At 51.5% G+C, this 71,677-nt stretch overlaps 1 protein-coding gene across 1 annotated transcript; it reads left to right on the forward strand.

The window, feature by feature from the left end:
• Window positions 1-24,790: 24,790 nt before the first annotated feature.
• LOC135967598 (SH3 domain and tetratricopeptide repeat-containing protein 1-like) lies at window positions 24,791-40,753 on the forward strand. The gene is given in 9 exon segments (XM_065531098.2): window positions 24,791-25,055; window positions 27,857-27,898; window positions 29,670-30,982; window positions 30,984-31,326; window positions 34,769-34,896; window positions 34,898-34,947; window positions 36,145-36,304; window positions 39,538-39,660; window positions 40,366-40,753. Coding segments are annotated over 9 exon segments (2,544 nt in total). The 5' UTR covers window positions 24,791-24,907; the 3' UTR covers window positions 40,603-40,753.
• Window positions 40,754-71,677: the final 30,924 nt, after the last annotated feature.

Raw genomic sequence — 71,677 nt, forward strand, 5'->3', positions numbered from 1 at the left:
ATGGGGTTTTTCCATGTTGGTTATGCTGGCCTTGAACTCCCAACTTTGGGTGATCCACCCGACTCAGCCTCCCCAAGTGCTAGGATTACAGATGTGAGCCACCACGCCTGGCCAAGGCCATGTAATTTCTTAAGTTGAAAGGTGAAGTACTGGATGAACTCAGAAGTTTGACTTCAAGGCCCTCGATCTTTCCATAACACTTGGTTCTTTCCCTGGTTGGTGGGAGTGACTGAAGAACTCCAGGAAGCTGTGTTTTTGGAAAGAGGACCTGAGGGGTGTATGGTCTTTCCAGGCTTGGAATCTGCCATGCTGGGCTTCTGAATTGTATAGCTTGACCATATAGAGAAGCCCCTCATTTAAGACTTATTCTTTGGGGAAAATGAAGGAAAGCTGCCCACATGAGACAGGCAGAGGCGACTTTCTCAGAGCTGCTGTGGCAAGAGAGTCGGCACCGTCACTTGCGTGTGGCAGAGACTGACATGCAAGTGAGTGGCGGATGAGGAGTGGGGAAGCTTCAGGATGGAAAGAACGGCCCCCAGTGGAGGCTGTTGTGGGGGCTGGAGGCGGCTGTACAGAAGTGGGGTGTCCTATGTGATTGGGTAGGGGCATATTTGGCTTTCTCTGAATGATTCTAACTGGAAACACTGGGCCAAAATTAGGGTGTCTGTCAGTTTTAAGTCAAGTCCTGGTCACCTGGGACAGAGTTGTGGTTTAGTGTCAGGGTTGTGGAGAGAGAGCAGTCTGGCTTCCTGTCTGATGTGCTAGCCTGGCTGGCCTCCTGGCTGTTGACTGTAGATAGGGGATTGGTTTCCTGGGTGGGCAGCTACAGGTTGTGATCTGAGTTCTGTCTTTCTACATATGATCAGGCATGGTCTGTATATTCAGTCCCTCATTTTTCTTGTCAGTAAAAATATCAAGTGACAAATTGGATACACTGGGAAGATTTTAGATGTCTGTGTCCCCTGGAGGAAGTTTTCACATTCACATTGAATCAGAATGAATATAAACAATGGGGCCATTTATCTTGAAGATTTAAAAGAGGAAATCTTCAACAATACTACCTCGGCGTCTATCGTTAGGGAATGTGTTTTTATGCACCGCCGGCTCATCGTCCACCAGTTTGTGGTTGATCCAGTTCTCGATACGTCTTACCTTGTGTGTATCTCATTGTTTGCTAGTGTTACCTTTCCCCTTCGTCAGTGTAGTTTATTTGTGTAGCGTCTGTTGGTAGGAAGTTATTAGTGGAATTTGTGAATGGAAGGGACCTTGGAGGTCTGCTAAGTCAACCAAGTGATTTTAGAGATAAACGGAAATACAGGGAAATGTTCCAGCTTTTTTGGTGGCAAAACCAGGAATAGAAAGCAGTGTCCTTTGTGCCACAATGTCATTGGAAGACAGCTCAATGTGGGCCTAAAATGCAGAGTAACTAGCTTTCATTTATCTCTGCTTCTGACTCTTGTTATCAGACATTTTAAATTGACCTAAATGTGTTAGCAGAAATATGAAAAGTCCCGACTTGTTTACATATAAGGTACTTTGTCGCCTACTCATTTGGTTGTTTTTTTCAACAGGATTGAAAAGACATTGTTATAAACTGAATGTTTATGTCTCCCTCAGATTCTTGTACTGGAGCTCTAACTGCCAGTGTGATGGTATTAGGGGGTAGGACCTTTGGGAGGTGATTAGGGTTAGATGAGGTCATGAGCATGGGCCCTGGTCTGACAGGATTAGTGCCCTTAGAAGAAGAGAAACTAGGCCGGGTGTGGTGGCTCACACCTGTAATCCCAGCACTTTGGGAGTCTGAGGTGGGCAGATCACGAGGTCAGAAGATTGAGACCATCCTGAAATCCTGTTTCTACTAAAAATACAAAAATTAGTTGGGTGTGGTGGCATGTGCCTGTAATCCCAGCTACTCGGGAGCCTGAGGCAGGAGAGTTGCTCGAACCAGGGAGTCGGACGTTGCAGTGAGCTGAGATTGTGCCACTGCACTCCAGCCTGGTGACAGAGTGAGACACTTTCTCAAAAATAAAAAGAGAAAGCAGAGAGCTCACACTGCCCTGGTGTGAGGAAACAAGAAGAAAGGTGGCTGTCTGCAAGCCAGGAAGAGGTCCCTGTCCTGGAACTGAGTTGGCCGACACTTTGATCTTGGACTTCCAGCCTCCAGAGCTGTGAGAAATAAACTAATGTTTAAACCACACAGCCTATGGTGTTTTTGATGGTATTTGCCTACGGTATTATGGCCATCTGATTTGACTGATACAGAGATGGTTCCAGAATACTGTAGCCTGTATCTGAGTTGGTGATGCCATGAAAATAAATGTGGTAGTTCATTCCTTTATATAAAGATAACGCTGTGAGCCCAGGGCCTTTGCTCATGTCTTAGTTGAGCCTTGTTTTCTTATAATAGCTTCCTAATTTCTCTTTTCCCCTTCTAATTTATATTATATATCTGGATTAAATCATATATGGTATGATTTTATACTTTATGTCTATACAAACTTGTAGTGATTTTATTTCATTTTATTTGATTTTTGAGACATGCCCCTGCTCTGTTGCTCAGGCTGGAATGCAGGCGTGCCATGACAGCTCACTGTAACCCTAAATTCCTGGGCTCGAGTGATCCTCCCGCCTCAGCCTCCTGAGTAGCTGGGACTACAGGTGTGCTATCCTGCCTAGCTAATTTTTAAATTTTTTGTAAGGACAGAGTCTTGCCGTGTTGTCCAGAGTGGTTTCAAACTCCTGGCCTCAAGCAGTCCTCTCGCTCAGCCTCTCAAAGCACTGGATTACAGGCATGTGCCGCCACACCCGGTCCAGTGATTTTTCATTGTTAAGATCAAGGATGGGTTCCCTGGCTTGGCATTCAAGGCTCATGATCAGGGCGTGATATGCAAGTTTGGGTTTCAGTGGTTCCATTCCCGCCATGAGCCTTGCACTCCAGCTTGTTTCCTAAGCCCTGTTCTGAAGCCCAGCCTGAGAGCTGCACTTAGAATTTATACCTTCTCATCTCTTCATCGTCTTCGCCTATGTTCTTATCTCCATCTGGGCCATGGTCTTCGCCTATGTTCTTATCTCCATCTGGGATATCGTCTTTGCCTATGTTCTTATCTCCATCTGGGACATCATCTCCACACTTCTGTCTCTTTAAATCTTCTCCATCCTTCAAGACTTGAAATACTCACTTCCTTTACATGATCCCCGCTCTGACATCCAAGCTAGAATTAATATTTCTTCCTTTGAACTCTGATACTGCCTGTTTTTCATCCTTTAATTATACAGCAGTTCTGTGTGTTAGATATTATTTTCCCAGTTTTTCATAGTTACTTTGAAAATATTTGCTGTAGTCATATATTTTGAATATGTAATATGAGCGACATTCAAAACGTACTGGAGAGTGAAAGGCAGTCCTACTCCCATCACTGCCCTGTGACCACTGTTGCCAGTTTTTGTTTGTTTGTTTGTTTTTCCAAGGCAGAGTCTTGCTCTGTCACCAGGCTGGCGTGATCTCGGCTCACTGCAACCTCCGCCTCCCGGGTTCAAGCGATTCTCCTGCCTCAACCTCCTGAGTAGCTGGGACTACAGATGTGCTCCACCACGCCCAGATAATTTTTGTATTTTCTGTATAGACTAGGTTTCACCATGTTGGCCAGGATGGTTTGGATATCTTGGCCTCGTGATCCACCTGCCTCAGCCTCTCAAAGTGCTGGGATTACACGCATGAGCCACTGTGCCCAGCCTATGTGTCTTGTTTTTAAAAACACAGATGTTGGTATAAGATAAACACGGTTCTCCACCAGTTCCCCACTGGTAAGTATGTAGGTTGTTCCCAACCGTTTGTATTAATCAATGCTGAGTTGTACATAATTCTTGCATATTTGCGTGAATATGTTCATAGGATGCATTGCTGGAAATGGAATTGTGGGATCCAGGGTTCTGCGCATTTTAAATATTAATGAGTGGTGCCGGATTCCCTTCCGTTAGGGCCATACCATTATCTCACTGTCAATGTGTAAGGGCGCCTATTTCTATTTCCTTGCCAACAGTTTCTTCTCAGCTGTTTTCTTTTCTTTTTTTTTTTTTTTTTGAGACGGAGTCTCGCTCTGTCACCCAGGCTGGAGTGCAGTGGCCGGATCTCAGCTCACTGCAAGCTCCGCCTCCCGGGTTCACGCCATTCTCCTGCCTCAGCCTCCCGAGTAGCTGGGACTACAGGCGCCTGCCACCTCGCCCGGCTAAGTTTTTGTATTTTTAGTAGAGACGGGGTTTCACTGTGTTACCCAGGATGGTCTCGATCTCCTGACCTCGTGATCCGCCCGTCTCGGCCTCCCAAAGTGCTGGGATTACAGGCTTGAGCCACCGCGCCCGGCCTCAACTGTTTTCTTTGACATCACATACACAGAAAAATAGCCCGCTTGTTCCAAAAACATGGACATTTTACATTTCTACTTAAAGTGTGCGCACACTGACTGAAGCTCTGTGTTGCAGTGATGTGTGCTGCTAGGATTGTGGCTCTGTTTTGAATTTGCTAGCCAGGCTATGGCTTTCCAGTCAGGTATTTCTTGTTTTGCTCATGCTGTTGCTGTCCTTGGGCTGTGTGAATTTCCCTCACTGCCCAGCCAGATTTCCTTTCCGGTGGACGGGCTTAGTGTCTCATCTGGCAGCCCTGTTTCCTAGTGACCTGGGCCAAGTGTCTCATCCGGCAGCCCTGTTTCCTGGTGACCTGGGCCGAGTGTCTCATCGGGTAGCCCTGTTTCCTAATGACCTGGGCCGAGTGTCTCATCCGGCAGCCCTGTTTCCTGGTGATCTGGGCCCCGTGTCTCATCTGGCAGCCCTGTTTCCTAATGACCTGGGCCGAGTGTCTCATCTGGCAGCCCTGTTTCCTAGTGACCTGGGCCGAGTGTCTCATCTGGCAGCCCTGTTTCCTGGTGACTTGGGCCGAGTGTCTCATCCAGCAGCCCTGTTTCCTGGTGACCTGGGCCGAGTGTCTCATCCAGCAGCCCTGTTTCCTGGTGATCTGGGCCGCGTGTCTCATCTGGCAGCCCTGTTTCCTGGTGATCTGGGCCGAGTGTCTCATCTGGCAGCCCTGTTTCCTGGTGATCTGGGCCGAGTGTCTCATCTGGCAGCCCTGTTTCCTGGTGATCTGGGCCGAGTGTCTCATCTGGCAGCTCTGTTTCCTGGTGATCTGGGCTGAGTGCCTCCATGAGAACTTGCACCCATCTTCTCCAGTAGGGCATCTTTTCACAGCAAGCAAAACATTTTCATCACTTTTCTAGTGGGAGAGGCACTAGCTCTTTTCTGGGCATCAGGAGACTTGAGTTTGTTCTGGCTCAAGCAACAGCTGGTGAGTTACCAAAGACAAGTCGCATCTGGTCCCTGGTCCTTTACTTTATAAGCAGAATCACAGTCCGAGTGGACATCACTGCCCTGGTCTCTATGCGGTGCTGAGTGTTGTGGGGATGATGGCTGAGTGTCAGGGTGCATTTCCACCACTAGGGGATTACAGGCCAGCCAAAGACACAGGAGGAAAGCTAACAGCCCAGCCCCGGGCAGGTACACAGAACCAGAGGAGTTTGGAAGGGTGGTTCCAAGCTCCGTGGTGTGATTGATGTGATCACAATAAACATTTTATCTCTAAGTCTTTGGCCATTGGATTAAGAGCAGAGAGAGCTGGTGTTGAGTTGTAGTGAGAGGTGCGTGGTTCGTGTGCCTGCTGAGCCTGGCTTGGACTCAATTCCAGTGAGTCCCATTCCATTTTACCTTCTGTTTCCACCTTTTTCATGCTCCTGCTTGTTTCTCCAGAAAAAAATCCAATAAATTCCTTTCAAAAACTTTACAAAAGCCATAGATGCTTATTGAAAATAGTTCAAATGATATGGAAGACAGAAAGATAGTGAGTGTTTTTCTGTTGTGTGTTTGGATGAATGTGTCTTTGGGGTAGTCACTATTAACACTGGGTGTATTTCCTTCCAGATCTTTTCCAGTGTACCTACAAATATGTATGTACACTTTGTAAAAAACAAAATAGTACCTGATAAACACTGAGTCCCCCTACTCCCACTGCGCAGTCTACATGGACATCCTTTCATGGTGATACGATGAGACCTGATCGACTCCTTTTGTTCGCTGGAGTGCTAGGTACTAAAAGCTACAGATAACTCACCTTCAGTGGACGTTTGCCATGTGACAGCGTCTGTGCTCCAGGCAGACTACATGAAGTGGATCTTAAGGCTTTTTACAACAATGCTATGGGTGAACACAGTAATTGTTAACATTTTGCAAATGATAGGATTGCAGTAGAGAGAAGCAAAGCTGCTTGCTCAAACTCATGGCACGATTCCCAACAGAGAGAGAGAACACTTTTAAAACAATTGTTGTTATAGTCAGGTGATTTATGATCATTTGAAGAAATAGTGCATTCAGTGAATACATTTCAGGGTCTGGTACAGTCTGGGAGCTGTTCCTGAAAATGCACTGGGCTAGAGGTAAGGGAGCGGTCCATTGGCCCTGGGCCCCTAGTGCAAGGAGGGAGGTCCTGGGGAGAGGGGGCATGGAGAGGAGGTCTCTGAACAAACCTTGCAACGTCCATTTCTGCTGAGTCTGGTTCGAGGTGTGGCTCTTGACATGTACACTTTTCAGAGATACTTGGTTTCGATTTTTATCATGGCTCACCTGAGCAGCAATGGTTTCGAATTGCCTGGAGATGTGGTCTGGAAGGCCAGTGCTATGGCCATCCTTCCCGCTCCTGCAGGAGGGGAGTCATCCTGGGACTAGAGGGCTTCGCCTGTAATCAGCTATCTCATAATAAGTGGATTTGATGCTGGTTTCGCTAGGTCAGGAAATTTCCCATTTGGAAGGAAAACTGATACTTGTTTTTGGGTTTTGCTGAGAAGCCACAGGGTTTAGAGCAGGGACTGGAAGTTTGTTGAGACACACGTGAGTGCACTCAAACATCTTCCATGAAACATGGAAATAAAGGCAGTGTTCCAAAGAGGTCCCTGGCTTTGGGATATAAATATTTCTGTAACAGAATGGTATTGGATGTCTGCTGTATTTTTTTCTCTGCTATTTTGGCAAGTTTTATTTGGGTGTGTGTCTCCTGTACAGAAGGTATGACATCAGTTTTTGCCACCAAGTATTTACAGCCGTTGGTTATCTCCTATGTGGGTCACTTTTGTGCCGTGGTTTCTTTGAGGAAATTGTAGGTCTCCTACCCAAAGCACATTGCCCATTTCAAGGTGGTTTGTGAACATCTGTGGTTTCTGAACATCTGTGGCAGTGCCTTCCATGTGGGTGAAGCCCGCCGAGAAAGTACCCCCCCCCAAGAGGTGGGGACTGGTGATTGCCTGAGTGAGGAGGCCGGGGATGAGCCCTGGACTAGAACTTGTGACCGGCTGCTTTTTCTTCCCCTCGTCTCCCTCCTATTTTTCTACCACCCCCACTTTTTAAAAATTTCTTATAAAAAATTAAGCAAGTATTTTGGTTTCCTTTATTCGCTATTCCTTGCTAATCGTATGCAGAATGAGCCTGGGACAGTGGAAAGGAAAGTTGTACTTAGCTTCAGATGATCCTACCAGCCCCGCATTGAGGGGCTTCCGCCAGGTGGCATTGTCAAGTGGCGTTGTGGAAGTTCTCCTTTCAGTCCTCAGCGTTAACCAGCAGAGGCAGGTGGCACTTATTCCTGGTTAATATTGAGGAAGTTGAGCTCAAAGTGGCTAAGGGAACTTCCCAAAGACAAATAGGAAGTAGCAGAGTAGAACCAAACACAGATTGTCTCTGAATCAGGCAGGTCATCGGATTCCAAAATGGGCTCTTAATTTTTGGAGGTCAAAAAGCTGAACAGACAAAGCTATTTCTTTTTTCTTCTTCTTCTTTTTTTTTTTTTTGAGCTAGGATTTCGCTATGCTGCCTAGGCTGGTCTAGGCTCAAGCTGTCCTCCTGCCTTAGCGTTCTGAGTACTGGGCTTACAGGTTAGTGTCATCACACCCAAAAGAACAGACATTTCTTTAAAGAAGACATACAAATGGCCAAAAAATATGTGAGAAAAATGCTTAGTATCACTTATACAGAGAAATGCAAATCAAAACCACAGTGAGGTATCATCTCACCTGTCAGGATGAGTATTACCAAAAAGACAAAAAATAACAAGTGCTGGCGAGGATATGGAGACAAGGAAGCTCTTACACACTGTAGGGGGGTGTAAACTAGAGCAGCTGGCTGGGCGTGGGGCGCACGCTGACATCCCAGCACTTTGGGAGGCGGAGGCGGGCAGATCACCTGAGGTCAGGAGTTTGAAACCAGCCTGGCCAACATGGTGAAACCCCGTCTCTACTAAAAACACAAAAATTAGCTGGGAGCGGTGGATCACACCTGTAATCCCAGCACTGTTGGGCGGCTGAGGTGGGTGGGTCACTTGAGGCCAGGAGTTCAAGACCAGCCTGGCCAATGTGGTGAAACCCCATCTCTACTAAAAAATACAAAAATTTGCCAGGTGCAGTGGCGGGTGCCCGTAATCCCAGCTACTCAGGAGGCTGAGGCATGAGAACCACTGGAACCCGGGAGGCAGATGCTACAGTGAGCAGGCCGAGATTACACCACTATACTCCAGCCTGGGCAACAGTGAGACTCTGTCTCGAAGAGAAAAAAGAGTAAGAGTAAGAGTAAGCTAAGGCACCCACTATGGCAAACAGTATGGAGGTTCCTCAGAAAACTGCAAATGAAATTACAGTGTGATCCAGCAGTCCCACTACAGTGTAGATACCCAAAGAAAAGGAAATCAGTGTCGGAGGGGCATCCACACCTCTGTTTCCTACAGCACTGTTCACCATAGCCAAGATATGGAATCAGCCTCGGTGTCCAACAGCAGATGATGGATAGAGAAAATGTGGTCTTCATACACAGTAGCATACTATTCAGCCATAACACAGGATGAAGTCCTTTTATTCTCAGCAATGTGGATGGAACTGGAAGATATTATGAAATAAGCCAGAGACAGATAGTTACACAGCACATGTTCTCTTATGTGGAAGGCAAAAAAGAGTGGATCTCATGGAAGTTGAAAGTAGACAGAGGGTCCTAGAGGGTGAGAAGGGTGGGGGAAGAGGGAGATAGGGAGAAATTTGTTAAAGGATACAAAATTATAGCTGGATAGGAATAAGTTCTAGTGTTCTATAACATAGAATGACTATAGTTAACAAGAATATATAGTTTCAGACTGGGAGCGGTGGCTCATGCCTGTAATCCTAGCACTTTGGGAGGCTGAGGTGGGTGGATCACCTGAGGTCAGGAGTTTGAGACTAGCCTGGCCAACGTGGTGAAACCCCGTCTCTACTAAAAATACAAAAATTAGCTGGGCATAGTGGTGAGTGCCTGTGTAATCCCAGCTACCAGGGAGGCCGAGGCAGGAGAATAGCTTGAACCTGGGAAGCAGATGTTGCAGTGAGCTGAGATCACACCACTGCCCTGTAGCCTGGGCAACAGAGGAAGACTTTGTCTCAAAAAACAAAACAAAACAAAAATATATATATATATATAGTTCCAGATAACTGGAGGAAGGGTATTGAACGTTACCAACACAAAGAAATGATAAATGTTTGAGATGGTGGATATGCTAATTATGCTGATCACCTACAATACATGTATTATAACATCACCATGTGTACTACATACATATGTACAGTACGCAATTATGTGTCAATTAAAAAAGAAAAAACTGAACTTAGATTGGAGTGGCTATGAAGTAGCTAGCTTTTTCATATTTTTTATATAGACCCTAGGCATTTATTTTAAGTAAACTACCCTTGGCTTCAGGAAATGTTTAGTATTTGAATTTTAGCCTTGCATTTTATAATAAAGAGAAGTAAAACTGTAGGCTTGCCCTAGATACAGTCACAGGGATTTGCCGTGATGACCTTTTTATGTAATAATGGGGAAATATACCTTAATTAATAGGCATACATGCTCAGTTTTCTCCCTCGTACACATTTTTAGTTGTTGTCCCGGCATTGTGATACTTATGTAAACTGTATGCGATATCTTAGGTAGGAATCAGAATTTTAAGGTAAGAATACTTAAAGTTACGTATTTTTCAAACTTCCAAACTGGATATTTTACATGTCCATTATATAACTGTAATTAAATTATCAAAAAGACAATACCTGTCTTTAATATGGGTGATGCTCTAGCTTTTCTTTTCTTTTCTTTTCTTTTTTTTTTTTGAGACAGGGTCTCACTTTCTCCCAGGCTGGAGTGTAGTGGTGCGATCATGGCTCACTGCAGCCTCAGCCTCATAGGCTCGAGAGATCCTCCCACTTCAGCCTCCCAAGTAGCTGGGACCACAGGTATACAACACCATGCCCAGCTAATGTTTAAAATTTTTTGCAGAGACAGGGCCTCCCTCTGTTGCTCAGGCTGGTCTGGGATTCCTGGATTCAAATGATTCTCCTGCTTCATCCTCCCAAAATGCTGTGATTACAGGCATGTGCCACTGCCTGGCCCCATATAAGTGGGATGATGACTTGAGCCTAGGAGTTCCACACCAGCCTGGGTAACATGACACAAGACCCTGTCTCTACAAAAACTAAAAAAATGAACTGGTCATGGTGGCACCTGCCTGTGGTCCCAGCTACTCCAGGAGGCTGAGGCGGGAGGATAATTTGAGCCCAGGAGTCAAGGCTGCAGTGAGCTCTGATCTTGTCATTGCATTCCAGCCTGGGTGACAGAGTGAGACCTTGTCTCTTAAAAAAAGTTACTGGCTACCTGATTATTCATAGGAAAAAAACCTGAACTCTGCTCTAAACCTCATACCTAGTACAAAAATTAACTCAAAATGGATCATGGACTAAAATGTAAAATGCAAAATAAAGATGAAAAGAGGAGCTAGAGACTGGGAGAAACTATTTGCAAACCACATGTCTGATAAAGGCCTCATATCTATAATATATAAAGAACTATCAAAATTCAGCAGTGAAACTGAATCATCTAGTTTGAAAATGAATAAAAGACCTGAAGAGACATTTCAGATAACATATAAGCACATGAAAAGCTGTTCAACATCATGAGCAATCAGAAAAATGCACACTAAAGCCACGTCACTATACACCTATCAGAATGCCTAAAATAAAAAGTAGTAACAAGACCAATGCTGGTGAGGACGCAGGGAAACGGGATCACTCACACTTGGCTGGTGGGAATGGAAGACGGTACAGTCATTCTGGAAAACAGCTTGACAGTTTCTTAAAAAACTCAATGTGCAATTGCCATAGGATGCAGCACTCACATTCATGGGCAGTTATCCCAGAGAAATGAAGACTTATGTTCACACAAAAGCCTATATGTATCTGTTCATAGCAGCATTATTTATAAAGGCTAGAAACTGGAAACAACCTGGAGACTGCTCAGCAGGTGAATGGTTAAACAAACTGGTGTACCCAGGCCCCAGATACCACTCTGCAGTAGTTAATGACATCCTTGTTCATCAGTCTTTCAAACTAGAAACCACCATTATGTTTACTCCCCTTGTTTCCATTCTGGGTCTGAGTGGACTTCATTTTGCATTTCTTTCCAATGCATTTTCCCTCTGTCCATTATGGTTGCACCTCATGCCTCATTTGAACCGTTGTAAGAGCCACCGAATTGTTTCTCTGCCTCATCATGGAATCCTTTCTACACTTCATGCCCCGCATTGCCATTCGAGCAATCTTTCCAAAACATGAACAAACTAACTTAAAGAAATATCCCAGGTAGCCTTCCAAATAAGTATAAGCTTTCTGTTAGAAGTTTGACTTCTTGTCTATAGGGAACCCCAGGACTGTAGAGAGACGGATTTGCTGTCTGCATTTTAAGATCAGGCAGAAATCCCTGGAGGTGCCCATGTGGAATAGTGGCACAAATACCGGTTCTAGAATCAGAAGCCCTCATATCCTGGTTCTAACACTAGCTGGATGTTCTTGGGAAAGTTTTGATTTCATAACCTCAGAAACTCCATTTCTTAAGAAATGGAGATGGGAAAACATACTCAAGGGATCACACAAGGCTACTGGGAGGAGCAGATGAGGGGCATGGTGAACATGCTGTGTAATCCGTGAAGTACGTCGTATGTGTGAGAAGTGGAGCTGTGTGGATAACGGTTCTGGAATCATTGTATGAAAATGATGGAAAGCACATTCGTAGTTCTGCCTGATGATAGCACTGGGCACCTGTGTTGTACGTGACTGCAACATGGGTGACGCCCGGGTCAGTACAGCTCACAGTTTGGTTTTCATGCAGTTAGAAAGGCCCGAGAGGACCCTTCCCCCCTCCAGCTGTAGGAAGGAGGAGGCTGTCTCCTGCCTCTATTTGGTGGGATTGTCTGTGGCTCCTTAGGGACAGGAATGCAGGGAGTGGGGGAAGAAAGCCGGCCTGACTGCTCACTAGTCAGCCTTCCCCCAGGAAGGAGTGGAGGGGTCATTTCGTGGTAACTTGCCAAGTCTTTCTTAACCCATCTGCTCTTTGAAATGATCAGCATGACAAGTAAAAGACCCATTAGAGACAGATGGGCTGTGTGTCCCGTGCCTTTATGGCTTTGTGGCCTCAGAGCTGCCAGAACTCGATAGCTTTCTGGGGAACGGTGGGTCAGCCAAGGGGCTGAAAATAGTAAGAGGAAGAAAATTCACCCTCACTGCTCTGGTCTGGGAGTGATTACTGAGGAGAGCGGCATGGAGGGCCCAGCCGTGGGGTCCCTCTCAAGCACGCCCTCACCGCAGTGGGAATGCGGGTCTCAACCTCTCTAGGCCTCCGTGATTTTCGTCTGTCACATACTCACCTCCAGCAGGGACGTCTATGGTGATGAGATGAGGGAGCATCCTAGCACATGTGGCACTTAGTAGGCTTGTGGTCAGTGGACGCTGGTGTCAGTGGGACAGGAGACTGGGAGCTGCATGTGGACGCACTCACGTGCTGGTTGCATGAGTGGACAGAGGAGAGAGGGGCGCTCTGCAGTTCTCCTTTTGGTCTGTCACCCCCGCTGTTGTGAACAGAATCCGTGAGTGTATTCTGTTGCCCCAGTCAACTTGGTAGGCTGATTGCTCAATTTTCTGCTTCCACTTTTGATTTCTTAAGAATGGGAAAAGGAATACTTCAGTTACTTTTCTGGTTGATGACATAGATTCCTTGATATCACCTTAATGCTTTTTAATTTCCATGTATTTTGGATGCTGGAGCTTGCCTGACATCTGTGTTTTTATGCCTCACCCTCTCAAATAACTGTTGGCCACACCAGGAACAGAGAGAAGTGACCAGACCATTGATAGCAGGGCTAGGACTGGAATTCCCCAGCCTTTTGATGCCCAGCAGGCTCTGTTTTCTGTATTGCACTGCTCTTCCCTATTTCGACCCCTGTTAGGACAGTGGATGTGAAATGTAGCTGGGCGCTTTTGGGGGTGTGCTAGGAGTGTGGCAGATGCCTCAAACTGGCATTTTCCCCTGATTCTGAATTCTCATGGCTCAGAGTCAGTCTCTAGGCTACTGACCGGGAAGATACAGGAAGTTATTTTGTATGGCAAACGATGCCAGGGCTTTTTTTTCACCCGGCAATTTATTTGGTTTGGACTGGAATAAATCTCTGATGTTGGTTTCTTTGCCAATATTATTAGGGAGTGGAGCCTGACTTGTTAACTTAGTCCGATTCATAGTGCTTAGAATCTCAGTGAGTGTGTGTTGAACGGATCGGAAGTGTGAGAGCATCTTGGACAGTAGTTTGCAAACCTAGCTGCATCTGGGGCGCTGTGAAAAACACATGCGTGCTTACTCCCGACCAGTTGAAATAGAATCTGCAGGAATGGAGCCTGGGCAGCTCTAGTGCTGTTAAAAACCCCCAGGTGATTCTGATATACCCTAAAGGTTGAGTAAAGGTTGAGATCCACTGATCCACAGTGAATTGGAGTCCTGGATCATAGACATGCCTTACGCTTTCACCAGCTTAGAGTGGCTCTTGTGCTTTAGAACTGTGAAAAAGTGTTATGCAAACAAGTGTGGAAATAGCCTAAATGCCACATCCTGTTACTACCTGTCATGAAGTACATTTACCAGTTATTCACTCAATTCTGATCTCTACCCATTCCACCTTTTCTTCATGGAACAATGATTTGACAGTTGGTTATGCAGAACCATTGTAAGTCCAGTTTGATTGGCAGGAAACGATTTTGGGTATGAAGTACTCTTTAGGCATTTATTGAACTCCTGTTTGTACCACCGTTGTGCTGGACAGTTTATAAATATTACTTCTTTAAACAAGGCCTATGGAGTCAGGCTGCCTGGGTTTTGCTCACTAGCTGTGTCATTTAGGACAAGTTTTTAAGCATATATAAACCTGACTTTCATCTATGAAATGGGATGACAAGGGGTCATTATCATCTCACAGGATCGTGCAAATGTGTGTGTAAAGTGCCTAGTTTGGTGCCTAACACATAGTAACTACTCAGTAAAGTTATTATTACACCATCATCATCATATTTAAATGTAAAAATATTGGCCTCTTGAATACCTTGAATTTCAATTGAACGTAGCCAGAGGATTTCATAATTGGACCGTTGCCTCTGGAACTTGGAGCTTTGTTTGTTTGTTTGGTTTCACCTCCTACACTAAGCATGTGGCTGTAGGCACCTTTATGGTGACTTCTGGTACTGGGGAATCAAAGCTGCATTCGCTTCTTTGGAGGAGATGATCTTATGCGATATGAAGCACTCAGACTTTGTTAACTGTGTACCATCCAGACAAGACCAGGTGCTTCCCATGGCAGCCTCTCCTTTTCTTAGCTCTCTCATCAATCTAGCCTGTTCCTTCTATTCCTCTTTATACTAGAACTTGTCTTTGAACAAGGAATGTTGTTTTGTCACTGCTAGGTCCCCAGCAATTAGTAATGGCTAGCATATACTAGGTGCCTCCTGAATGTTAATAGGTGATAATCTAGCAGAATACAAGATAAATCCGCAGGTTGAGATTTAAGCTGTGTGGTATGAGCGCTGCATTAGCAAACTTATTCAATCAATTTTGTTAATGCAAGTTTAACATATCTTAGTAACTGACTTAGTTCAGGAATCATTTACTGAGTGTCTTCTAGGCCAGACATTGGGGACAGAAAGGTAATAATATATGATCCCTGCCTCATGTGCAGGAAGTCTAGTGCGATGGACAGACACGTGCCAATGGCTGCCATGGAATATGGTGAGCATTAAGATAAAGGGGCACCCTTTGTGCCCTTGGAGCATAGAGCAGGGCTTGTGTTCTGGGAACATGGGCTCCATGTGAAAACACAATTTAAATTTTCTTTCTTTTTTTTTTTTTTTTTTTGAGATAGAGTCTTGCTCTGTGGTCCAGGCTGGAGTACAGTGGTGTGATCTCGGCTCACTGCAACGTGCTCCCCCGAGGTTCAAGTGATTCTCGTGCCTCAGCCTCCCGAGTAGCTGGGATAACAGGTGTGTGCCACCACGCCCGGCTAATTTTTGCATTTATAGTAGAGATGGAGTTTCACCATGCTGGCCGGGTTGGTCTTGGACTCCTGACATCAGGTGATCCTCCTGCCTCGGCCTTCCAAAGTTCTGGGATTATAGGCATGTAAGTATTCATCCTTTTAAATATCTGCGGGTAGCACTTAACTTTAAATGGGTACTAATTAAACTATTGAATGACTTTAGTATGGATTGAATGACTTTGCTCGGGCCTCGTTTTTAATTTCCTTCATTAGAGAAAAAAAAATGCAGGTTGAATATCCCTCATTCAAACTGCTTGGAACCAGAAGTGTCTCAGATTTTTTTACATTTTTGGATTTTTGAATATTTGTATTATACTTGCTGGTTGAGCCTCCTGAATTCAAAAATCCAGAGTCTGAGCTGTTCCAATGAACATTTCGTTGAGCGTCACGTCGGCACTCAAAAGTTGTGGATTTTGGAGTTTCTGGTTAGGAAGACTCATCCTGTATGGGTGCTGGATTGTCGCAGGAGTTCTGGACCAGAGTTTGGGTGACTAGGGTTTGGTTTTCACTTTGTTACTAAACAGGTTATTTTCTTCCATACGCTCAGCTTTAGATCCCCCGGTTGTCAAAGAAGAGAATGGGCCATCTCATGTTTAAGGCCTCTGTTAGTTCTGACTTGGAGACACCTGGCTTCAGTTCATCTTCCTTAGGAGTGGACAAAGAATATGGGAATTTTGAAATTGTTAGTCAACATCTACAGGGTCGTTGCAGCCTGGTTTTGGGTAAAGGTCATCTTCAGTGAGCCCAGGGAGAAACAGTGGTTTAGCTGTCAGCTGAGAGGGGTAAGTGGTCCTATTAATTTTCCTCTGTGGTAGTGGAAGCATTGTTAAGGGTCACAGCGTCAGTGGAGCTGGCTGGAAAGAGGAGGGGAACTCACTGTTACAGGTTATATTGAATGTGTTTTCAGTCACTAAATGCTTTTTATGATATGTTTTTCAGGATTTCAGTGTGGTATGATTTCTCTGTGTTAAGCACAGGAAATTTAACATCAGCAAAAGAGAATGCTCTTTTTTTCTTTTTTTTTTTTTTTTGAGATGGGGTTTCCCTCTTGTCATCCAGTCTGGAGTGCAGTGGCGTGACCTCAGCTCACTGCTACCTCGGCCTCCTGAGTTCAAGCGATTTTCCTGCCTCAGCCTCCCGAGTAGCTGGGATTACAGGTGCCTGCCAGCATGCCCGGCTAATTTTTGTAGTTTTAGTACAGATGAGGCTTTGCCATATTGGCCAGGGTGTTCTTGAACTTCTGACCTCAGGTGATCCTCCTACCTCGGCTTCCCAAATTGCTGGGATTACAGGCATGCGCCGCCAAGCCTGGCCTTGAATGTTCTTTCTATGGGAAACTACAAAAGCCAGCTTTTGAGTCTAGTGGCAGAAAACCTCTTCTTCATTGTTGAGCTGTGCTGTGAGCTTGGAGGGCTTCCAGCCCAGCTGAAAAAGCTGTAGTATTTTATGTCAGTTGGCTGTCTTGGAGAACTTAATGAGCACTGGGCTGGAGTGATACTGTCAGAGTTCATGAGCAGTTGTGGCTCTCAAAGCCTAGATACTGGGGTTGCCCAAATACATCGGCTGGACTCACTATTTCTCTTGGGAGTCGGAGGGGTGGAAAATGCAGTGGTCTTAACTCTGCTCTTAATTTGATGGTGCTGTTATTAATGGTAAGAATGATTTCATATGTTTGCATTTTGCTTTGTAATTCACAGAGAATTTAAAAATCCATTATCTGATTTTATTCCCTCAGCAGTTCTGTGAAAAAGGCAGAGCAGTTTTCATATCTTCTGTTTTCCCGTGATTCTCTTGTGGCTCACAGAAGCTAAGAGCCTTCACCAAGGTCATAGGGTGAATGAGTCACAGAACTGGGAGTAGAGGCTCAGGCTTCTAATGACCCTGTTTCTTCCTTGATAGCTCGCTCTGGTGGCGCTATGTTCAGGTAACTGCGCATGCTCAGTTTGGTCTTTTGTAAATCCCTGCCCCATTTCGGGGGAGGTTCTTGGGAGGCTTCTCTTCATTTTGGAGCATTTAAGTATCTTGTCCTCTCTCCCTCTTCCCAGATGCATGGCCATTTCTGCAGGCCCCCAGGCTGGCCCTTGTGCGTGGGGGCGTCTCCTGCCTCCACATTGCTTGCATGTCCCCTTCTGAAGGTGCTTTTCCCCGCATGGAACCTCCTCGTGCTGCCTCCACACTGCAGGCTGTTCGGTAAATGTTACTGACTGTGCATCGTTGTTTTCTAGAAATGGGACGGGGTACGGATGCCAAGTTCTTTTCTGTGTGAAGTCTGCGATTGTATCATCTTGCCTTCCCCGTGTGTGCTCCTTGAGGGTGTCGCTGTGTGGCGGTCATCTGTGTTCCCTAGGGTGCTTCCCTTGGAGTCCCGGCCATAGCAGACATGCAGTCAGTGTTCATGGCCTAAATGAGAGGAAGGCCAACAGAGCCATTAAATCTGGAAAATGACAAGTGAGGGAAAGGAATTTTTATTTAAGGCGTGTGAAAAAGAAATCTTTTTAGAAAAGTTGACCTGTTTCTCAACTGGAGTTGAATTTCAGCTCAGAAAAGCAGCTGTGTGCCCAGAGGGCTTTGGGATTTCAGTTTGTGACAGATGAATTGAATTTGTTGTTGTATGTATGTATTATCCTTTTGTGGTTTTATTAGGCCTTTCTCCCAAATGGAATCGATTTTTCTATAAAACTCACACTTCCTTTTTGAGAAGTGTAACACTAATTGTATGGGATGGTCTCCCAAAAGATAACCAGCCAGGAACCAAACACACTGCCTGAGACTCACGGCCCCTGGTTTCTGCCTGTGCAGCTGCAGGGCAGAGAGGCACGCTCGAGCCGAAATCAAGACGCATGTCTGCATCTTCCCTTTCTTGACTGCTGTTTCGTCTCTGAGCTGGCCTGCCTTCAACGTCTAGGAGCTTGGTGTGTGTAGACACATTATGGTATGGAGGAGGGATATGGTGTTACAACAGCCAGGAGACTCACTGAAGTCTCTGTTCTCTTCCTGCTCACTGCTCTGACTTTGTACAAGTCACATTTGTAGCACTGTGCACAGTAGCTTACACCTGTAATCCCAGCACTTTGGGAGGCCGACCTGGGAGGATCTCTTGAGCCCAGAGTTTGGAACCAGTCTGGGCCACATGGTGAAAGCCCATCCCTACAAAAAATAAAAATTAAAAAATTAGCCAGGTGTGGTCGCTCATGCCTGTAATCCCAGCTACTGGAGAGGCTGAGGTGCGAGAATCACTTGAGCCCGGGAAGTCGAGGCTGCAGTGAACCATCATCATGCCACTGCACTCCAGCCTGGTCAGAGCAAGACCTTGTCTCAAAACAAACAAAAGCAAACAAAAACCCATGTGTAAGAGTGGCAGTAGTTAACTTTTGAAAGTTTGAAGAAAACTTCCTAAATCACCTGTGACCATGGACAACTTACTTAGCCTTTCTATGCCTCAGTTTCCTCATCTATGAAAAATGAGAGAATATGTTACTGATCTTGCAGGATTTCAATGAGAACTAAACGAGATCAAACTCAGAGCCTGGCACCTCGTGAGCCCACACTCAGTGTTATTATTTCAACATTTTAGAGGAAAATGAATGCTAATGGGTCATTATGGTTAAACATAGTCTATCACTGGTGTTACTCATGGTATTGGAAGGAACGTGAATTCCATATAGATAGTGTGATGGAGAAAGTATTTTGGGCATTGGCAGTATTGATTCAAAGAACCAAGGACGTGTCTGTCCTGTGTGGAGAGCCGTTTCCGCTTGTTTCTTTAAATGCTATGGGAAAAGCAGTCGACCCTGTGCTCTCTGCCGGACAGCTTCAGTCTCCGCGTATTGATTTGGCCAATTGTCGCTTGCTGTCATCATGGCAGCAGCAGTTGAAGGGACAGTTTGTCTTGATTTGCATTTCTGTGTGTTTGTGTTATTTATAGACAATTAAGACATGGAAGCCTGTTTATGGCAAGCTGGCAAATTCAGCAAAACTTGGAGAAACCTGTTAGCACAGTTTGCACGTGTGCGGGCACAGAGCAGCCAAATAAACACACACGTTTTCCTGTATTTTAAAACTCTCTGGAAAAAAAAAAAAAAAAAAAAAGACATTAAACCATTGCCCAGATGGCTTCTAGAGCTAGAGCTTTTTCCTTGAAGTACATGAGTATGGCTGTCAGACATCTGAAACCCGAAGCCATCTTAAAACATCATTTTGATGCTACCCCCATCCGCCTTTTTTTTCTGTTTCTAAGGGACAAGGATCCAGGAAGGAAAGTATCAGCTTACAAAGGCTTTTGTTACAATTAATCGTTCATGTTCTTTCTTTTGGTATCTTATTCTCTGTTTACATTTTTTTTTATTTTTACATTTTTTGAGACAGATCCTTGCTCTGTCACCCAGGCTGGAGGGCAGTGGCATGATCTCGGCTCACTCCAACCTCTGCCTCCCAGGTTCAAGTGATTCTTGCGCCTCAGCTTCCTGAGTAACTGAGATTACAGGCATGTGCCACCACGTCCAGCTAATTTTTATGTTTTTAGTAGAGACAGGGTTTCGCCGTTTTGGTCAAGCTGATCTTGAACTCCTGAACTCAGGTGATCTGCCTGCCTCAGTCTCCCAAAGAGCTGAGAGTACAGGTGTGAGCCACCGCGCCCGGCCGCTGTTTACATTTTGTAACACTAGCGTCACCCCAGTGTAGGGTGGCTAGGGGTATTCTTCTTTCCTGTTTCCTGGTGTATTTTCCTCTACAGTATTGATCACTCTTTAACATACTTTTTGGTTGTCTGTCTCTACCTACAAAAATGTATGTTCCCTGTTATATCACCAGTGCTTGGCACGTAGATAGTTAGTCAATATTTGTTGAATGAATGAATGAATGGGCTGAAAGAACCTTATTCTTCTTTCTTCCGTCACTTCCCACCAAATGCTTTTGGAAAATGCTATGTGAACAGGGATCGTAAGCAGCAGAGGTTACACACATGGCTGTGGGATAGCCCATCATCCTCAGATACTTGTCTGGAAGGAGGTGGAGTACTTGAGTAGAAATGATACAAGATAACTTCTTCAGAAAATCAGCCAAGTGTCACAGCTTTTCACACAGGCGTGTGATATTTGTGTATGTGTGTATGAAGAGCTGTCGTGGCCTAGAATCACTAGCCTTTAGATCCCTTGTACAGATGGAAAAGTAAAGTCGGAGGCCCAGGAATGCTGTAGGCCACCGAGGTAGAGTCCCTGTCTGCCCTTCTCAGTGCCCAATCACTTCTCACTGCACTCCCCTCTTTACTGCTAAAGTCACCTTCCCTGACTCTGAATGTGTAACCACGAGGGAGAAAATGTCCTCCAGGCTCACAATTTGTGGAGAAAAAGCCCAGCAGCTGAAAATAATGTTCACAAAGTTTGTACTTAGAAAACGTGGCCATTTCTATCATGTCTTTGAATTTCCTTGTTTCTCATACATTTTATAAACAAGACAGTAGAAGGAGATTCGGGAACAGCAACTTTAGAACAAGGGGGAAAAAATCGAACCTAGAGCGGTCCAGTTTCTGTTTTCTTCTCAGTTTAGGGCTGAGGCACTTTAGCTTCCTGTCTAAGGGACTACTCAAATCTGATTAGAAGCCATTGTGGGCTGGTAATTATCCGTAATTTTAGGAAGACAGATGTAGCACCAACTCTGTTCTCTAATAGCAGGCTTATTAATTTTAAATTTGCATGGCAGGAGAAGCAGATGGCGAGGTGGGATAAGCGTTCTGATGCTTGGTCATTGATAGCTTTTTACTTCCATGTATCACATGGGGATTTGGGACCCGGGAAGCCCGCGGAGAACTGATGATTGTCTGTCCCCTAACCAGCTGGGTTCTTTTTCATCCTGAGCTCAGAAAGATTGCTCCTACTGCAGCCAGGGAAGGCAGGTTGTTGACTGGTTAGAAATCATGACAGGTTATTTTCTCCACCCGCAGTTCGCAGTTGGAAAGCAGAGCTATCAAAAAGTTGTCTTCTCTGTTGTATTTCAAATCTGGGTGTTTAAAAAATTTTGTAAGCAAATTAAGCATTTCTTTAACGGTAGTTGTGTGTGTTCTTTGAAGGGGTGGCCTGCCCCTCCACACCTGTGGGTGTTTCTCGTTAGGTGGAACGAGAGACTTGAGAAAAGAAATAAGACACAGAGACAAAGTATAGAGAAAGAAAAGCGGGGGCCCAGGGGACCGGCGCTCAGCTTACTGAGGACCCACGCCGGCACCGGTCTCTGAGTTCCCTTAGTATTTATTGATAATTATCTTTACCATCTTAAAGATAAGGGAGTGGCAGGACAATAGGATCATTGTAGGGAGGAAATCGGCAGTAAGACATACGAACAAAAATCTCTGTGACATGAATAAGTTTAAAGGAAAATGCGGTGCCTTGAGATGCATACGCAAACATCTCCATAAACCTTTTAGCATCATTGTTTCAGTCTATCACATGGGGAGAAACCTTGGACAATACCTAGCTTTCCTAGGCAGAGGTCCCTGCGACGTTTGGCCGTGTAGGTGTCCCTGGGTAGTTTAAATTAAGAGAATGGTGATGACTTTTAACCAGCAAGCTGCCTTCAGGCACTTGTTTAACAAAGACACATCCTGCACAGCCCAAAATCCATTAAACCTTGAGTCACCGCAGCACATGTCTCTTGCAAGGACAAGGTTGGGGATAGGGTCACAGATTAACAGTGTCTCAAATACAGAACAAAATGAAGTCTCTTATGTCTACTTCTTTCTATATAGACACAGTAACAGGCTGATCTCTCTTTCTTTTCCCCACAGTTCTTGATGCGAATGAGAGGTGCATTCCCTTGTAAAATCCCTGAGAATTAATAGGAGGATTTGAGCCTTAGAAGAGAAGTTGCTTTTCTAGATGATCACGTAGATATGATGCTGAGCACTAGACAAAGATGTTGATTGAAGCGATTTAAAAAAATTTTGTCTGAGTTCAGATTTTACACCAATATTTAGAAAATCAGCAAAAGAACTTGGAGGAATGTTCTCAGGCATCCAGTTCAGCCCCCTGCGCACATTGTCATAAAATCCGAGTGTGTGTACAGGGAGACGCATTCCTTTCTGTTCTCATCACAGGTCCTTCCCTGGCTCTGCACCTGCCTGTCATGCGCGTCCGTGTGAAGAGACCACCAAACAGGCTTTGTGTGAGCAATAAAGCTTTTTAATCACCTGGGTGCAGGCGGGCTGAGTCCGAAAAAGAGAGTCAGCGAAGGGAGATAAGGGTGGGGCCGTTTTATAGGCTTTGGGTAGGTAAAGGAAAATTACAGTCAAAGGGGGGTTGTTCTCTGGTGGGCAGGAGTGGGGGTCACAAGGTGCTCAGTGTGGGAACTTTTTGAGCCAGGATAAGCCAGGAAAAGGAATTTCACAAGATAATATAATCGCTTAAGGAAAGGACCGGTCATTTTCACTTGTTTTGTGGTGGAATGTCATCAGTTAAGGTGGGACAGGGCATTTGCACTTCTTTTGTGATTCTTCAGTTACTTCAGGCCATCTAGGCGTATAAGTGCAAGTCACAGGGGATGCGATGGCTTGGCTTGGTCTCAGAAGCATGACATTGTCCTCTTCCCGACCTTCCCTACCTTTTCCCTCCTGTGCGGTTCTCTCACAAAGTGAATGGCCTCAGCCACAGCTTCTCTGCAGCTGCATCAGACTGTGTCGACAGGAGTGGTGGCTCCTGCAGGGCCTGCTGTCCCCACTGAGCCCAGTCTTGCTTGCCGCTGCAACCTGGTCACCATTTTGCACCGAAAGTATGTAATTCTACGGAATGAGAGCCAACATGCTGGGAATGGAGGTGTCTTTATCATGGTGCTCCGCATATTTTAATCTTGGGTGGAAAGTATGGAAAAGTATGTGATACCTGTGGTTTGATGTCAGAAGGACGTTGTCAACTTGATATGGACTGAGGATGTTCAGGTGCAACAGGCACCCCGGCTTCATTAAATGAGACTTCCCCATCTCCCTGCCAGGCATGCACAAGTGTATGGCCACATCTTATGTGTTATCCTTATCTAGAGTGCGCCTTGTCGTCATGCTTAAAGTTACATGATGATATTCTTCCTCATAGAGTAGGTCCCAAGCCGCATTCAATACAGAAATGTACTCTTGCTGTTCTACATAGAAAGTGCTTTCATATACCAAGTGGGAGAGCAGTCCTAAAATCTGGGCTGGAATCGCAGAAGGAAGGCATTGGAAAGCAACAGATTCCCTTGTCCAAAGCTGATTTTTGATGAACCTAGAAACAGGACCAAGAGAAGTGAATTTGCCTAAGGCCCTAACAGTGTCTCACGGTAGCATTTGAACCTAACAGTTTCTTGACCTATTTCTTTAAATGATTAGTCATGCTTCCTCTGATTCCTGTATAAACTTATTCCTCATTCATTCTTCTGTTTCAGTGAATTATTGCAGTGCTACCACGTAACACTATTTGAGTCAAAATGTGGCAGTGTTTATCCTTTTCCAAGGTTTTTAGTTGCACAGTTTGTCAAAGTTGTGCTTACAGTTTCTTGTTGGTTGCAAGGTGTCCTTTCAGAAGCCAATTGTGTGGTGTATTTACGTTGATTGTTGGAGGTAGTTTGGTTAGAACCTACTTCGAGTGTCTGGTGTGGGCCTGGGGGACAGTGACAACTGCCCGCTTCATGGGCAGAGATGAAGTAATTGCTTCCTGGGAACTACCATCCTCCTGGCCACACTCTCCAGCCCATTTCATTTGTGTTGGTTTCCTTGGCATCTGCATGGTTCTGGCTTCATGTGAGTCTCATTTATTTTAGCATATGACTTCAGGCTGTGGGGAAGAATGGCCATTTTAGCACAGAGATGCACACAAAGGAACAACTGGCTAAATGTGTGTGAAGACATTCTTGGGGAGGGGGTTTATTTCTTTTATTCTGTAACAGGCAGTTTGGGAAGCATTCTGGACATGTGGCCTGCGCTGTCACAGTTCCTCCCTGCAGGATCGCAGATGTTTGGAGATTGTAGTGATAACTGTTATCATTGAGAATGTCATTCTCACAGGCTCTAATAAGTCAGGATTTATTCAGTGTTAATTTGTTAAAGACAACTGTGTTTCTAGCCAAATCCACGTGAGACGTTTCTCCTGGCAGTGTTGCTGGGGGTATTCCCGTGGCTTAGTCTTAGGGGAGCACACGCCTTTGAATACTGCTGAAGCTGTGAGTACCCAAAGCGCACCGGAGTACTTTTGCCATACGGGGTGTTAGTCACTGATACACGTCTCAGTCAGACCTGATGGATTCTTGACCCCTTCCTTTTTTAATTTTTTAATTTTTATTTATTTATTATTTTTTTTAAGAGCACAACCCCTCAGGTGGCCACCATGAATCTCTGGTGTTTTCAGTTGGCTGCAGCCTATTTGTCATCTGTGGTTCAAACATACTCGAAGCCTGATGATGCTTGCCTCGGTTGTTCTTCTGCTGTGTGACCTCCGTGCCCGCAGGGTTCAAGACTGTAAGAGCTGGGAGCCACCTTCACAACTACCAGGATTTCCGGAACCTCCTTTATTTACTCCTGGGGATGGAAGAGATGTCATCAGAGGTGAAGGCCTATTAGGTTTACATGCCATTGATAACGAATGAGGTTTTCTTTTATATAAGGGGAGCTTCTTATAACGTGCTTTAGTGGGGTAAAGAAGCTTTTGAGGTTTGCTTTCTCTGGAAAGATAATTTGTGATCCTGCAGTTGTTTTCAACAAAAATATAATTTGCATACCAGTGCATGTTGTATTACTGAGCACTGGCTGACAAATGGTTCTTAACTCGTCATTCACTCCGCCACTGTTTCTTGAATGGCATATGTGTGCCAGCTGTAGTAGGAACTTGCTAGACTCTAGGACTAACCCTTATGAAATAGGGGTCCTGGGGGAAGCAAATGCATATAACTATAAACATTTGAGGGGATATCAGAGGGGGTGCCTATAGGTGCAAAACTTCGTTCATTCATTGCCCCATCTAGGAGGTTTTGTGTCTTAGCAGCGTGTTCCATAGCAACACATCCCTCTATCAAAATATTCATCATATTATTTTGAAATTCTCTGCTTAGGTATGTGTTTTTCCGACTAAGTTTAGAACTGGTTAAGGACAGGCTATGGCGTATGTATTATATGTATCTACACACACATATTTATATATATACACATTACCATTTTAAATATACAATATATATTTATATATGTCCACACATATATATTTCTTCCTCTCTATACATACACACCATACACATATATATACACACACACACACACACACACACACACACTTCTACTGCCAAGCACAGAAAGTCAAAACTCGGCAAGGGTTCTTTTAGTGTTCATGAAAAAATAGGTGTGTTAGTTGAGAGCGTCCTTAAGTTGCCAGGGGAAAGACAGGATGGATTCGCAAAGGGAGATAGTGTGTTTTTTTTTTTCTTTGTTTAACTCTTGAATTCCAAATAATTCTGACTTATGGAAAAGTTGCAAAAATAGTATAGAGAATTCCCATATACTCTTCCCTCAGATTTCCCTAACATTTCACCCCATTTGTACTTTCTCTCTCTGTGGATATAATTTTTTTTTTTTTTTCTGAAATGTTTGAGAGTGGAAGGTAGAATGCAGGGCAGGGTGAAAGGCGGAAGGAGAGAGGTGGGTTGGGAGGCTTTTTATTTTTTTTAACCTTCTAAGATGGAGTTTCGCTCTTGTCATCCAAGCTGGAGTGCAATGGCACAATCTCGGCTCACTCTAACCTCTGCCTTCTGAGTTCAAGTGATTCTCCTGCTTCAGTCTCCCGGATAGCTGGGATTACAGGAGCCCACCACCATGCTCGGCTAATTTTTTATATTTTTAGTAGAGGGGTTTCACCATGTTGGTCAGGCTGGTCTTGAGCTCCTGACCTCTGATGATCCACCTGCCTTGGCCTACCAAAGTGCTGGGATTATAGGCGTGAGCCAGTGTGCCTGGCGATTGGGAGGCTTTTGCAGTAACCCAGAGCGCTATGATGAGGGCTGGACCTGGTTGGAAATGATGAGGAAGGTGGGAAGTGGTTAGGTCTGGCATATATTTTGAAAGGAGAGTTTAAATGGGTTGGATGACAAGAGAGAGAAAAAGAAGTTTTAAGGATGATGTCAAGGATTTTGGCCTGAGTAACTGGAAGACTAGAGATGCTGTTATTCGGATTGGGAAGACTATGGGAGGAGTGGGTTATAGCAGGGGGAATCAAAAGTGTGTTTTCGGCATGCTAAATTTGAGGTCCAAAAAGGGATGTGAAGAAGTGTTGGCTGGGCACCGTGGCTCACGCCTGTAATTCCAGCACTTTGGGAGGCTGAGGCGGGCAGATCACCTGAGGTCAAGAGTTCGAGACTAGCCTGATAATTATTAAAATCGATGATTGATGTTTACTAATTAATCATATTATTGCTTCTAATACTGCAGGGGTGAACACCTACCTGTGATGTTGTTCCTAATATCTAGGGACAGAGAGCATTTTAGTTTTAATACCACAGTAGGTGTACACTCACCCTGTGACACTGATCCTAGTATTGAGAGGGGTAGAATATGACGTGGCTCCCAACATAACAATGAATGGACAGCCACCCGGTGATATTGCTCCTAATATTCACAGAAGAAGCATATGATATTACTCCCAATATCCCAGGGAGGGTACAGCTCTTCTGTGATATGGTTCCTAGTATCTGGAGGGGGAGAGGATGATAATAATTCCAGTTTCGCAGGCTGTCTTCACCCACCCTGTGATATTGTTATTAATATCCTGGAAGGGAGAGGATGATATGACTCCCCATAGAGCAGGAGGCTTACACCCAGCCTGGGATATTGTTCTTAATATCCATGGAGAGGAGAGGCTGATATTACTCCCAATATGGCAGGGGGTGTACATCCACCCTGTGATATTCTTCTTAATATTCCAAGGCTGAGAGGTTGATATTACTCCTAGTATTGCAGACACCGTACACCGCCGTGTGATACTCTTCCTGATATCTGGAAGCGGAGATGGTATTAATCCCCGTATCGCAGGAGGTGAACATGTACTCTGTGATATCTTTCCTAGTATGCAGGGAGAGAGAGGATAATATTATTCCCAATATTGCAGAAGATGTACACGCCCCCCCCCCATGATATTGTCCTTAATATTCCAAGACACAGAAGACGATGTTACTCCCAATATCACAGAAAGTGTACACCCCCCAGTGATGTTGTTCCCATGATCCAGGAGGAAAGAGGATGATATGACTTTCAACCCTTGCACCCTGCAATGCTCTCACCCTGCAACACCGACACCAGCTCAACCTGACATAGGACCAGAGGTGCTGGCTGGGGGTGTTCATTGCTTCTCTTTTCTCCCTTGGCAGACTCAGTAGAGGAAACTGAGACCGAGCAGCCGCAGGAACAAGGTAGGTTTTGCCAGTGGCTCAGGCTTCCTCTGGTTATGAGCTGGGCCTTGGAGTAACGCCGGGGGAGGGGACAGAGGTGAGTACAGTGGGCATTGGATGCGGCTGTCACACCTCTGTGGTGTGGGCTGGGGACTTGAGGGACATTGCTTGAGGTGGGCCTGAACCTCCCGTCCACTCTGGCACTGGAGGCTGTGGGGTCCCACACTTCTTCCAATGAACGTGCTGACCCCCGCCTGGTCCCCGACCGAGGTAGGGCATCTTTTCCACTGCTGGGGCCCACATGTAGCTGTGGGTTCCTTTTTCATGATCTGGAGAAGCTGCAGCCTGCCCTGTGCTCTGCCTCAGAGATGGGAGGCCACACAGCCCTCAGCGGGGAGCAGAATTCAGAGCCTTAGGTTGCAGGGGCCTCAACTGAGGTCCCTGAAGGGTCTGCTCCTTCCTGAGGGGCTGATTCAGGGAGGCCCTCCCGTCTCCCCTCTGCGGCTCTGTCTCTTCCCCTCACACAGGGTCCGCATGTGGACAGCTTGGTGATGTGGATGCACCAAGGGCCCTTGGAAGTTCCCGGGGAATGGGATCCATCCCAGTACATTTGGGATGCAGGCACAAGGTCCCAGAGGAGGCCCGGGAAGCCAGTGCGGAAGGGAAGGCTGTTGTAGGTTTGCCTTGGGGAGGGGGTGGTTCCACCCTCTGCCAAAGTCTCTGGAGCAAAGGCACGTGGCTCTGCAGCTGCCCCGGAGGCCAGGGTAGTGGCTGGGAGGGGCTGTGTGCCTCTGCCGGGTCGGGAAGATTTCTTAGCTAATCTAGTGTTGTCAAGTCACATTAGCCTCTAAATCATATTTATTTATTTTTTTAATTCCAAGGCTTTACAGTTGAATAAGGAGACAGTTTGTATTGAAAATAGTTTTTACATGTGAGCTTGAAACAGAGAGTCTGTTTAAATCTAGTTTTTTCCTTCCCATTAATGCCTCCTTTCATTCCAGGTTTTCCAACAGGAAATGCGCTTGTTTGCTCACCTCTGGGAGGGGGCTTTGGCTAGGAATCCACCAAAGCCAGCAGACACCAGTGGGCTGCTTGAGCAGTCTGGCCTTTGTTAACCCTTTAGGAACCGTGGGCTTCAGGTTTTCAGACCATCCAAGGTGAAGGTGGTCACAGGGGCCTGGAAGCTTTCCCATCCTTCCTGCAGGGATGGTCCGTTTCCCTGCACGGAGCTGGGTACATGGGTACAACACCCCTGTCCTGTGCCGTCGGTGGCTTTACCAATTTTGCATAGCATCTTTTGAGCTGATCAATAGCTCTGATTGACTGTTGAGGATTTCATGGATTCCTGTACCCCACCGGGGGGCCCAATATGCTGACAAAAGTTACATTTGTAGTTGTAGTGCTGCATATACATGGGTCCAGTTAGAAGGCTTTGATTCTATCTAAAGGGAAAGGCGTCTCTGAGGGATCACTGAGCTGGCATAGTCTCCTAAAACCATGCTATCAGGTGGGCGACAAAGCAGGACAGGAGGGTGATTTTGTAGGAGAGTCAATTTTGTAGGAGAGTGATTTTGTAGGTGATTTTGTAGCAGGGCCACGGGCCTGCGTGTTCTCTGTGTCCCCGGAGTTCATACGTGCTCCAGACCCTGGGTTTGCATTGCGCATAATTCTCAAGGGCTCATGGCAAGCTGCGCCAGGGACACAGAGGACGGGAATGCGGGGATCCTGCCCCAAGTGGACCAAGGACTCACTGTTGGACTCTAATCTGTCTAGGTGTTTTTGTGACTTGCAGAAATACCTCCACCTTGCCTGGGCCTGGAGCCACAGGAGACCCTGCCGAAGGTGAAGAATGTTCTGGAACAATGCAAGACCTGCCCAGGCTGCCCCCAGGAGCCAGCGTCCTGGGGTCTCTGTGTAGCATCCAACAACGTGAGCTTGCAGGACCCCGAGGAGCCCTCCTTCTGCTTGGAAGCTGAGGACAACTGGGAGGATCCAGAGGCCATGAGCTCACTGCTGCTGTTCCTGAACACCTCTGGATTCAAGGCCAGCTTCTGTGGCCTGTACAACCTGGCGCTGCCATGGCTGAGCAGCATGTTCAGCAGCTTTAGCGACGAGGAGGAGCTGACTGGGTGCCTGGCACAGGCCCGAGGGGCGGCCAAGAAAAGTGGCCTCCTCATGGTCCTGGCCAGGCTCTGCTTCCTTCTGGGGCGGCTGTGCAGCAGGAGGCTCAAGCTGTCCCAGGCCCGGGTGTACTTGGAGGAAACACTGGGGGTCCTGGAGGGCAGCTTCGGGGACCTGTTCCTGGTGGTGGCTGTGTACGCCAACCTGGCCAGCATTTACTGGAAGCAGAACCAGGAGAAGTGTACACAGGTGGTTCCCAAAGCCATGGCCCTGCTCCTGGGGACGCCTGGCCACATCTGTAGCACCGAGGCGGACGGGGAGCTCCTGCAGCTGGTGCTGCAGTGGGCGGTGGGTGGCCAGAGCCAGCAGGCCTAGGCCCGGGCCTGCTTCCTGCTGGCCAGGCACCACGTGCAGCTCAAGCAGCCTGAGGAGGCCCTGCCCTTCCTAGAGCAGCTGTTGTTTTTGCACAGGGACTTGGGAGCCCCAGACGCTGCGTGGCTCTCACACTGCTGCCCACTCCTGGCTGACATCTACAGCCGCGAGTGCCTGCCCCACCTGGTGCTGAGCTGTGTCAAGGTGGCCTCATTGAGGACACAGGACTCGCTGGCTGGTTCGCTGAGGAACGTGAAGCTGGTGCTCCAGAACGCCCTCCAGCCCCAGAGCCTCCCCACCCAGACTTCCCACTACCTCAGGCGAGCGCTGGCCTCCCTAACCCCGGGCACAGGCCAGGCGCTGCGCGGCCTTCTCCACGCCAGCCTGGCCCAACCGTACAGCCACCATGGCTACCATGGCCCAGCCATCACCTTCATGACGCAGGCGGTGGAAGCCAGTGCTGTTGCCGGAGTACGTGCCATCGTGGACTTCCTGGTGGCCCTGGCCTGGCTGCATGTGCTTCATAGGCAGAGCCTGGTGGCCCTGAACATCCTGCAGTCTGTCCAGGATGCAGTGGTGGTCAGCGAGGACCAGGAGGGTGTGATTGCCAACATTGGTGGCCGTGGCTCTGAAGAGGACGGGCCAGACGAGGCAGGCAGCCGAGGGCTACTACCACGCCGTACGGGTGGCTTGGCACCTGGGCCAGCGGAGGAACCAGGCAGTGGTGCTGGCCAGCTTTGGGACCTTGTGCCTGCACGCGGGTGCCAGCAGGCTGGCCCAGCACTACCTCCTGGAGGCTGTACGTCTGTTCTCGAGGCTTCCGTGTGGGGAGTGTGGCCGAGACTTTACCCACATACTCCTGGGCTACCTCTTCACCCGCCAGGGCCCGGCCCAGCAGTACAAGGGCTACTACGAGTGGGCCCTTCTGGTCGCCGTGGAGATGGACCACGTGGAGAGTGAGTGCCCCAGTTCCTCCTGTGCGCCTTCTGGGGCCACTTGGGTCAGGGCACACCTGGGGTTTGTGATTCGGAAACAAGTGGTGGTTTTTCCACCATCGAAAGCGCTGAGTTATGGCCAGCAGCAGATGTTGGCAAACGCCCTGGAGACAGGCCGTTCCCATGTAGGGCCAGCCCCTCTGTACCCTACTGAGGCAGGCAGCTCTTCCTGGTTTGCCCAGGGACCATCCTGCCTTGAGCACGGAAAGTCCTGCGTGCTGGGAATCCCTAGACATAACCCTGGGATCAAGGCATGTTGTGCTGAGCTAGGACTTGGGCCCCTCCATGAGCCAGGCCCTGAATGCCAGTTCTTGTGCCTGTGTTTGCTTGGTATCTCGGCAGCCCTGTGCACCGGTCATCCCACTTCACAGAGGACACAGGGGCGGGTGATTGGCCAAAGCCACAGAGCAGTTCACGCAAAAGCAGCTCCTGCTGAGTGTGCCAGGCCCCACCCACAAAAGGGGCTTGTGGGGTCCTCGGGAGGGAGGTGCTGAGCGTGGGAATGTGAGCTTCAGGCCAGAGAAGCCACAAAAGGGTGAGTGGCGTGATGGCGGGGCAGAACTTGGCCCCGGGTTAGGGAAGCCTCTTTAGTCTGGGACCAGAGGGTTGAGAGGATTTAGTCAAGTAATAGGTGTGGATGAGGGGCTGGTGGTGTAGCCTGTGTGAAGGCCCAGGGGTGAGCGAGTGGGGGTGAGTCAGCGAGGATGGGTGGGGTGTGAGTGGTGGTGAGTGAGTGGGAGTGTGAGTGGGGGTGAGTGAACAGGGCTTATGCAGGGAGGTGCAGAGTTGGGAGGGGGTGGGTTGAGTGCTGGATGGTGAGAAGCTCTTCTGGAGAGCTAAGCAGGGCCTGGGGCCTCAGGCTGTGGCTTCGCCTTTTCCCCAAGAGCACTGGGGAGCCATGGAGTGCTATCGAACAGTCAGTGCAGACCGAGCAGTGAATGGACAGTAGCTGGGCAGGGCTGTCCGAAATCTAGGCCGCAGAGAATAGATGAGGAAGTTGAGGATACTGTTGAGTCCCCTCTGCCTTACAGTGCTTTGTCATGGCATAGTGACACCACTCAGAGGTGCCTCCTGTGGCCTGGACCAGAGCTCCAGGGGCTGTGCCCAAATATGAATCTGCTCATTTCCCAGCACAGGCCTGGCACCCACTCTTGGCCCTAGGAGTGATGAGATTTTGGAAAGGACCGTGTGAAGGGGCCCCGGTCCCACACATCTGCCCAAGGAAGGTTGGGGGGTTCAGACCCAGGCTTCTTCCCCAGGGACATTCTCTGAATGGAAGGAGACCCTCCAGGAACCCAGCTCCCCAGCCCCCACTGCAGCCTCCAGTGGCTCCTGGCACAATAGCCTGTGGCACCTCCTCCTACGAGGCCCTCCCCTGGGTGCTGGGGGATTCAGACTTGGAAATGCAGGCCAGGGAACGGGGATCATGCTTCCCTGTCTCCCCACCCTGAGCTGAACGGTCCGGGAGACCGAGGGCGGGGCTGATACCCCACATGCTTCCTTGGGGTCATTTTTGAGTCACTTTCAGTAGTTTGTGTCCTTCTAGGAGTTTGGCTGTTGTGTCTAGATGGTCTGGCTTCTTGGTGTACAATTGTTCGTAGTGTTTTCATGGAATCCTTTTATTTCTGTCAGGTCGGCAATCATGTTTCCTCTTTCATTTCTGATTTTAGAAACTTGGGTTTGTAATTGTTTGTTTATTTTTATTAGAGATGGGGTCTCATCATGTTCTCCCAGGGGGGTCTTGAATGCTGGCCTCAGCGATCCTTCCCCCTCGGCCTCACAAAGTGCTGGGATGACAGGCGTGAGCCATGGTGCTCAGTCTCTGATTTTAGTCGTTTGTGCCCCATCTTTGTTTTCTTGGTCAGTCTGGTGAAAGATTTGTCACTTTTGTTATTATTTTCAAAAAACCCACTTTTGGTTCTGTTGATTATCTCTTTTGTTTTTCCATTCTCTGTATTTTTACTTCCCATTTCCACTCTCACATTTATTATGTTCTTCCTTTTATTCACTTTGGGTTTAGTTCATTTTCTAGTTTCTCAAGGTGGAAAGTTAGGCTTTTGATTTAAGATTTTTTTTCTTTCTTTGAATGTAGACATTTACAGTTATAAATTTCCCTTTCAGCACTGCCTTAGCTACATCTTGGTGTTTTTGATACACTGTGCTTTTTTTTTTTTTTTTTTTTTTTTTTAAGTTTTGCTCTATTGCCCAGGCTGGGGTGCAGTGGTGCAATCTTGGCTCACTGCAACTTCTACCCAGGTTCAAGTCATTCTCATGCCTCAGCCTCCTGAGTAGCTGGAATTACAGATGTGCACCGCCACACCCCGCTAATTTTTGTATTTTTTTTTTTATAGAGACAGTGTTTCACCATGTTTCCCAGGCTGATCTCAAACTCCTGGACTCAAGCGATCCTCCCGCCTCGGCCTCCCACAGTGCTGGGATGAGAGGTGTGAGCCACCGTGCTGGCCCGGGCTGTGCATTTGTTTGTATTCTTTTCAAATTAATTTTCAGTTTCCCTGATGGTCTCTTCTTTGACTCACTGGTTGTTTAGGAGTGTGTTTAGGAGTTTTCACATATTTTTGAATTTCCCACGTTTCCTTCACTGTCGATTTCCAGTTTCGTGCCAGTACAGCTGAAGAACACCTCTGCTTTGGTCTCAGTCCTTCTTCCTTCACTGAGGCTCATTTTGTGGCCTGGCACATGGTCTGTCATGGGGAATGTCCCATGGGCGCTCAAGAGGACTGTGTATTCAGCTGTTGTTGGGGGGCGTGTGTGACAGATGTCCATTCGGCATACCTGGTTTCCTTTGTTAATCTTCGGAATGTTTCTGACACTAGAAAATCAGAAGCTTTCCACTGTTCCCAGCGCCCTGGCTTTGGGAGAGGCCAGCGAACCTGTGGGTTTGGAGCTTTGTTGCATGAGAGAAGCATGTGTGGAAATGCCAGGGGCTGGCTTTGAACCCCATTCCCCCAACATGATGCCGTGTGTGGCAGACGTGATGCTTGGCTTTGCTCTCTCAGGGTTCCATCTGCGACAGGGGCTATTTGTGTCCCTGGTCTCATCATCTCAGGCTGAAGGTGGCCCTGGTCCTGGCCAGAGGGGCTTTGTGAAGCAGAAATAGATGGCCTGGTGCAGGGGCCGAGCCTGGCCAGAACCTCGGCCCTGGGAGTTGTAAAGAAGGCCGGCCTGTACCATGAGCATGTGCACCAAGCTGTGCCCATGTCACGGTGTGCTCGGCGCCTGCCCTTGCACAGGTGCATGGCCTGTCTGAGCCCAGGCTCCCTGCCTATGGGGCCCAGGTTCACAGAGGTGTGAAAGAGACAAGCACAGAGCAGGGGCCTCTGAACCCAGCCAGCCTCGCTTCGATGCTGGGAGGCTGACGTCTTCCATTTTGTCTTCTGCCCAGGCCAGCTGCGGGCCGTCCAGCGGCTGTGCTGCTTCTACAGCGTCGTCATGCCCAGCGAGACCCAGTGTGTCATCTACCACGAGTTCCAGCTCTCCCTTGCCCGCAAGGTGGCCGACCAGGTGCTGGAGAGGGCAGCTCCTGGACACCACCAGTCAGCTCTACCTGTCCCTGGGCACCTAGTGGTGAGGACTGGCTTTGCAGTGGTGGGGGTGTGGAGGGGTGCAAGGGGGTAGGGGTGGCAGGGAGGGGGGCACAGGGAAGCTGGCCCAGGGCCTCCTCAGCCCCTTTCCTTTGGATCATTTGGTTCCTTGGCATCAGATGCTTTGAGCTGGTGGGTCTGGGGTCATCCCAGGGCTGCTGCTGGCTTGTGAGTCCCAGCTTGAGTCTCACTTGTTGGGTCAAAGGTCATCTCAACCCCAGCAGAGGCAGTACGTGCACGTGCACTCTGGGCTGTTCTTCCTACTATGGTGGCCTTTGTCATCTGACCTCTGCCTGCCCCGAGTCTTCACTCCTGGCCTTCATCTGTCCCTTTAAATGTGACCACAGCAGCCACCTGTGGCTTCTCTCCCACAGAAGACAGAGGCAATTGTGTCACCTGCTTCCCCGGGGCAGGGTTTCAAGGTCTCACGTCCCATATGTGGCCCACTCGGCTTCCCCCGAGCATGCTGACCTGGTGGGGTAACCATGGCCCTGGCCACCCCACCCACAGGGCCTGGTGACATTGCTGCTGTCACAGCCCCTCAAGTGTTGGACTTACTGAGAGAGCAGGGAAGGGGCCAGATTCCATGGGGACCCGGGAGACTGGCTCCAGTCTTGGCCTCAGGTTCACAGAAGGAAAATGGGCCAGTGTGCTAGAGCCATGCTTCTCAAAGTGTAGTCCCTGGACCAGCAGAGCAGCATCCATGTCACCTAGGAGCCTGTGGCAAGTGGGAGTTCTAGGGCCTGCCCCAGGCCTGTGGAGCCAGAAGTTCTGGGGGCAGGGCCAGCAAGCTATAAGGACAGGCCTCCGGGTGACTGATGCCTGCACACCTTGAGAACCATCGGCCTAGATAGCCTCTGAACACTAACGGCTCCTGGTGCGTTTGGAGAAGACACAGGCCATGTCTGGGAGGCAGGGGAGATGGACTAGCACACTCTTCCTGCCACAGAGCAGCATGATGCTCGATTCCCTCAGAAGGATGTCCTTCATCTTTTCCATGCCGTGTGTGTTCACCCTGGCCCTCCCAGCAGCCTGGGAAGGGCAGAACACTGCACACACAAGAGGGCCGTTCCCAGTCCCCACATTCCAGATTCATCTGTCACCAGACCCACGAGAGGAGGCAGACTGGTTCCAGGAGGATGAGAGCCCTTGTTCTGACACCTGTGTCTGATTCCAGTGATTCCAGGGCCTACAAATCCTCTCTGGACTACACCAAACGAAGTCTGGGAATTTTCATTGACCTCCAGAAGAAAGAGAAGGAGGCACATGCCTGGCTGCAAGCAGGGAAGATCTATTACATCCTGCGACAGAGCGAGCTGGTGGACCTGTACATCCAGGTGAGTGGCAAGGGATGCAGGACGACCCCTGTGCTGTTCACTCTCTGTCCATCCACCCATCCATTCATCCTTCCATCATCTATTTACCTGTTCATCCTTCCATCCATCCATCCATCATCCATCCATCTGTCCTTTCATCCATCCATCATTCATCCATCCTTTTATCATCCATCTATTCACCCGTCTATCCATCCATTCACCTGTCCATCCACCCATCCATTCATCCTTCTGTCATCTATCTATTTACCTGTTCATCCTTCCATCCATCCATCCACCATCCATCCATCCATTCTTCCATCATCTTCCCATACACCTGTGGGTCCTTCCATTCACCCATCCATCATCCATCCATCCATCATCCATCCTTCCGTCCATCCATCCATCATTTATCCATCAATCCCTTCGTCCATCCATCCCTCCATCATCCATCCATCTGTCCATCCATCCATCCATCATCCATCCACCTGTTCATCCTTCCATCCATCCATCATCCATCCATCCATCCATCCATTCTTCCATCATCTTCCCATACACCTGTGGGTCCATCCATCCATCCATCCATCCATCCATCCTTCCATCATCCATCCATTCATCTGTTCGTCTTTCCACCCATCCATCATCCATCCATCCATCATCCATCATCCATCCATCTTTTTATCCATCCATTCACCTGTTCATCCATCCTTCCATCCATCTTTCCATCATCGATCCAACTGTTCATCCTTCTATCCATCCATCCATCCATCATTCATTAATCTATTCACTTCTTCATCCATCCATTCACCTGTTCGTCCATCCATTCATCCATCCTTCCATCCTTCCATCCATCCATCCTTTCATCCATCTTTCCATCCATCTTTCCATTATCCATCCATTCAGCTGTTCATCCTTCTATCCATCCAACCATCTTCCATCCATCCATGATCCATCCATTCACCTGTCCATCTATTCATTCATCATTCATCTTTTTATCATCCATCCATTCACGCGTCCATCCATCCATTCATTCACCCGTCCATCCACCCATTCATCTGTTCATCCATGCCTCCATCCATCCTTCCATCATCCATCCATTCACCTCTTCATTCTTCCATCCATCCATCCTTTCATCATCCATCCACTCGCCTGCTCATCCATCCATCCATCCATCATCCATCCATCCATTCTTCCATCATCCATGCATTCATCTGTTCGTCCTTCCATCAGTCCATCCATCCATTTATCCATCCATCCATTTATCCATCCATCCATCCATCATCCATCATCCAACTGTCCATTCATCCATCCATCATTCATCCATCCTTTTATCATCCATCCATTCACCCATGTATCCATCCATTCACTTTTTCATCCATCCATCCATCCATCCATTCTTCCATCATCCATGCATTCATCTGTTCATCCTTCCATCAGTCCATCTTTCCATTTATCCATCCATGCATCCATCATCCATTCGTGTCCATTATTCCATCCATCATTCATCCATCCTTTTATCATCCATCCATTCACCCGTGTATCCATCCATTCACTTTTTCATCTGTACATCCATCCATCCATTCATCCTTCCATCATCTATCCATCCTTCCATCATCCATCCATCCTTCCATCCATCCATCCATCCATTCATTATGCATGCATCCATCATCCATACTTCATCATCCATCCACTTGCCTCCTGTTCATCCTTCCATCCATCATTCATCCATCTATCCATTCATCCATCCATCATTCATCCATCCTTTTATCATCCACCCATTCACCCGTCTATCCATCCATTCATCTGTTCATCCATCCATCCGTCCATTCATCCTTCCATCATCCGTCCATTCACTTGTTCATCCTTCCATCCATCAATCATCCATCCATCCATCCATCCATCCATCCATCCATCATCTATCATCCATCATCCATCCATTTATCCATCCATCCATCATCCATCCATACTTCCATCATCCATCCATTCACCTGTTCATCCTTCCATCCATCCATCATCCATCCATTCATCCACCCATCCATTCATCCACCCATCCATCATCCATCCACCCATCCATTCACCCATCCATTCATCCATCCATCCATCATCCATCCTTTCACCCATCCATCCATTCACCTGTTCGTCCATTCATTCATCCATCATTCATCCATCTACCCACCAATCTACCTATTGATCCATTCCTCCATACATCTATCTGTCCATTTGTTTATCCATACATTCGTCTATCCACCATCTATCCATCCACATGTACATACATCATCTACCCTCCACCCATCCATACATTATCTACACACGCATACATACATACAGACATACACACATCATTCCACCCACCCACCCATCCATCCATCCATCCATCCATCCATCCATCCATCCATCCATTCATCCATCCATCCATCCATCCATCCAAGTATTCATCTATCCACACACCCTTCCATCCATCCATGTGTCTACATCTCATCCATTCATCCATCCATCCACTCATTCCTAAGCCACTGCTGAGCACCTGTTGTGTGCCTTTTCCCTCACTCCAACTGGTTCCCTCACATCCTCCGCCGGTGGCCAGCATCTTCTCCCTGAGGGCAGAGGCGCGGCCCCTCACAGTGCACAGCACCTGCTGGTATACAGCACATGCTCAAATAATGTGACCACTCAATTAACACACAGAAGAACTTGCTCCAAGCGACATGTGGCACATCTCCTTATAAAATGAATCTATCATAGTGGCTGTTTTCAGAGGCTTTCCCAAACACAGTGTGATCTGGAACAAATTGTGAAGCTCACGAGCCTGATGAAGCTTTCATTATTGAGCACCTGCTATATACCTCCTTGAGCTGAGGAGAGGGATGAAGAGCTCATGGCCAAGAGGGGACCAGGCCCACCCACAAACACTGCTGATGTGGCAGGGATGTGGCAACGCAGAAAGGAGCCAGGGGCTGGGCTCCCAGCAATCTGGGGGCCACGGAGACTGGTTTGAGTGCAGGGGGAGTGGGCTAGGGCTAGCCCTGTTGGTAGGATTCACAGGTGTCGGGTTCCTGGGCTGCAGCTGCTCAGTCACCTCCTGGCACTCAGGAGCATCAGTTCATTGTCCTCATGCCAGTGGTGGGGGCAGCCCTAATGCACAGGGTCTGAAAAATGCTCAAGTGTACCTGTACTGTGTGAGAGGAAGGAGCCTGGCAAAGGTGCGCGTAGCCACCTCGCTAGGTGTGGGTCTTGAGGGAACTTCTGTCTCCTTTCAGGTGGCACAGAATGTGGCCCTGTACACAGGCGACCCCAACCTGGGGCTGGAGCTGTTTGAGGCAGCTGGAGACATCTTCTTCAATGGGGCCTGGGAGCGGGAGGAAGGCATGTCCTTCTACCGGGTGAGCTGGCCTGTGGGCTGATGTGGGTGGGCCTCAGTGGGGCACCTGGAGGGCTGAGGCACAGGTGTGGCAGGGTAGAGGCCTCCCAAATGGAGGCAGGGCCACCCATGCACATGATTAATTTCCAAGTGGTCTCACCGGGAATGATATTGACCATGCCCCTGCCTGGGACAAACGCTCGGGGCCTGGACGTGACAATGGCTCTACCCTTGTACCTGATGACCTCAAGCAACCATGAGTGGGAAGTCCTGTCCCCATCTTCCAGATGAGGAAACTGAGGCTCAGAGAGGCACAGGGACATGCCAAAGGACACACAGCATATCAGTGGGAGACCCAGGTCTGCATGCACCCCGAAGTGGGACGGCTTCTCCTTTCCTCTGAGCTCACGGTGTGGATCAGCCCTGGGCACAGATCAATGTGGTGTTTTTAGAGCAGAGAGGAGTGCTGGCTCCCCCCAGTCAGACCTCCGGTGCCCAGGTGGGAGAGGCTGGTCTGAGGCTATCGGGTGTAGCTGGATGGGCCTCAGGTGACTCTTCAGCCCCCAACTTGGATGTCTGAACTGTGTGTTATCCCAGAGCACAGAGCTGTGTCGAGGTGCAGGGGTAGCTGGGGTGTGGGAAGCTCCAAGCACATGTTTGAGCTCTGAGGAGGGCGCTGGGCAAGGTGGGTGCTGCGGGAAACCTGACCCCACCTGCCTGTGTTGAGGACCGGGCCCTGCCCCTGGCAGTGACTACAGGCAACCGCAGGGTGGAGCTGCAGCTACAGCTGTGCAACAAGCTGGTGTCACTGCTGGCCACACTGGAGGAGCCCCAGGAGGACTTGGAGTTTGCCTACATGGCCCTAGCACTCAGCATCACTGTGGGTGCGTCCCCTGAGCCCCCGCCCTGCCAGGACCCACACTTTGCCAGAGCCCAGCCTCCAGGTCTGCAGGCCAGGAGCTGAAACAGCTACTGGATTTTCCTGGTCTCCTGTCCAGGCAGGCAGCTCTGCCCAACTGGCTTCCCCGTCCGGCTGTGGGGCACAGCCCGAGGTCTCTCATGCAGTGCAGAGCTCCCTGCCTGACTGAGCTCTGCTTCCTCTGCCTGTTCCCGCTGCTGACCACAAGGGCCGCCCAGTGTGCCCTCTGCCTTCCAGACATCCCAGGCATCTCGTTGGTCCCTGTATGTGTCAGGCTGAGTGGCACATTCCCTTTCTCTTGTGCCCTTCCCACCGTCATCAACCACACGGCTCTCTGGCTGATAAAATCCCAGTTCCCCTTCCAGCAGTCTGCCCCTTAAGGCCGTGCATCCCCTGGTGCTGTGCCAGGGTCGTCTGTCCCCCTGCAGAGACAGGGAACCCTAGGCAGGCCACATGCCCCAGCGCCTTGTGCCCCATGGCCCAGTACACAGTAGGTGTGCAGCTGACTCCCCAAGGTAGGGGGCTCTGATCATGACACACCCAGGAGGAGTCGGATGTCACGTCTGTGGGTTGCCTGGAGCCGGGGAGCCCGGGAGCACCTGCACTGCATGGCTTTTGGGCTCCCCTGGTTAAAACCAGTGAGCAAAGGCAGGTGGCTATGTGTAGGCACAGAACTGGGCCATCCAAGTCCGACTTTGCCAAAGCCTCTCAGTAGACAGGGGCAGGCCTTATTAGTTCTGCTTTGCAGATGGAAAAGTGAGTCTGGGAACCTGGAAGGGAATGGCCAGAGCTGCCCAGGTGACCACAGGTGCCTGGAGACAAGCCACGTGTGCTGCCTGGGGGTCTGTATACCTGCTCCTGAGGGGCATGTTCCCTCCCTGCCCCAGAGAGCCACATCCTCACACCTGCCCCTTTGGCCTGCACCCCAGGGGACCAGCCGAACGAGCGTGTGGCCTACCACCGGCTGGCCGCCCTGCACCACCGGCTGGGCCATGGCAAGCTGGGGGAGCACTTCTACCTCAAGGCCGTTTAGCTCTGCAACTCGCCGCTGGAGTTCGACCAGGAGACCCTCTACTACGTGAAGGTGTACCTGGTGCTCAGTGACATCATCTTCTACGACCTGAAGGTGGGTGGGGAGGGGCAGGGCTCGGGGTGTTCCTGGCCCCCTTGGAGTGGGATCTCCATCCGGACCCCAGAGGCCTGGGTTCCAGCCTTTCTTAGGAATGGCCCAGTGGCCTCCCTGGAGCTCTACACCCAGCTGGAGGAGCCGGCAAGGTTAGCAGGTAAAACCCAGCTCCCCAGATGGCCAGGCCCCACCCTCAAGAACTCAGTCTCAGCCAGGGAGGCTGACACGAGTGGGCAATGGTGGCCTCTGGGTAAAGAAGGGGGATTGTAGTCAGGGGGCCCCCTGGAGGAGGTGACACCAAAGCTGACTCTTGACAGTCAAGTGTCAAGGTGCATTTAACAAAGAAAACAGGGTCGGGAGAGTGACATTTCAGAGGACGGCATCATCCTCACATTGAATCCACGTTGCAAGATCCAACCCAAATCTTGGCGCCTCCTCTAGGAAGCCTGCCCAGGGTGCCAGCCTGCACTGAGCAATTCCTTCCTGGAGTCCCGAGACACCTTGAATCTTCACATCACCCAGGAAGGGTGGGGTGGGACCAGTATCTTACCATTGAGTTCACAGACAGGGAAACCCCAGCTCAGGGCAGGTGCAGTGGGGCGGGGCCCCAGCCAGCCAGGCTGAGGCCTTGTTAGGTCGGGTGTGTCTCGAGGGGAGGTGCTGTGCTCCCTCTGCCCCCAGCCCTGCAGGGGTGGAGAGCTGGGATTGGCAGACTGAGACCTGTGGTGTCTCCACCCATCTGCCCAGCGGGCACCGCCCCTCCTTAGCATCACACCAGCCTCGTGTCAGTGCTCCTTACGGGCTGAGGGGCCAGGGCACTCCAGTCCAGGGGCCGAGATCTTGGGGGCCTTAGAACAACATGAGGAGCTGGGGCAGCCCTAAGACCCTGCCCCGTATACCCCACCGCAGGCCTGGGGCTGCCCCGGAGGCCCCCGCCCAGTACTGGCGACACCTGGTGGTCAGACGTGATTTCTGTGGCCTCCCAAGTCCCAGCCAGATAGGGAGGTGCCAAGTGTCAGGCCCAGGGGGACGCTGTTCACCGCTCAGGGGCACGCCTGGGACCCAGGGGGACGGGCCTCCCAGAAAAGGCCTTTATCTCTCTTGGTCAAGCCTGTCGCCCACTCCGCCTGTCCAGGAGAAAGGAAAGCGCCAAGTAGCACAGTCCTCCTTCCCATGCACAGCCCTCCTTCCCGTGCACAGCCCTCCTTCCCATGCACAGTCCTCCTTCCCGTGCACAGTCCTCCTTCCCGTGCACAGCCCTCCTTCCCATGCACAGCCCTCCTTCCCGTGCACAGCCCTTCTTCCCATGTACAGCCCTCCTTCCCATGCACAGTCCTCCTTCCCATGCACAGCCCTCCTTCCCATGCACAGCCCTCCTTCCCATGTACAGCCCTCCTTCCCATGCACAGTCCTCCTTCCCATGCACAGCCCTCCTTCCCGTGCACAGCCCTGCTTCCCATGTACAGCCCTCCTTCCCATGCACAGCCCTCCTTCCCATGCACAGCCCTCATTCCCATGCACAGCCCTGCTTCCCGTGCACAGTCCTCCTTCCCGTGCACAGTCCTCCTTCCCATGCACAGCCCTCCTTCCCATGCACAGCCCTCCTTCCCATGCACAGTCCTCCTTCCCGTGCACAGCCCTCCTTCCCATGCACAGTCCTCCTTCCCATGCACAGTCCTCCTTCCCGTGCACAGTCCTCCTTCCCGTGCACAGTCCTCCTTCCCGTGCACAGTCCTCCTTCCCGTGCACAGCCCTCCTTCCCGTGCACAGCCCTCCTTCCCATGCACAGCCCTCTGGGCCTTATCGTGACTATGCTGTCAGCACAGGCCAGCTTCCCACAGGGAGGCCCCCTTGGAATTCCCCAAGGGCGGTGTCTTTCCAAGGCTACACCCTCCTCCATGTATAGGAGGCTCTGGACCCAGGGCCCAGAGGAGTGGGAGAAGAAGCCGGGCTGGATGGGACCTGGAAGGCTGGCAGAGAAGCAGGGGTAAATGGGCATCTTTGCCAATTGCCTCTAAAATGGGGTCCCCTTTAGTCTACACATGAGAGTGAGTCCTGGAATAGGGTGGATTAGGTGTTTACTGGCTCAGGCTGTCACTACAGGCACATGGAAATGCACACGCAAATGCGCACAGGCACGGGCACACGCACACACAGGCGCGCACACACAGACATGGACACACAGGCATGCACACAGGCACACACACAGGGACATGCACGCACAGGAACACAAACACGCACATTCACATGCACAGGCACACGCAGAGACATATGCATTGGCTGGCTCCTTCCTGTTTAGTTGGGAAGCCCCCACCCCTTCAGGAAGCCTTTGCCTTCCACACCCGGCTGAGTCTGGGGCCTCCTGGGCTTCCCTCTGCCACAGCCCGGGCCACCCTGTGTGGTCGGTGTTCACTCCCAGGTCCCTCAGACTGGAAGCAAGGACGTTAGGCTCAACCATGCACCCAGCACAGAGTCCAGTGTTCGGCTGGGCCAGGGGACATTAGATGAGCGGTGGCGGTGACTCGGGGCCTTCTCACGCCCCTGCTCCGTGTGTGGGGCGGGGCAGTGAGGGAATGGACTGCTGCATCTTGGACTTTGTCATTGGCCCTGGGAGCCATCTTGAGATGGTAAAGAGGGACAGGCCAGGCATGGGTCTTAGAGAGGTCACTTGGGTGACCGCCATGTGGAGGAGGTGCCTGGGGAGAAGCCGGGTGGGGGATGGGAGGGTGAAGGAGGAGGTCTGGGAGGCGGCATCCCAACCCAGGGATGGTGAGTTTGAGCCAAAGACGCATTGAAAATGGGAGTGGATGTCTGGGGAGTCACACTCCGTCAATATTTCAGGGAACATTGCCAGAGAGGACACCTGTGACATGGTTTTGTACCTGGCCTGGCCCGTGGAGGGCCTGGAAATGGTCAGCATGGACAGGGGCCAGAAGGGAGCCTGGGTCACTCAACGCAGTGGCCCTGCTGTGGCTTGGAGCCACGGGTCCTGCATGGAACTCTCAGAGCAGGCAGGATCTGCCCTGACCTCAGCCCATGGGGAAAGCAGCCACTGCCTGCAGAGAGGGTTGCACTGGGGCAGGAGGCTTGGGGTGAGTGGGGCGTAGGGACAGTCAGGAAGGTTTCCAGGGGTGTCAGGGTCGTCCCCACCTCCTGCAGCTGAGACCACAGCAGTGTCACAGGCTTCGGGGCTCATGGGGTGAGCCAGCATCGGATGGACATGTGGAATGACCTGGAGACAGGAACGGCCTCTGGGAAGACGGGCTCCCAGTCCCCCTTTTGCTGACCATGACCTGTCCCCTTCAGGATCCGTTTGATGTAGCCGGGTACTACCAGCTGGCACTGGCAGCCGCCGTGGACCTGGGCAACAAGAAGGTACAGCTGAAGATCTACACGCGGCCGATCACCATCTCCCACAACTTCCTCCTGGACTGCGAGAAGTGGCTCTTCTACCAGAAGGCCAGGACCTTCGCCACAGAGCTCAGTGTCCACACGTCAACCTACCTCCTCTGCCACTCTGCGGGTGGGCCCCCTGGTTGGCCTCCAGCCACCCTCGCTGAGGACAGTATCCGAGGGAGTGGGTTTTGTGCAAGGAGGATGATCTCTTGCCTCTCCTGGTGTCTCCCGTAGCTCGTTTTCTGGGTAATGGAAGCATAAAAGCAGGGTTCAAATAGCAATAAATGGTTTTTTTTTTTTGCAAAAACATACCGAAGTCCCCATGGCATCCTTCCCTGTGTGCTTCCTGGGCTGTGTCTAGGGGACAGCTCCTTCCCTGGTGGCAGCCCTCTGATCTTGGGGATGAGAAGGACCGTGAGTCCAACAGACCTGGGCCAGGTCACCATGAGCCTCGGTTTTCTTGGCGGCCAAAGGGGAGATGGTGATTGAACTCTGGGCAGCTCCCTGCTCTCCCTGCTCAGAGTTCTTGCTGTAGATCTCTTGCCGCCCTTGCCTTTAACCTTCAGGCCACTGTGCCCGGATGTGGGGGCTGCTAGTGTCCCTGTTCGCCATTGAAGAAATAGAGGCACAGAGAGGTTAGGAGTCTGGCCCACCGTCACACAGCAGGTAGAGGCGGACACGCAGAGCCCAGTACACTGACCACCACAGCACCCTGCCAGCCTGCAGCCAGGAAGGTGTCCCCCATTAGGACCCAAGGTCAGCTCCTGGAGCTCTCTCGTGGTGTCAGGAGAGCCGAAGGCCAGTGAGGGTGGCCCCGGGGATCCCTCACTCAGTGTCCTTTGCTCCCAGACTTGGTTGGGCGGAGCCTGGCCAGTCCCACCTCTGGCCACTGGTCAGCCCTGCGGGAAGGGATATGCAGGGATCTCCGCCTGTGTAGACGCTGCTACCCAGTATTGAAAGCCTTATCTGGGCTGCCCCCCAGCTGTCCCCACCAACCCCCTCCCCTTCCGGCCTCCGGCCGTCATTCCAGTCCCAGGAATCCCAGGTTTTCCTTCTTGGAATCTCTTGGCCCCAGGGAATACAGTTCACACAGTCTCTTTGCCAGTTTACGCAAGGAAACTGACGTTCAGAGACTGTGGGTGTCCCACGTGATTCTCACATACACTGCACTCTCCCAGACCCCTCTTTTAAACACTTTAAATGAGGTGATTTTCACATCGCATGCAATTAACTATTTCAACGCAAATAATGTGATGGCATTTGTACATTCACAGTCCTGTGCAACCACCCACGCCATCTAGTTTCAAAATGTATTCATCTCCCCAGAAGAAACCTCCCATCCTCACTAAGCAGTTACCCCTCCTTGGTATCCCCCAAGCCCCTCGTTTAATGGAAGGGGAAGCTGAGGCCCGGAGAGAGACTTGTCATTGGGCGGAGCTCTGATAATAAGGAATCAGGCACCCATCTGCTGGTTCAATCCTGGGTTGGTTTTCCACCCAGCAGAGGTGACAGAGCCAGGAGGTTCAGGGAGCGCCACAGGTGTCACTGGTTCAGTCCTGGGTTGGTTTTCCACTCAGCAGAGGTGACAGAGCCAGGAGGTTCTGGGACCCCATGCTTGCAGCCAGAGCCCTACCCTAAGCCTCCCCACCAGGGGGCAGCAGAGAGCTTTCAGAACTGGCCGCGCGGCTGGCGGGAAGCAGCGGGTCAGAGCTGCTGACAAACCTCACGTGGACCCCAGATCGCTGTCTCTGTGGGTTGGGCTTGGGAATTGGAGAGGAGGCCGCATGATTGGAAACGTGAAGACAGCACGGCCTGGCTGGAGCAGCCGGAAGCGCCGTCACGTTGACTGAGGACACAGACCTGTCCGCTGGGCCGGGCCTGCAGCCATTCTCGGGGTGGGGCCCGTAGGTCCGGGTTGCTCTTGGTCCCTGACCTGCTTCAGAGTCCGGGGGGCTTTGGACCTCTGCCTCCCCATCTACGCCCACCCTGGCTGGTGCCATGAGGGGCCTGGATCCTGGGATCCTGTTCCTCTTGGGCAGCAGAGTCTGGGGGACCAGAGGAGATGATGGGTCTTCAAGCCCCACATTCAAACCCCAGCCCACCACTGACAGTCTGGGGGTTCGGGATGAGGGAGTTGATGTCTTTGAGCCCCAGTTTTGTCACCACTAAAATGAGGCCGATATAATGGGGCAGAGTGCCAGCCCCCGGGCTAACAGAGGCCTGTTTCCTACTGACAATACCTCTTACTCCTAGGAAGAGCTCCAACCACCACACACTAGGGAACACTCAACCCAGGCCAACTTGTCAGAGGCACGAGAACCAGAGCGACTCCATCTTGAATGGGGGCTGGGTAAAGGGAGGCTGAGACCTGCTGGGCCGCATTCCCAGGAGGCTGGGCATTCTTAGTCACAGGATGAGATAGGAGGTCGGTACAAGATACAGGTCCTAAAGACCTTACTGATAAAGCGGGTTGCAGTAAAGTCAGCCAAAGCCTACCAAACCCAAGATGGCCACGAGAGTGACCTCTGATTGTCCTCACGGCTCATTATGTGCTAATTATAACGAATTAGTTACTACAAGACACTCCCACCAGCACCGCGACAGTTTACAGATGCCATGGCAACATCTGGAGGTTTCCCTACATGGTCTCAGAAGAAGGGAGGGCAGAAACTCTCATTTCTGGGAATTGCCCATCCCTTTCCTAGAACACTCATGAATAGTCCAACCCTTGTTTAGCGTATGATCAACAAATAACCATGAAAATGGGCAACCAGCGACCTTTGGTGCCTTTCTGCCTATGGAGCAGCCATTCTTTCTTTTCTTTTTTTTTTTTTTTTTTTTTTTGAGATGGAGTCTCGCTCTGTTGGCCGAAATGGAATGCAGTGGCGTGATCTTGGCTCACTACAACCTCCACCTCCTGGGTTCAAGCGATTCTCCTGCCTCAGCCTTCCTAGTAGCTGGGATTACAGACACCTGCCACCACGCCCAGTTAATCTTTTGTATTTTAGTGGCGACAGGGTTTTGCCATGTTGGACCAGGCTGGTCTCGAACTTACCACGTCAGGTGATCCACCTGCCTCGGCATCCCAAAGTTATAGGATTGCAGGAGTGAGCCGCTGCGCCCGGCCAGAGTAGCCATGCTTTTATTCCTTTTCTTTCCTAATAAACTTGCTTTCACTTTATGGACTCGCCCCGAATTCTTTCTTCTGTGAGATCCAAGAAACCTCTCTTGGGGTCTGGATCGGAACCACTTTCCAGTAACAAACTTGCTTCACCTCTCAGACCCTTCGTCTCTTCATCTGTACCCAAAGACAAAGCCTTCCCCGAGGTTCCAAAAGTGTGGGGAGGACGCATGGGAAACGAGGGGCACAGAGTTGATGTGCAGAACCAATATCACAGACTGGGTGTCAAGCCACTGTCATACTGGAAGTAATATCATGCTCTCCCCCAAGTTATGAGAAACAATATCACAGGGGGGTGTGTACCTTCTCTGGTGGTGGGAGTAGTATCACCATCTCTACCTTTAGATGACAGAAACGATGTCACAGGGTGGGTGTACACCCCGTGAGTTTTTGGAAGCAATGTCATTCTCTCTTCTAGGTTTTACGATTCACATCACAGGTGGGATGTACACCCCTTGTTATATTGGATGGAGTCTCATCCTCTTTCAACCTGTATCTTTAGAACAATATCCCATGGGGGTTGTATATCTCTTCAATATTGGTAGGAATACCATCTTCTCCTTTCCTGGATATAAGAAACAATATCACAGGAGGGTGTACACCCCTTGCAATGTTGGTATTAATCTCACCTCTCCCCTGTGGTTATTAAGGACAAAATCCCAGGGTGACTGTACGGTTCCTACGTTATTGGGAGTAATAACATCCATTCACCCCCTGGATATCAGGAACCATATCACAGAAGAGTTGTCCACCCCCTTCGATATTGTCATCCATGTCATCTTCTTCCCGCCTGGATATTAGGAACGATACCCCAGGGTTGGGGGCGGTGTACACCCACTGCGATATCGAAAGTAAAATCAGCCTCTTTCCCGCTGGATATTAGGAACTCTATCACAGGTGTGTGTGCACCTTCTGGGATATTGGGAGTACTAACGTGGATATTGGGTGTAGTGTCTCAGGGGGGTGTACACCTTCTTCGATATTGGGAGTAATATCATTCACTCCCCTCAGGATCGTAGGCTAAATATCGATATGGGCAGTAATATCATCCTATCCCCACCTGGATGTTAGGAACTGTATCACAGGCGGCTGTACACATCTTGGCATATTGGGAGTCTTATCATCCTCTCCCATCTTGGATATTATGAAAAATATTAGAAACGAGGTGTACACCCGCTGAGATATTGAGAGTAATATGCTCTCCTCTTCGGGATATTAGGAACAATATCACAGGACGTGTGTACAACCCCTGAAATAATGGGAGTAATAGCATTCTCTCTCCTTGAATATAAGAAACAATATCACAGGAGGATGTACCACCCCTGTGATACTGGGCGTCATATCGTGTTATTTGGAACAATAGCACAGTGGGTGTGTAAAACCCCAGCGATGTTGCCACTAGTATTATCTTCCCCATCCCAGGATATAAGGAACAGTATCACAAGGGGATGTACAACCCTGTGATCTTGGGGATAATATCTTCCTCTTCCCGGCTGGATGTGAGGGAAAATATCACAGTGGAGGTCCACGCCCCTTGCGATATTGGGAGTAATATCATCCTCTCGCACTTTGGATGGAAGGAACAAGATGACCGAAAGGATGTACACACACTGCGGTAGTTTCCATTATGTCGTCCTCTACCGCCTGGTTATTAGGAATAACATCACAGAGGAACGTATACTTTCTGCTATATTGGGAGGAATATCATTTCCTCCACACGGGATATCAGGAATGAGTCTATTAATTATTAATATTAATATATATAATAATAATTAATATTAATAATCGACATTAACAATGACAATAAAGATACTAAATATTAACACTGCTTAAAAAAGTTAATGATTAGTATTAATAATAATAACACTATTAATAATAAAATAATGATATCAACAATTAATGTTACTTAAAACAATACTAACTGATGCTGGCAGAAAAGCAATCATTAATATTAAAAATTAATATTAATAAATGACATAATTATTAAAAATTAATTTTGGCCATACATCATAATCTACTTAAACTAATTATCAATATTATGGGAAAATATTAATTGACAGTATTATTGATAATTATTACAATCGACTCTTGATGTTTAATAATTAATTATATCATTGTTACCTGAGCAATACAATGAAGGTGCAAACCCATCTGCGAAAGAGTTTACTATTTCCACAGGAGGAGACGATACTACTCACATTATGCAAAAGAGGCTCTGAGACCACAATGACTCCCAATAGCCAAGGGGGGGAGAGGGGGTGGCTATTATTGGTCCCCACCTCGCGGGGGGTGGCTCACCCCCCTGCCAGGTGGCTCCCAATAGCCAAGGGGGGGAGAGGGGGTGGCTATTATTGGTCCCCACCTCGCGGGGGGTGGCTCACCCCCCTGCCAGGTGGCTCCCAATAGCCAAGGGGGGGAGAGGGGGTGGCTATTATTGGTCCCCACCTCGCGGGGGGTGGCTCACCCCCCTGCCAGGTGGCTCCCAATAGCCAAGGGGGGGAGAGGGGGTGGCTATTATTGGTCCCCACCTCGCGGGGGGTGGCTCACCCCCCTGCCAGGTGGCTCCCAATAGCCAAGGGGGGGAGAGGGGGTGGCTATTATTGGTCCCCACCTCGCGGGGGGTGGCTCACCCCCCTGCCAGGTGGCTCCCAATAGCCAAGGGGGGGAGAGGGGGTGGCTATTATTGGTCCCCACCTCGCGGGGGGTGGCTCACCCCCCTGCCAGGTGGCTCCCAATAGCCAAGGGGGGGAGAGGGGGTGGCTATTATTGGTCCCCACCTCGCGGGGGGTGGCTCACCCCCCTGCCAGGTGGCTCCCAATAGCCAAGGGGGGGAGAGGGGGTGGCTATTATTGGTCCCCACCTCGCGGGGGGTGGCTCACCCCCCTGCCAGGTGGCTCCCAATAGCCAAGGGGGGGAGAGGGGGTGGCTATTATTGGTCCCCACCTCGCGGGGGGTGGCTCACCCCCCTGCCAGGTGGCTCCCAATAGCCAAGGGGGGGAGAGGGGGTGGCTATTATTGGTCCCCACCTCGCGGGGGGTGGCTCACCCCCCTGCCAGGTGGCTCCCAATAGCCAAGGGGGGGAGAGGGGGTGGCTATTATTGGTCCCCACCTCGCGGGGGGTGGCTCACCCCCCTGCCAGGTGGCTCCCAATAGCCAAGGGGGGGAGAGGGGGTGGCTATTATTGGTCCCCACCTCGCGGGGGGTGGCTCACCCCCCTGCCAGGTGGCTCCCAATAGCCAAGGGGGGGAGAGGGGGTGGCTATTATTGGTCCCCACCTCGCGGGGGGTGGCTCACCCCCCTGCCAGGTGGCTCCCAATAGCCAAGGGGGGGAGAGGGGGTGGCTATTATTGGTCCCCACCTCGCGGGGGGTGGCTCACCCCCCTGCCAGGTGGCTCCCAATAGCCAAGGGGGGGAGAGGGGGTGGCTATTATTGGTCCCCACCTCGCGGGGGGTGGCTCACCCCCCTGCCAGGTGGCTCCCAATAGCCAAGGGGGGGAGAGGGGGTGGCTATTATTGGTCCCCACCTCGCGGGGGGTGGCTCACCCCCCTGCCAGGTGGCTCCCAATAGCCAAGGGGGGGAGAGGGGGTGGCTATTATTGGTCCCCACCTCGCGGGGGGTGGCTCACCCCCCTGCCAGGTGGCTCCCAATAGCCAAGGGGGGGAGAGGGGGTGGCTATTATTGGTCCCCACCTCGCGGGGGGTGGCTCACCCCCCTGCCAGGTGGCTCCCAATAGCCAAGGGGGGGAGAGGGGGTGGCTATTATTGGTCCCCACCTCGCGGGGGGTGGCTCACCCCCCTGCCAGGTGGCTCCCAATAGCCAAGGGGGGGAGAGGGGGTGGCTATTATTGGTCCCCACCTCGCGGGGGGTGGCTCACCCCCCTGCCAGGTGGCTCCCAATAGCCAAGGGGGGGAGAGGGGGTGGCTATTATTGGTCCCCACCTCGCGGGGGGTGGCTCACCCCCCTGCCAGGTGGCTCCCAATAGCCAAGGGGGGGAGAGGGGGTGGCTATTATTGGTCCCCACCTCGCGGGGGGTGGCTCACCCCCCTGCCAGGTGGCTCCCAATAGCCAAGGGGGGGAGAGGGGGTGGCTATTATTGGTCCCCACCTCGCGGGGGGTGGCTCACCCCCCTGCCAGGTGGCTCCCAATAGCCAAGGGGGGGAGAGGGGGTGGCTATTATTGGTCCCCACCTCGCGGGGGGTGGCTCACCCCCCTGCCAGGTGGCTCCCAATAGCCAAGGGGGGGAGAGGGGGTGGCTATTATTGGTCCCCACCTCGCGGGGGGTGGCTCACCCCCCTGCCAGGTGGCTCCCAATAGCCAAGGGGGGGAGAGGGGGTGGCTATTATTGGTCCCCACCTCGCGGGGGGTGGCTCACCCCCCTGCCAGGTGGCTCCCAATAGCCAAGGGGGGGAGAGGGGGTGGCTATTATTGGTCCCCACCTCGCGGGGGGTGGCTCACCCCCCTGCCAGGTGGCTCCCAATAGCCAAGGGGGGGAGAGGGGGTGGCTATTATTGGTCCCCACCTCGCGGGGGGTGGCTCACCCCCCTGCCAGGTGGCTCCCAATAGCCAAGGGGGGGAGAGGGGGTGGCTATTATTGGTCCCCACCTCGCGGGGGGTGGCTCACCCCCCTGCCAGGTGGCTCCCAATAGCCAAGGGGGGGAGAGGGGGTGGCTATTATTGGTCCCCACCTCGCGGGGGGTGGCTCACCCCCCTGCCAGGTGGCTCCCAATAGCCAAGGGGGGGAGAGGGGGTGGCTATTATTGGTCCCCACCTCGCGGGGGGTGGCTCACCCCCCTGCCAGGTGGCTCCCAATAGCCAAGGGGGGGAGAGGGGGTGGCTATTATTGGTCCCCACCTCGCGGGGGGTGGCTCACCCCCCTGCCAGGTGGCTCCCAATAGCCAAGGGGGGGAGAGGGGGTGGCTATTATTGGTCCCCACCTCGCGGGGGGTGGCTCACCCCCCTGCCAGGTGGCTCCCAATAGCCAAGGGGGGGAGAGGGGGTGGCTATTATTGGTCCCCACCTCGCGGGGGGTGGCTCACCCCCCTGCCAGGTGGCTCCCAATAGCCAAGGGGGGGAGAGGGGGTGGCTATTATTGGTCCCCACCTCGCGGGGGGTGGCTCACCCCCCTGCCAGGTGGCTCCCAATAGCCAAGGGGGGGAGAGGGGGTGGCTATTATTGGTCCCCACCTCGCGGGGGGTGGCTCACCCCCCTGCCAGGTGGCTCCCAATAGCCAAGGGGGGGAGAGGGGGTGGCTATTATTGGTCCCCACCTCGCGGGGGGTGGCTCACCCCCCTGCCAGGTGGCTCCCAATAGCCAAGGGGGGGAGAGGGGGTGGCTATTATTGGTCCCCACCTCGCGGGGGGTGGCTCACCCCCCTGCCAGGTGGCTCCCAATAGCCAAGGGGGGGAGAGGGGGTGGCTATTATTGGTCCCCACCTCGCGGGGGGTGGCTCACCCCCCTGCCAGGTGGCTCCCAATAGCCAAGGGGGGGAGAGGGGGTGGCTATTATTGGTCCCCACCTCGCGGGGGGTGGCTCACCCCCCTGCCAGGTGGCTCCCAATAGCCAAGGGGGGGAGAGGGGGTGGCTATTATTGGTCCCCACCTCGCGGGGGGTGGCTCACCCCCCTGCCAGGTGGCTCCCAATAGCCAAGGGGGGGAGAGGGGGTGGCTATTATTGGTCCCCACCTCGCGGGGGGTGGCTCACCCCCCTGCCAGGTGGCTCCCAATAGCCAAGGGGGGGAGAGGGGGTGGCTATTATTGGTCCCCACCTCGCGGGGGGTGGCTCACCCCCCTGCCAGGTGGCTCCCAATAGCCAAGGGGGGGAGAGGGGGTGGCTATTATTGGTCCCCACCTCGCGGGGGGTGGCTCACCCCCCTGCCAGGTGGCTCCCAATAGCCAAGGGGGGGAGAGGGGGTGGCTATTATTGGTCCCCACCTCGCGGGGGGTGGCTCACCCCCCTGCCAGGTGGCTCCCAATAGCCAAGGGGGGGAGAGGGGGTGGCTATTATTGGTCCCCACCTCGCGGGGGGTGGCTCACCCCCCTGCCAGGTGGCTCCCAATAGCCAAGGGGGGGAGAGGGGGTGGCTATTATTGGTCCCCACCTCGCGGGGGGTGGCTCACCCCCCTGCCAGGTGGCTCCCAATAGCCAAGGGGGGGAGAGGGGGTGGCTATTATTGGTCCCCACCTCGCGGGGGGTGGCTCACCCCCCTGCCAGGTGGCTCCCAATAGCCAAGGGGGGGAGAGGGGGTGGCTATTATTGGTCCCCACCTCGCGGGGGGTGGCTCACCCCCCTGCCAGGTGGCTCCCAATAGCCAAGGGGGGGAGAGGGGGTGGCTATTATTGGTCCCCACCTCGCGGGGGGTGGCTCACCCCCCTGCCAGGTGGCTCCCAATAGCCAAGGGGGGGAGAGGGGGTGGCTATTATTGGTCCCCACCTCGCGGGGGGTGGCTCACCCCCCTGCCAGGTGGCTCCCAATAGCCAAGGGGGGGAGAGGGGGTGGCTATTATTGGTCCCCACCTCGCGGGGGGTGGCTCACCCCCCTGCCAGGTGGCTCCCAATAGCCAAGGGGGGGAGAGGGGGTGGCTATTATTGGTCCCCACCTCGCGGGGGGTGGCTCACCCCCCTGCCAGGTGGCTCCCAATAGCCAAGGGGGGGAGAGGGGGTGGCTATTATTGGTCCCCACCTCGCGGGGGGTGGCTCACCCCCCTGCCAGGTGGCTCCCAATAGCCAAGGGGGGGAGAGGGGGTGGCTATTATTGGTCCCCACCTCGCGGGGGGTGGCTCACCCCCCTGCCAGGTGGCTCCCAATAGCCAAGGGGGGGAGAGGGGGTGGCTATTATTGGTCCCCACCTCGCGGGGGGTGGCTCACCCCCCTGCCAGGTGGCTCCCAATAGCCAAGGGGGGGAGAGGGGGTGGCTATTATTGGTCCCCACCTCGCGGGGGGTGGCTCACCCCCCTGCCAGGTGGCTCCCAATAGCCAAGGGGGGGAGAGGGGGTGGCTATTATTGGTCCCCACCTCGCGGGGGGTGGCTCACCCCCCTGCCAGGTGGCTCCCAATAGCCAAGGGGGGGAGAGGGGGTGGCTATTATTGGTCCCCACCTCGCGGGGGGTGGCTCACCCCCCTGCCAGGTGGCTCCCAATAGCCAAGGGGGGGAGAGGGGGTGGCTATTATTGGTCCCCACCTCGCGGGGGGTGGCTCACCCCCCTGCCAGGTGGCTCCCAATAGCCAAGGGGGGGAGAGGGGGTGGCTATTATTGGTCCCCACCTCGCGGGGGGTGGCTCACCCCCCTGCCAGGTGGCTCCCAATAGCCAAGGGGGGGAGAGGGGGTGGCTATTATTGGTCCCCACCTCGCGGGGGGTGGCTCACCCCCCTGCCAGGTGGCTCCCAATAGCCAAGGGGGGGAGAGGGGGTGGCTATTATTGGTCCCCACCTCGCGGGGGGTGGCTCACCCCCCTGCCAGGTGGCTCCCAATAGCCAAGGGGGGGAGAGGGGGTGGCTATTATTGGTCCCCACCTCGCGGGGGGTGGCTCACCCCCCTGCCAGGTGGCTCCCAATAGCCAAGGGGGGGAGAGGGGGTGGCTATTATTGGTCCCCACCTCGCGGGGGGTGGCTCACCCCCCTGCCAGGTGGCTCCCAATAGCCAAGGGGGGGAGAGGGGGTGGCTATTATTGGTCCCCACCTCGCGGGGGGTGGCTCACCCCCCTGCCAGGTGGCTCCCAATAGCCAAGGGGGGGAGAGGGGGTGGCTATTATTGGTCCCCACCTCGCGGGGGGTGGCTCACCCCCCTGCCAGGTGGCTCCCAATAGCCAAGGGGGGGAGAGGGGGTGGCTATTATTGGTCCCCACCTCGCGGGGGGTGGCTCACCCCCCTGCCAGGTGGCTCCCAATAGCCAAGGGGGGGAGAGGGGGTGGCTATTATTGGTCCCCACCTCGCGGGGGGTGGCTCACCCCCCTGCCAGGTGGCTCCCAATAGCCAAGGGGGGGAGAGGGGGTGGCTATTATTGGTCCCCACCTCGCGGGGGGTGGCTCACCCCCCTGCCAGGTGGCTCCCAATAGCCAAGGGGGGGAGAGGGGGTGGCTATTATTGGTCCCCACCTCGCGGGGGGTGGCTCACCCCCCTGCCAGGTGGCTCCCAATAGCCAAGGGGGGGAGAGGGGGTGGCTATTATTGGTCCCCACCTCGCGGGGGGTGGCTCACCCCCCTGCCAGGTGGCTCCCAATAGCCAAGGGGGGGAGAGGGGGTGGCTATTATTGGTCCCCACCTCGCGGGGGGTGGCTCACCCCCCTGCCAGGTGGCTCCCAATAGCCAAGGGGGGGAGAGGGGGTGGCTATTATTGGTCCCCACCTCGCGGGGGGTGGCTCACCCCCCTGCCAGGTGGCTCCCAATAGCCAAGGGGGGGAGAGGGGGTGGCTATTATTGGTCCCCACCTCGCGGGGGGTGGCTCACCCCCCTGCCAGGTGGCTCCCAATAGCCAAGGGGGGGAGAGGGGGTGGCTATTATTGGTCCCCACCTCGCGGGGGGTGGCTCACCCCCCTGCCAGGTGGCTCCCAATAGCCAAGGGGGGGAGAGGGGGTGGCTATTATTGGTCCCCACCTCGCGGGGGGTGGCTCACCCCCCTGCCAGGTGGCTCCCAATAGCCAAGGGGGGGAGAGGGGGTGGCTATTATTGGTCCCCACCTCGCGGGGGGTGGCTCACCCCCCTGCCAGGTGGCTCCCAATAGCCAAGGGGGGGAGAGGGGGTGGCTATTATTGGTCCCCACCTCGCGGGGGGTGGCTCACCCCCCTGCCAGGTGGCTCCCAATAGCCAAGGGGGGGAGAGGGGGTGGCTATTATTGGTCCCCACCTCGCGGGGGGTGGCTCACCCCCCTGCCAGGTGGCTCCCAATAGCCAAGGGGGGGAGAGGGGGTGGCTATTATTGGTCCCCACCTCGCGGGGGGTGGCTCACCCCCCTGCCAGGTGGCTCCCAATAGCCAAGGGGGGGAGAGGGGGTGGCTATTATTGGTCCCCACCTCGCGGGGGGTGGCTCACCCCCCTGCCAGGTGGCTCCCAATAGCCAAGGGGGGGAGAGGGGGTGGCTATTATTGGTCCCCACCTCGCGGGGGGTGGCTCACCCCCCTGCCAGGTGGCTCCCAATAGCCAAGGGGGGGAGAGGGGGTGGCTATTATTGGTCCCCACCTCGCGGGGGGTGGCTCACCCCCCTGCCAGGTGGCTCCCAATAGCCAAGGGGGGGAGAGGGGGTGGCTATTATTGGTCCCCACCTCGCGGGGGGTGGCTCACCCCCCTGCCAGGTGGCTCCCAATAGCCAAGGGGGGGAGAGGGGGTGGCTATTATTGGTCCCCACCTCGCGGGGGGTGGCTCACCCCCCTGCCAGGTGGCTCCCAATAGCCAAGGGGGGGAGAGGGGGTGGCTATTATTGGTCCCCACCTCGCGGGGGGTGGCTCACCCCCCTGCCAGGTGGCTCCCAATAGCCAAGGGGGGGAGAGGGGGTGGCTATTATTGGTCCCCACCTCGCGGGGGGTGGCTCACCCCCCTGCCAGGTGGCTCCCAATAGCCAAGGGGGGGAGAGGGGGTGGCTATTATTGGTCCCCACCTCGCGGGGGGTGGCTCACCCCCCTGCCAGGTGGCTCCCAATAGCCAAGGGGGGGAGAGGGGGTGGCTATTATTGGTCCCCACCTCGCGGGGGGTGGCTCACCCCCCTGCCAGGTGGCTCCCAATAGCCAAGGGGGGGAGAGGGGGTGGCTATTATTGGTCCCCACCTCGCGGGGGGTGGCTCACCCCCCTGCCAGGTGGCTCCCAATAGCCAAGGGGGGGAGAGGGGGTGGCTATTATTGGTCCCCACCTCGCGGGGGGTGGCTCACCCCCCTGCCAGGTGGCTCCCAATAGCCAAGGGGGGGAGAGGGGGTGGCTATTATTGGTCCCCACCTCGCGGGGGGTGGCTCACCCCCCTGCCAGGTGGCTCCCAATAGCCAAGGGGGGGAGAGGGGGTGGCTATTATTGGTCCCCACCTCGCGGGGGGTGGCTCACCCCCCTGCCAGGTGGCTCCCAATAGCCAAGGGGGGGAGAGGGGGTGGCTATTATTGGTCCCCACCTCGCGGGGGGTGGCTCACCCCCCTGCCAGGTGGCTCCCAATAGCCAAGGGGGGGAGAGGGGGTGGCTATTATTGGTCCCCACCTCGCGGGGGGTGGCTCACCCCCCTGCCAGGTGGCTCCCAATAGCCAAGGGGGGGAGAGGGGGTGGCTATTATTGGTCCCCACCTCGCGGGGGGTGGCTCACCCCCCTGCCAGGTGGCTCCCAATAGCCAAGGGGGGGAGAGGGGGTGGCTATTATTGGTCCCCACCTCGCGGGGGGTGGCTCACCCCCCTGCCAGGTGGCTCCCAATAGCCAAGGGGGGGAGAGGGGGTGGCTATTATTGGTCCCCACCTCGCGGGGGGTGGCTCACCCCCCTGCCAGGTGGCTCCCAATAGCCAAGGGGGGGAGAGGGGGTGGCTATTATTGGTCCCCACCTCGCGGGGGGTGGCTCACCCCCCTGCCAGGTGGCTCCCAATAGCCAAGGGGGGGAGAGGGGGTGGCTATTATTGGTCCCCACCTCGCGGGGGGTGGCTCACCCCCCTGCCAGGTGGCTCCCAATAGCCAAGGGGGGGAGAGGGGGTGGCTATTATTGGTCCCCACCTCGCGGGGGGTGGCTCACCCCCCTGCCAGGTGGCTCCCAATAGCCAAGGGGGGGAGAGGGGGTGGCTATTATTGGTCCCCACCTCGCGGGGGGTGGCTCACCCCCCTGCCAGGTGGCTCCCAATAGCCAAGGGGGGGAGAGGGGGTGGCTATTATTGGTCCCCACCTCGCGGGGGGTGGCTCACCCCCCTGCCAGGTGGCTCCCAATAGCCAAGGGGGGGAGAGGGGGTGGCTATTATTGGTCCCCACCTCGCGGGGGGTGGCTCACCCCCCTGCCAGGTGGCTCCCAATAGCCAAGGGGGGGAGAGGGGGTGGCTATTATTGGTCCCCACCTCGCGGGGGGTGGCTCACCCCCCTGCCAGGTGGCTCCCAATAGCCAAGGGGGGGAGAGGGGGTGGCTATTATTGGTCCCCACCTCGCGGGGGGTGGCTCACCCCCCTGCCAGGTGGCTCCCAATAGCCAAGGGGGGGAGAGGGGGTGGCTATTATTGGTCCCCACCTCGCGGGGGGTGGCTCACCCCCCTGCCAGGTGGCTCCCAATAGCCAAGGGGGGGAGAGGGGGTGGCTATTATTGGTCCCCACCTCGCGGGGGGTGGCTCACCCCCCTGCCAGGTGGCTCCCAATAGCCAAGGGGGGGAGAGGGGGTGGCTATTATTGGTCCCCACCTCGCGGGGGGTGGCTCACCCCCCTGCCAGGTGGCTCCCAATAGCCAAGGGGGGGAGAGGGGGTGGCTATTGGTCCCCCCCTGCTTACTGGGAGTAATGTCAGCCTCTCCTCTCCATGAATATTAGGAACCCTATCTCAGGCTGGGTGTACGCCTTCTGCTCTATCGGGAGTCATATCATCCTCTGCCTTCCAGGGTATTAATAACAATATCACATTTCGGGTGAACACAGCCTGTGATACTGGAATTATTATCATCCTCTCCCCCTCCGGATACTAGGAACCATATCACAGAAAAGTTGTACCCTCCCTGGGCTATTGCGAGTAATATCATACGCTTCTTCCGTGAATATTAGGATGAATATCACCAGGTGGCTGTCCGTTCATTGTCATGTTGGGTGTCATGTCATACTCTTTCCCCATAGTTATTTTGGATTATTATCACAGCGTTAGTGTACACCTACTGCGTTATTAAAACTAATATCATAATCTCCGTCCCTTGATATTAGGAACGACATCACAGGTAGGTGTATACCCCTTGCGGTATTAGCAGTAATAATATGGTGAATTATTAAACATCAATAATCGATTTTAATAATTATCAATGACACTATTAATTAATAAGATACATTATTAATTTTGGATAACTATTTTATATATATGATTATGCACGCTTAAAATTAATTATTAATATTAATGTCATTTAACAATATTATTAATTCTTAATAAGAATCATTATTTTATTACCAACATCTCTTAGTAATTATTTCAGCGAGATTAATTGCTGATATCATTATTTTATTAATAATGATATTAGTAATAATTATTAATATTAATAATTAAATTTTGTAACGAGTATTAATTTTTAATATCTTTATTATGATTATTAATATCCATAATAATTATTAATTTTTATATTTATTAATATTAATAATTAATAGACTTATTCCTGATATCTGGCGGGAAGAAGATGATGTTACTCCCAACATCGTAGAAAGTGTACACCCCTCTATGATGTTATTCCCAATAGCCAGGAGGTATAGGATAACATTTTTGAAACTATCACAGTGGGTGTCTATCCCCTCAGTGGTCTTGTTTCTTATATTCTGGGTGGGAGAGGATGATATGACTCCCAATATCGCAGTGGGTGTAGACCTCCCCCGTGATATTCTCCCTAACATCCAAAGGTGGAGAGGATGATATTTCTTCCCATTTCGCAGTGGGTGTACACCACCCCTGTGATATGATTCCTAACATCCAGCGAGAGAAATTGTCTCAATATTGCAGGAGGTGTACACTGCCAGGTGATATTGTTCATAATATTCAGCGATGGAGAGGATATCACCCCCTATAGAGCAGGGGGTGTTCACTCCTTCTGTGACATTGTTCCTGATAGCCAGCAGGGGAGAGGAAGACATTACTCCCAATATTGTAGGGGGTGTACACCACCTTGTGATATTGTTTCCTATATCCTGGGAGGGAGACGATGATGCCAGTGGCAATATCGCAGGGGGTGTACACACCCACTGTGATATTGTTCCGAATATCCAGAGGGAAAGAAAATGATATGACTCCCAATATCACAGGGGGTGTACATCTTCCTGTGATATTGTTTCTTATATTCAGGGGGAGAGGTTGATATGACTGCCAATATGGCAGGGGTTGCACACACCTCCTGCGATATTGTTCCTAATATCCCGAAGGGGAGAGCATAATATTTCTCTCAACATCGTAGGGGGTGTACACCTGCTTTGTAATATTGTTCTTAATATCCACGATGGGAGAGGATGATATGACTCCCAATATCGCAAGAAGTGTACAGCCACCTGTGATATAGTTCCTAACATCTGGGTGGGGAGAGGATGATATTACTGCCCATACCGCTCGAGTTGTAAAACCCCTTTGATATTTTGCCTGTAATCCTGAGGGGAGGGGATGATATTGCTCCCAATATCGAAGAAGGCATACACCCCCCAGAACACTATGCCTAATATCCACTTTGGGAGACGATGGCACTATGCCCAATATCTCAGGGGATGTACACCCACACTGGGATATTGTCCCTTATATAGAGAGGGGGAGAAGATGCTATTGCTCCCAATAGCGCAGAGACTGTGGCTGTACACCCCTCCTGTGATACTGTTCTTAATATGCTAGGGACGAGAGGATGATACTACACCCAATATTGCAGGGGGAGTACACCCACCCAGTGATATTGTTCTTTTTTTTTTTTTTTTTTTTTTTTTGAGACGGAGTCTTGCTCTGTAGCCCAGGCTGGAGTGCAGTGGCCGGATCTCAGCTCACTGCAAGCTCCGCCTCCCGGGTTCACGCCATTCTCCGGCCTCAGCCTCCCGAGTAGCTGGGACTACAGGCGCCTGCCACCTCGCCCGGCTAGTTTTTTGTACTTTTTAGTAGAGACAGGGTTTCACCGTGTTAGCCAGGATGGTCTCGATCTCCTGACCTCGTGATCCGCCCGTCTCGGCCTCCCAAAGTGCTGGGATTACAGGCTTGAGCCACCGCGCCCGGCCTGATATTGTTCTTAATGTACTGCACCTCCCACCACCAGGTATATCGTTCCTAATATCCAGAGGAAGAGAGGATAACATTATGCCCAATACCGCGGGGCAGTGTCACACCCTCTGTGATGTTGTTCCTAGTATCCAAAGGTAGAGACGATGATGTTACTGGCCATATTGCAGGGGGTGAACACCCTTCTGTGATATCGTTTTTGACATTCAGTTGGGGAGAGGATAACCTGAATCCCAATATCACTGAAGGTGTACAGACCCCTGTGATGTAGTTCCTAATGTACAGGGGAAAGAGAAGAATATTGCTGTCAATATCGCAGGGGGTGTAACCACCCTGCCCCCTGTATGTTGTTCCTCATATGCAGCGGGGTAGAGGCTGATAGTACTCCCAATATCCCAGAAGGTGCACACACACCTGTGATAGAGTTCCTAATAGCCAGCGGGAAAGAGGCTGATTTTACTTTCGATATCACAGTGGGTGTACACCGCCCCCAACCCCAGGGTATCGTTCCTAATATCCAAGCGGGAAGAAGATGACATGGCTGACAATATCGAAGGGGGTGGACACTTCTTCCGTGATATGGTTCCTGATATCCAGGGGGTGAATGGATATTACTCTCAAAAAAGTAGGAACCGTACAGCCACCCTGGGATTTTGTCCTTAATAAGCACAGGGGAGAGGTGATATTACTACCAACATTGCAAGGGGTGTACACCCCTCCTGTGATATTGTTTTTTATATCCAGGAGAGGAGAAGATGGTATTACTACCAATATTGAAGTGATGTACAGCCCCCAAGGGATATTGTTCTAAAGATACAGGTTGAAGGAGGATGAGATTCCATCCAATATAACAAGGGGTGTACACCCCGCCTGTGATGTGAATCGTAAAACCTAGAAGAAGACAGAATGACATTGCTTCCAAAAACTCACGGGGTGTACACCCACCTTGTGATATTGTTCCTGTCATCTAAAGGAAGAGATGATGATACTACTCCCACTACCGGAGGAGGTACATACCCCCCTGTAATATTGTTCCTCATAACCTTTGGGGGAGAGCATGATATTACTTCCAGTATGACAGTGGCTTGACACCCAGTCTGTGATATTGCTCCTAATTTCCAGTAGGTAAAGTACAATGTTCCTGCCAAGAGAGTAGTGGGTGTACAGCCGCCCTCTGATATGTCTCCGAATATTCAGGGAAACACTGGAGGACATTACCCCAAATCTCCCAAATAGCGTACACCCATTGTGTGATATGGTTGCTAATATCCGGAGGTGTAGAGGATGGTATTCGTTCTCCTGTCGCAGGCTGTGTACACACAACCTGTGAAATTCTTCCTAATATCCTGAACAAAAGAAACTGCTAGTAATGGACACACATTGCAGGGGGGAGTAATTGGCTATTACGATCCACATCTCAAGGGGTGAGGAACTCCCCACTATATGGGGAGTAATATCAACCCCCTCTCCCCACTGGCTCTTACGATCCACATCGCAGGGCAATTCAGGACACCAGCCCTGCCCCAAACTTGACCCAGACAGTGGGTGTCATGGGACCACCTCAGGGTGGGTGGCAGCTCAGCTCAAAGGTATGCTTGCTGCCAAAGACCAACTGCTCCTGCTAGTTTGAATCTGGATACAGGGTCTCTGTTGGTGAGACAAATGACCATGAGGCAGACACCCTGAAATCTAGCACGACAGAGCTCAACGCCCCATGAGAGGCACCATAGCACGCAGACTTTGCAGACATACTAGCAAAGGCCACAGCAGGCCCTGAGAGAGGAACAATCTGACCAAGATCCTGGGGTCCTGCCACACAGCCCTTAAACCAGGGACTGGAAACTGTTTCCCTAAAGAGCCAGGAGTCAGTATTTTCAGCTTTGCCAACTGATCTTTGCCTCCAGGATGCAATTCTGCCATGGCTGCACGACAGCTGCCTTCTGCAGGTGGCCTGTGAAGAGATGGGCATGACTGCACCCCCATCAAACTTTACTTATGGACATGGAAATTTCTCAGTGTCATGAAGTGTTAGGTTTTTATTTGTTCAACCATTTGGAAATGTAAAATCTGTTCTTGATTCACGGGCCACAAGAACAGGCAGGGACAGGCTGCCCCTTGCCGACCTCTGGAATGAGCTTAGAGAAGGAATGGACAGGCTGGGCCAGCGCAGCCTACTCACAGGGGATTCGCTGCAGGAGGGTCCTTCGTAGCAACCACTTCTCATCCTTCGTCTTGGCTTCAAGTGCAGTTCAGGTGGAGAAAGAGAACAGAACCGGCCTCAGCAACAAGAAGGAAGGAGATGCAGGGTCAAGCAGCCGTGTGGATCCATCACAGTCAACATTCACACCAAGCGGAGCACAGGCAAGACCAGCCCGGGGGACCGAAGTGGAGGCTCTCTGGTGGGGGACCTCTGGGTGGGCAAGATTCTCTACCTAAAAGTCAAATAGAAGATCTACACAGCAGTAGTTCCAGAAAACACACACTAAGAAAAAGGCCAAAATAAAAATAGGACACCAAGTTTGGCCAACCGGGTCTCACAAGCCAGTAGGTAAGAAAGCCCAGGAGGGCCCACCAGAGGCGCTGGGGGTGGGCTCCTGCCTGCAGGGGGCCTGGGACACCCCATTCCCACAGAGGAGGACCCAAGCTTTGGGGAGGAAGCTGTCAGAGTCACCCAGTGAGCTGCTCAGAGCTGGAGCCACAGAGCAGGGGAGGAGCCCTGGCTACGTCCCCCTGTGCGCTGAGAAGCTGAGGTGGGGGCACACCCCCAGGGGCCGATGCAAACAGTGGACCGCGGGCCCTCCTCCTGCCCAGAGGATGCTCAGCTCCCAAGGGACCACCAAGGCCTGGAACCCAGGGACACACCACCTGACCCTTATGCCCAGGCCTCCTGGACCAGGCAATGTCCAGTACAGGCAGGCAGTCTGGGCTTGGGGCCAGGATGGGGTGGGTGGTCCTGCTAGCCAGGCCTCCTTCTCCCTACCAGCTGGGCTGGCGGCACTGTAGTTTTGGTACTGGCAACATATTGCTGCCCTCTTTGGCCACACCAGTCCCTGGCTCCCTGGTTAGCCCCAGTGCTGTCCAACCCACCTAAACAGGTCCCACACACCCAGTGCCCACCAGGCTCCTGTCAGCCAGGAGGACCCGTGCTCATCCCCTGAAGTATCTGTGGGAGCCTGCATCCCACAGGGACCCACATCTCGGGGCCAACCTCCATGGGGTTTTCTTGGTTGTGGTGGCAGGGGTGGGGGGGTGTTGACCTCCAGCCCTCCCATCCTGGCCACTGTGTTTTATGGGAATCATTCAGTCCTGGGAGCCTCCTGGGGACCCCAAAAGGAAGACAACAGGGTGGCCATGGCAGCCTCAGCCCCAGGCTCTGCGCCCAAGCGCAACAGAAGGAAGAGAACAGAGCGGTCATGGCAGTCTCTGTCCCAGACTCCGGGCCCAAGTGCAACAGTCTTCCGGTTCTGGTTTGATCTGGGCGGTAACAACAGGTGAAGTCATTCACACAAGGATTGGCTTCAATATAATGCATCAAGGGACTGTGGAGGACACAGAACAGCCTCCAGACCAGTTACACCTGGTGACTTAGCCAGTGCAGGCTGGGGAGTGGAAAAGCTGACCCCTGACCTCCCCACCTACCCTGCCCACCAGATGTCAGTAGCGGCCAGGGATCCCTGACTTCAGGCAGAGGCAGACAGCACAGTTGCTGCCTCCTTTGATCCCATCCCAGGGCCCACAGGGCCTGCAGAAACCTGGCAGGGGCTGAGTTGGGAGAATCAGGCAGGGAGATGCCAAGTGAAGAATGTGAGGGACTGGGTATGAGGGGCACTAGGGCACAGAGTCTGCTTCCCCTGGGGAGGTGGCAGTGAGACATATAGTAGCCAAGCCTCCACAGGCACCACCCTGCTCCCAGGCATGTGTGGTGCCCATACCCACCCCAATGGCTGCAGGAAGGTTCTTCATCAATAAAAGGAGAGGACGCACCCACACCCACATAGGCATTGGTGCCCACACACATCAGAGAAGAAAATTGCTGCTGTGTGCAAGGTGTGGGGAAAGGGGCAATGTCCCCTTCCTTCCCATGGTGGGTCCAAAATTACCTGTTCCTGCCAACACCTCCACCCCCAACTCCACAAGCTGCTGACCTCCACCACAGTGCCATGCCACGTGCCAGGAATAGCTCAGCGGTACATCCCAAAGGGGGTTATCCTGGAGTGGCTGTGCTGGGCAAGGGACACATTTCCTAGTCACAGAGGTTTTCTTTCTTTACCGCTCACCAGCCCTGTGTCTCCATTTCCCCCACTGTGGCAGCGTAAAAATCCCATCTTGAAGACTAGGAACTCAGAAAGGTCACCACACCTGGTGAAATGGGGGTGAAACTCCCTGTCTTGAACCTCTTGCTCCAGGACTGATGTCCATTGGGACATGGCCAGGCCAGCATCCTGGGGAGGGCTGCATTCCCTGCCTGGGGAACCTTGCTCCCAGTTAGGGATCACTGGAGTTGAGGCCCCTAAAGGATTGGGGGAGGCACAGGGGTAGACTGGAGGTAGCCCCATCATACAGGCCTGTGTAGACCCCAGAAAACCAGCATTGAGTTCAGACTCTTGTGTTTTTGTTTTTTTTTTTTTTTTTTTTGGAGACGGAGTCTCGCTGTGTCGCCCAGGCTGGAGTACAGTGGCCGGATCTCAGCTCACCGCAAGCCCCACCTCCCGGGTTTACGCCATTCTCCTGCCTCAGCCTCCCTAGTAGCTGGGACTACAGGCGCCCGCCACCTCGCCCGGCTAGTTTTTTGTATTTTTTAGTAGAGACGGGGTTTCACAGGGTTAGCCAGGATGGTCTCGATCTCCTGACCTCGTGATCCGCCCGTCTCGGCCTCCCAAAGTGCTGGGATTACAGGCTTGAGCCACCGCGCCCGGCTGAGTTCAGACTCTTGTGTGAAGCTGGCCACATGAAAGTATTTGGGCTTTGGGGTGTGATGAGGGCCTGGGGTCAGGGAACAAAGTGTTCTGGTTTGGACACGCAGGAGGTTCTCTGCAGCTCTCTCAGGTACAGGGTATGTTGCTAAGTATATGCTTTTAAAAACCCTAGGAGGAGGGGGCAGCTAGAAGGGACTCTGAAGTCAAGGGCATGGTCCAGTCTTACCACCTCCCCAGCTGAAGACATGCTGGAGGACAATTCTCCAGAGTTTCCTAACAAAGAAGAGAAAAAAGAAATCAAAAAGACCTGGAGGATAGGCAAGCTAATGAGGGCTTACTGGGATTACCCTGCCTAATCCTCAAAACAAGCCTTCCCTATCTGTCCTCTGGGCCAGGTGAGGAAACAGGTCACCGTAGGACATTCAGACCCTGGGCAGGCAGCTGGCAGCCTGGAGCCCAGGAGGTGCAAACACATTTTTACTAAGGCACATCCTGCACAGCCCTAAATCCATTCAACCTTGAGTCAATAGAGCACATGCTTCTGTGAGCACAGGGTTGGGTCTAGGGTTACAGATTAACAGCATCTCAAGGGAGAAGAATTTTTCTCAGTACAGATCAAAATGGACTTTCTTATGTCTTCGTCTTTCTCCATAGACACAGTAACAGTCTGATCTCTCTTTCTTTCCCCCACACAGAGAGTGTCACCACTGTATGTCAGCCACCGGGGGACAGGCTTCAGCTTACACCCACATTCCAAATTCCACCCTCTCACCTTGGCAGAAGCTGGCCAGGAATTGGGGCCAATGGATGGGTGGGATCTGCACACGACACCGTGTTCAGGTCCCCATGACGGCTTCACACATGGGTGGTGGCCCTACAGTTCCAGGTGCCACACATACGCCAGCCCCTGCTCGGGCCCTGATCTTTGAGGAGGGAGAGCAGCAGAACCCGGGCTCTGACCGCACAGTGCCACTCACACCCACAGACGATTCTCCACACAGTCATCATATCTCGGTCCTGGCCACCTCCCCCTGCAGGGCCTCAGCTCTTTCCCGGGACTCACGTGATCCTTCCTCACATGCAGCTCTGGTAGGATGCATTGATCTGTACCCAGGGGCTCTGAGGTGACAATGGTCACGCTCGTGCAGAGTGCAAGGGCACAGGCTGGGTGCCCATTGTAGGGACCCTGACTGCAGCACTCCCAGACTATCATCGGGCATGTTGGCCCCCAGGCTTAGCTAGGTCACCAGCAGTAGGAGTGCACTGCTCTGGACTCTGCAGGAGGAGGACAACTGTCACCACATCTTGATGTTCTCCTGCTGGTGTCACTCTGTGCTTCTCATCTCCTGGTTGTAGGATTCAGGGCAGACTCTCTGAACACCTTGTGGGAAATAGCAGAGTCCAGCAGAGAAGAGGAGAAAAGCCCAGCTGCAAAGATAAAAAAAATGGCAGGTGTGACATGGGCCCGCATTCAGATTCTGTATTTAGATGAGGTCTTCCAGAACACCTGCTCTCATTGGATAATACTTCAAATATATGTGTGTGTGTATATATATACATATACGTATATATATATAAATATACATATACATATATATACAAATATACATATACGTATGTGTGTGTGTGTATATATATATAGATATATATATTTTTTAGATAGAGTCTCACTCTGTAGCCCACGCTGGAGGGCAGTTGCATGATCTTGGCTCACTGCAACCTCCACTTGCCGGGTCCTGGTTCAAGCAATTCTCCTCCCTCAGCCTCCCGAATAGCTGAGATTACAGACATGCACCACCATGCCGGGCTAATTTTGTGTACTTTTAGTAGAGATGGAGTTTCACCATGGTGGCAAGGTTAGTCTTGAACTTCTGGCCTCGGGTGATTCACCCACATTGCCCTCCTAAAGTGCTAAGATTACAGGCATGAGCCACAGTACCCGGCCCATTGTGGCAGCTTAATCATAGAGGAAAAGAAGGCCCGGATCCAGCACGAAGATGAGGAAAAGGGGTAAGAGCAGTTCTCTCTCCTATGGTGTGGCCAGGCACTTAAACTTTCAACATAAGGGACACTAAATAGCTTTCCCAACAAAAACAACTGAGATGTTGGATAAAACCTACCAAAATGCATCTTTGTAAGTGTATTACTGAGCTGGCAATGAGGGATAGAATCCACAGCAGTCAATAAAGAATTGGCAGGAACTAAAGTGGAATTTTTTTTTCCCTTTAGACAGTTGCACAGAGGATGAGGCATCAGAAACAAAACTGTATGTCTCTCCAAAATCAGGTCAGAAATCTGACATCTTAGACTTAAAATGAAAGCCCACCTCAGAACAGGAGCAGCGAGGAGAGCAGCTGTCCCTGCATTGCTGCTGGGTGGAGGGAAAACCCTGACCCTGAGAACCGACGAGAAACAGTCCTCCAGGAGTTCATGCTGGAAGACCTGGAGAGCATGGGTCAAATCGACGTGGCACCAGGCGGCTGCTCACTTCACCTCTACCCCATGTGAGTGAACATCTTTGCTGAAACAATGCAACCCTGTCCTCAAAACATCTCCCCACATAAAATTCCAAGGAAGATAAGTCCGTGTGCAAAAAGTTACAAAACTTAAGTCAACAAAGTACTGTGGATACATCCAATAATTCAAGAAACAAATTCAACAGAGCCACAAAAATTCAAAAGGTGGAAAAGATCAACTGCTGGCAAAGGATCCACTGCTGTTGCTCCTGCTAAGAGACTGTATTTCATAAAAAAGTAAACACGCCCCTCTGTGGCCTCACACTTGCCTTGTCAGGCATGTCTGCCCCAGAAATGCCCTTGCACTGTCTTCTCCAAGAGACACGTACGGGGCAAGAATATTTAGGCTGTGATTGTAGAAATAGAAAACACCTGAAAGCCATCCAAACACACCTCTATCAAGGAAAAAAGCTGGCATAGTCATATTGTGGAATATGATACAGCTGTGAAAATGAACTACAGTTAGAAGCATCAACAATGAAAAATTAGAGTAAACAAAGGAAATTACTGAAAAATACACTGCTATTCCATATACAGTTCACAAACCATAACATATGACATTGCTTAATAATATACACAGAAATGATAAACCTTATGAAAAGCAAGACAAACATTAACACATTAGTCCTATGTCTGGGTGAAGAAGGGAGACCCAGGTGATCAAGGAAGGGCATATTGTAGCCTTTCAAGACAGTTGATACTAATGGATGATGACATCAGTGCAATTATTAATCTTTGGTATTATGCATTCAGTTTTGTTTGTTGGTTGGTTTTTGAGGCAGAGTTTTGCTCATGTAGCCCAGGCTAGAGTGTAATGGCATGATCTCAGCTCACTGCAACTCCTCTCTCCTGGGTTCAAACAACTCTCCCACCTCAGCCTCCCGAGTAGCTGAGATCACAGGTGCCTGCCATGATGCTCAGCCAACTTTTTGTATTTTTTTAGTAGAGACGGGTTTCACCGTGTTGGCCAGGCTGGTCTTGAACACTTGACCTCAAATGATCCACCTGCCTCAGCCTCCGAAAGTGCTGCCATTACAGGCATGAGCCACCGTGCCCACCCAAATTTTATAGACTCTTACGTGTCATATATTTCATAATTAAACATAAAAAATAAAATATTTACTGTAGTTTGTAAATGAAAGAGCAACAAAAATGTTGCAAACTTTTAAACATCAAACCTGTTGTATAGCTCATAATGACCCTCGTATTAAGCTGTGGTAAGTTCCAAGTTGTATTTCACTGTCATTTTCTGAAAACTAGGTGAACAGATGAAAAACAGAATTCAGTTTTCAAACAAGATATTAAGATAATGTGACTGGTTGAAGGTGTCCAGGTTCTTGGTGCCTTGAACAAAGACTTGGACACAACGCAAAAATGGAGCAAGGAAAGAATGAAGCAGCAAAGCAGAGATTGACGGAAAAGGAAAGCACACTCCACAGGGTGGGAGCGCCTGAGCACAGGGAGCCCGTTACTGAAGTCTGTGGGGTTGGAATCCCCTCTAGAGGTTTCCATTGGTTACTTGGTGTGCACCCTATGTAAATGAAGAGGAGGAAGTACAATTACAATGACATGTACTCGGTGTATGTCCTGTGTAAATGGAGAGGATATTTCCTGTCATGGCTCAAGAGTTTCCATTTGATTTGGTTCTCCGAAGTCAGGGTGAATCAGCCTTATGTTCCTGCCTCCAGACCCTTTTCTCCGGCCTCCGTGGAATGGATGGCAGGACATGGAAAAGTGTTCTGTCCAAATGACATGCCCCAGGGCACTGGCAGCTGAGGACGAGAGGGAACCAGTTGGTGCCACTGAGGAACGCTCACCCGTGTCTCCACACCGCAGAGAACAAAGTGAGTGTCCTTGTCCTGAACCCTCTGAAGTGAGTATCTCGCCTCAGGGCTTTCATGAAACCCTTTTTTGGAGAGGCTCCTTCTCTCTCCTTCTGCAGCCACAAGGCAGCAGGGATAGCCCCTCTCTCGCTGAAGTTCTTCTAAAAAAAACAAAGAGAATAAAAGAATAGAATTAATGTAATGAATAATAAAATAATGAAAATGAAACTTTTTTTACAGAAGCAGCTCTGGAATTTCATGTATTGGTGGCATTAAAAGCAGAAAATGGGCCTATAGGCGTGGTGGAGT

Source organism: Macaca fascicularis, chromosome 15 (genome assembly GCF_037993035.2).
Source record: "Macaca fascicularis isolate 582-1 chromosome 15, T2T-MFA8v1.1".
In the NCBI taxonomy this organism is placed as follows: domain Eukaryota; kingdom Metazoa; phylum Chordata; class Mammalia; order Primates; family Cercopithecidae; genus Macaca; species Macaca fascicularis.